Genomic DNA, 72,089 nt, shown 5'->3' on the forward strand with positions numbered 1-72,089 from the left:
ATCTATTAAATTCACATCTATTGCAATGTTTTTTTTTCTTTGCTACATAGTTACCATGTGAGTTTTTTTTAAAATTTTAAAATATCAGTGAATTTATTAGAAGAATTTGATGGTGTTAACAATTTGAATTGATTTTAAAATCTGCAAAATAAAAAAATCCTAAAATAAAAGTTTGAAAAATAAATTTTAAATGCATAAAGAATACAAAAACTTAAAATATATTTTAAATTTCAAATTTTACTCTATAATTTATTTAAAAAAACCATCGGGGATCCATACTAGTTATATATAAAGGAAAGATGTTAAATGTATGTGTATCATCATTGGTTTTTTTTAATTATAAAAATATTAAATTTTAATTTTGATCTTTCTATTGTGCCTAAATTTGAGATTTAATCTATATATTTAATTTTTAATATAAGTCGATCTTATATTTTTATAATGTTAGTTATTCCAAATAATGAATATAGTTAAATTTTCGATTAAAATGTTACACGGTTATACATAATTTGAATACCCTAAGTGTCTTAAAACTATCAGATAGCTTCTCACTTTTTGGTTTTTTTCTTTTGACATTATAAAACAATGGTCAAATTTTAGTTTTTGGCCCATATACTTTGTTGAAACTAAGATTTAATCTATATATGTTAATTTTGACATAATTTGGTCCCTTTACTTTTATAATACCGTTAATTAGTCTAAATAATTAATATTGTTAATTATCTCAATCAAAATGCTAGAGCTAATTTTTTAAGAACATCATCCTAAAAATTTTATTTTATCATGATAAATTGAATAAGTGTTATATTAACATTTTTAATGTTATTGTTTGTTACATGACTACAATATAATTTGAGATTGTAAAGTAGAGGTTGTTTTTGTTTGTTAATCTGTGTGTGATTCAGTTTGTTTGTTAAAGAAAACTACATAATTTTAAATCAAACATGTTGAACACTTAAATAAAAAAAAAGGGTTATTATTATAATATAAATAGAAATAAAAGTGTTTATATATAAAATTTATTAAAGTAACAACATGATGTACTTCCTTAAAATGTTACTATCTTATTAGATTCCCTACTTGTAATTTATCAAGTAAAAACATGAGATCATGTGAAGAAGCTTACTCAAAAATTTGGCTTCTTCCATAATTATGTAACCACTAAACTAGAAAAAGAAACTTGCCAGTAACTTGTTTTTCTCCAATTAAACCATGATTTGCAAGTAGGTCATTAATTGTGATTAAATCACATATAGCAAAGCCTGAGCTCATAGCCATGCTAAAAGAATCAAATAAAATAAAGATTTCAGTTTTAGTTATGGGACATATTTAAGCCCCACTTTAATATTATAAATTAATAAAATGCCAAATTTTATCAAAGAAAATCCTACTAACAATTGAAATTTCAACCTATTCATTATATTTCTCAAATTGCTCATTTGATATATTTTATTTCTTTGATCTGATTTTCTCAATTAGGGTTTCAAATCCATGAAAAGAAACCAAAATTAGAATACCTCATCATCATGAATATAGAAACCCAAAACCCTAATGAAAGAAGACAAGCAAAGCTTAGACCTTAAATATAATACTAACATGTATTTATAAAATCTCCATTTCTTTACATTATTGTACAACAACACACTAGCAACTCACATTAAATTAAATGAACCAAAAACTTCCAAACATAAATATAGAAAAAGAAAAGGATGAGAATGCAATTTGAACCCCCCCACCCCCCCCAAAAAAAATGTCAAATGCTAGGTGTGGACGTGTGGTCTTTGCATATAGGGTTGGTGAGGAGCATGAATGGTAATATTCTCCTCAACCTACACATTGGATATGAATTATTAGGTAAAATTAGAAGAAAAAATAAATCTAAAACTAGAACTTAATGCTAAATACACCAATTTAGTCAGGTAATTAGCAACCTCACCGCCGCTTCCTCAGGTTGGCGGCTCCGCCAGCTGTTTTAATTCGTGAACCCAAACCACACCCTTCGTCTCATCCTTGGTTATGATCAAAAATTGACACCCTCAACTCCTAGGGTAATTCCCCTCACTCTCTCTTAATATAATAATGAAAATTTGACACTGTAATATTAATTTTAGTAATATGTTAATATGATTATGATGCCGCTACTTATAACATCAATATACTATAAAAAATTATGTAAATGTACTAAAACTTATAAATTATAATAAAAATTAGATAATATTTGAAAAATAGCTTAGATAAAACTACCATGAAGGTCTGTACTTGAAATCAGATTATATTTTACATTTCTATAAAAAATAGACAAATTAGTTCTTATACATTACTTTTACCTCAATGATGTCTTTGTATGGTTGACAAAGGCGGGAATTTAGGAATTCGATATTCCATAACTTTTGCCATGACTAAATCATGTGCGGGTTATTTTCATATTTCTTTTTAACTAAAATCTCATCATGCATGGACCAAATATACTCCAAATTGTTTATTATATTTTGTAAAATTTGATTTGGATATATATTACTTTTAATTATTGTAGTATTTACTTCCAATTAAATTTTAATATGATTAATATCGTTAATTAAAAATACATGAGTTTTAGTATGTTTAAAGACATGGTAAGTATTTGAGAATTATTGGGAGTAGTTATATAAAAAGAAATTATAATAGTATTTGCAAGTTAAAAAAAATAATTGAAAAATAATAAAGAAATAAAGAAAATGGAAACGATTTGGTGCATTGGAAAAGGGCAGAGTGGTGGTGTGCGTGCGTGTATCAGTGTGGCCTGTGGGGATAACTTGAATAAACCACGTTTTTCCTTGCGCATTTTATTTGCTCTGTATTTCCTTTTCCCCTCCATAAAACCCCCCAATATTCCTCCCTCCCCTTTTCTCCTCAAATCAAACCTTTTCCCTCTCATTCTTCCTTCCTTCCTTCCTTCCCTCCAAACCAACTGCAACCATAAGCAACTCAATCCTCTCTATTCATTAACTGCTCATTTCACACTGTTTACTTGGTTAGGTGTCAGCACTTTGCATTCATTATATATTCATACTGAATAGGGTTTTTTTTTTTTTTGTACTCAAGTGTGTGGAGGGAAACCCTGGATCAGAACCAGGCAATGGGTGACTCACCAAACTCAGAAACCGAGTCAAGCACTCTTAGCAACAACTCCTCTACTCTGTCTCCACCTTCACCATGCTCTTATGGCGGTAACAGGGAATCGGGAACTGACCCCACCCCCGACTCCAAGAGGCAAAAGCGTCAGAGGGATAGTAGCAAACATCCGGTTTACCGTGGGGTGCGAATGCGGGCATGGGGCAAATGGGTATCCGAAATCCGAGAGCCCCGTAAGAAGAACCGGATCTGGTTAGGCACTTTTTCCACTCCCGAAATGGCCGCACGTGCCCATGACGTTGCAGCCTTAAGCATCAAAGGCAACGCCGCCATTCTCAACTTCCCTGAACTCGCCGAGTCGTTGCCCCGACCAGCCTCCAACTCCCCCCGCGACGTCCAAGCCGCCGCTGCCAAAGCTGCCTCAATGGACTTCTTAAGTAACAGCATTAGTAGTAACAACAGCAACGCCACGTCATCTTCATCGTTGTCGTCCTCAGCTTCCACGTCGTCATCGTCGAATGTGGATGACGTGCCGACACCGGAGGAGCTGAGCCAGATAGTGGAGCTGCCAAGTCTAGGGACGAGCTTCGAATCGGCCGAGTTAGGGAACGAGTTCGTGTACGTGGACGCGGTCGATGGGTGGTTTTTTAATCCCAGGGGCATGCCTTGGTATTACGAAGAAAACTGTGGGTATTTTGGGGAAGAGATTTCAATGCAAATTCAAGAAAGTGAGATGATCACCGGGTTTGGCCCTTTACTATGGGATCACTAAAAACAAAAAATCAATAGTATCTGCCCTTTTTGTTAAAAATAAAATACTCATATAATTTTTATTTGACGAAATTGCCCCTTTTACATTTTTTTCCCTAGATGGAACGGGCAAAAGAAAAGAAAAAAAATAAATCTTGCATGGTTTAGTCCATTGTGCTTAGAGATTTAGCATGGATAGGTCAAAATTTCTAGTTTTTTCCCTTCTCAGAGGAAAAGTCAAATATAATGGGGATTCTTCTTTTCTTTTCTTGTAATTATATTTGGTGAGATTGACATGTGTTGTGGAGTAATTAAAGCTCATATGTTCCTGTTTGGGTTCATTCAATTCTCAATATATTTCTAATTTTCTTGTAATAGTTATACTGAAACCATTGAAATTATACATGAAATGGCTAAAAGCCAAGAAGTATCACATGGGACGGGGGAAGGACCATTTGTTTACACCCCCTGATTTCTGGAGAGAAACTTTTCATTTTATGACTTGTATTTTGGACTAATGTGTTGGTCATCAAGTTGCAATGATTCATCAACCTCAATCTTTGCAGTAAAAATGGAGGAACTGAATGAGAGGAAAATAGATTAGTATAATAAATGGTCTGTTAGAGAGGCATATTCATTTGACACTTGCATTTCAACCACCATTCTCTCATCTCCTTAGAAATTGTATTTATGTTATGCTTTTTTTTTCTTTTATATGTATGATTCTGATTCTTCTTCTGGTTTTTTGGGAAATAATAAATATTGTGATATCAAACACATTTTCCCTTTTCACAACGTATTACAACTTTTCAGCTGACACCATATTTTCATTACAGTTTTCTATTAGGTTTATTTATTTCTTTTCCACAGTTCATCTATTATTACTTACATCAATTGTTGAAAAGATTCAAATAAAGTTTATTGTTTAAAGAAGGTCATTTATTATTTAATAAAGTTAATATTTTGAAAACTTTTTTGGTTTTATGACTGGGATCTTTTGTTTGAAGTTGAGCTATAATAAAAAAAAACAATAAATGTTAACCTCGTTATTTGCTTCTTTTTAGTAGTGCGTAGATTCAATTAATCTATTTAATAATAAATGGACTAATTTGATCCAATCTTTATAATAGAGGGACTCGATAAATACTTTCACCTATTTATATACTTATATTTAAATTTTTGATTGAGTTAGTGTCTCAAGTCAAGCATGCATCATTCACTTGAAAATTTACTAAAATACACTTATATATATAGAGAAAGTATTATGAAAATATTTTATCTCCTTTTATATAAAATCAATAAAACTGAATTATATTGAAATTTAAACATGTGCCAAAATGATTTTTAAAGATACCACTTTACCCAAGTAAAAATTCATTTGATTTCTATATTAAGATTTAACAAATTATTACATAAAATATTACCCTATGATCTAGTAGATTTCAATGTTGAAGTGCAATTGATGAGACGGGGCACATGTAGTTAAGGGCTGAAAAAGTTGGAGCAACATTAAGTTTAGAAATAGGCTTCGGCTTTTGGGAACCACATATGTATAATGGGGTGCTGCACTCGACCAATAGAAAGAACAAACAGCTTGAATTAAATTATATGGGTCTGAAATTCATTCCAACATAATTGCTTTCAACATCGACAAATACAAAAAAATGGAAAAATATTATGTAAAATTTGAAAATGGTAAATGGTAGAGTGGCACCTCTTGCAGTACAGAACTCAATGACCCATTGCTTAGCTGGGTGATGTAAAAGGGGACCCATTTTGGAATCACTGTCTGATAATGATATATTTGATGATTTCATACTCTGAAGCTTAATTAATTAATTAATTAAATTACAATATCTTTTATGTGGTTGGGAATTGGGAAACCTTAAAACTAGCAATAACATCACATTTTTACTGGAAAAATAAATGAACTCAAAATGAATGGATGTGTTGAGTCAAGGTGGAGGAATGAGAGGCAAATTAATTATAATTTTAGTTTTTTGTTTGTATTAAATGAAATTTTCTCGTAATGAGTCACACGTGCATGCCTGCGTTTTTTTTAGTTAAATCGTTGACCTTACAGGTAAAAATGGTATTGTTTGGGAATCACAATATTCCTTAATTTGTTGCGGTAAGTTAGAAAAATCAGTGTTTTATTATAATCTAATAATCCGCGTTTTTAGCGTTAATTTTATATATTTCTTCCATGGTTCTCAGTCAATATCATTCATCGATTCCCAAACATCGTACTTAGGTATGAGTATTGACGGTCCCATCTTTTTCTATTTCACACCGCCCAACCTTAATTATATGGTAAAGCTGCACTTTTTTTTTAATTTAATCATTCTTTTAGATTTAACCTCCAAATATTTATAATTTAACTTCCACTTTTAACAAAACATTTTTAGGGTAAATTTCACAATTAGTCACGAAACTATGAGTAAGTTTTTATTTTGGTCACTTAACTAAAAAAATTACAATTTGCTCATATAACTATTTGAAAGTTTTCGTTTAATTCATTAAAGTATTCAATTATTTTTATTTAAGTCACTCAATTGTTAAGTTTTTTCTTTTAAAAAAAGTTTCGCTAGCGAGCTCCAAGCGACGATTCGACTACCGGTATGGTGGATCAGTACCCATCAACGAGTGGAAGAACATACCTTAGATCCAAGTCCTTCTGGTGGTCAGTGTCGAAGATCGGAGAAAAAACTATTTGAATTTTGGTTCGTAGATTCGTGACGTCCAAAGTTGTTTCATTGAAAAAATTGAACTACAGAATAAAAAGAGAAAGAGAGCTTTTGATTGGTGAAAGCAATGTAAGCAAAGAAAGCTATACAACATTGATTTTAACAGCCCAATGACTTAAATAAAAACTTTTGAATAGTTCAGTGACCAAATTGTGACTTTTTTTAGTTAAATGACCAAAACGAAAAACTTACCCATACTTTACTAACTAATGATGTAGTTTACCCAAAATTTCAACTTCGCCCTCCACAAGGAATTGGATTCTTGAGCATATGCTCAGGAGCAGAACTAGGCCCCTGCCAACCAACCCCCTTAAAAAAATGGAATTTCCCTTTTATCCCCTTTATAATTCATAAAATTTTAAATTAGTAATGGTAAAATTACATTTTGACCCTTAAAATGATAAAAAATTGATTTAATCTTTTAAAAGTTGTAAAGTGATGTGCTATCAAAATTGTGAAATTACATTTTTACTAATATAAAAATATACAACTTAATTTCAGTGCCTTGAAAATATTTTTTTGACTTCGCGTCCGCACATGCTTTATCACTTGATTAAATAACAAAATTAGTAGTTTGCCTTAGCAATATAATAATCCATTAATTAGATACTAATTTTTAAAAATGGAAAATATAACAGCCCAATTTTCAGTAGTGTCAGAACAGTGATTTGAGATCACTAAATTCGATGAAAAAGTTAGAAAAATTTATTAATTAATAATTATAAGTTAAGCGTGATTTTAGAAATATTTTTGAATTAGTGAATTATCGAGTCTCCGTCTTGGTAAAACGGACTCGTAAAATAATTATTAAAAAATTATAGAATTAGTTATATCACCAATTGGATTTTAGTTAAGTGAATTTAGTTAAATTAAAGTTAATTGAGTATTAGGACTAAATTGAATTAAGTGCGAAAGTTAATTATAAAATAGAAAAAGGTGAAAGGACTAAACTAATAATTAAACCGTAAAAAGTGACAAGTGTGTGGTAATTATAAATAATTATATGTATACATTTGTAATTAATATATGTACATACTTATTAATTAAGTAAAAGATATTTATTTATTATATTATTATTAATTAAATAAAAGAAATAAAAGAGAGAAAAAGAGAATAGAAACAGAATGACAGAACGAAAACAGGGGAGAAAGGAAAGAAAAAGAAAAAGGGACGGAAAGAAAGAAAATTTGGGATTTCAAGGTTCAAGGTTTGATTGGTAAGTTAATTTAGTCCCTATTCTTATAATTTTGATGTTTTTGGAATCCTAGAACAAAATACTACTTGATTTAAGTTGAAATATTGAAAGTTAGTAAATTTTTAGATGTTGTTCATGTTGAATTAATTGAAGAATTGGGGATTAAATTGATAAAATTTCAAGTTAGAATAGAGAAATGGATTAAATTGTAAAATAAATTATAGGTTTTGAATTAATTGAGAGAATTTCGAAATTAAGGATTTATGGTGAAATTAGAGAGTTAAATTAGTTTAAAGTGGGAATGGAATGAAAATATGAAATTATTTTTGAGAATAAAGGCTAGTCTCGATTTAGGGACTAAATTGGAATTTAGGCAAATATTGAGTAAAAATTGAAATATTTAATGTGAGATTGAATGGTGTTGTATTGATGATTTTTAATTGTTTTAATTCCGCAGCTAGTGTCGTACCGGAATTCTTGACTAAAAAGGGGAAAAATATAGTCAACGAGGAATAGCTCGGAATTCTTGGTTTGTATTTCTATAATCCCAATCTAATTATTAATTGTTGTATTTTGAATAAATGTTATGGTAAGTGATTGAAGTGAGAATTATTGTGTTTTACAATTGAAATGGATTGTCTTGATATGTGATGAAATTATATTGGTTGAATTGTATTAGAATATATATATATATATATATATATATATATATATATATATATGTGTGTGTAAATGTGAAATTGTGCAAATATGATAATTGGATTATTTTTTATATGTATAAAATTCAGTTTTAATGCCCAAGTAGACGGAATTTAGAACTACTGGGATATTAGTGGCATGCCATTAAGGAACTTTAGCACGCTCTCTGATTATTAGCACGTTAGTGCTCTCTGATTACTAGCACGTCAGTGCTTTCTGTTTAGCACATCTGTGCTCTCTGTATAACACTTCAATGCTCTCTATTCATTAGTGCATAACAATGCACCTCAGTATTTGTTCCGTATATCCGGTGTGTTCTATAAAATCTACTTTGGGCTAAGAATAAGAATATGAGATAGTAAACTGAAAATAGAATGTGAAATATGTTGTAAATACATGGAATACACGAGTTATATACTCATAAATTGATTGTGGAATGGATAGTGCCATTGTTTAAATGATACGTGAATAAATTATGGAAATGTATTATATATAGCAAGTGATGAAAATCGAGTATTGTGTGATTTTAAATGTTCAATTGTTCTTAACATTTTATTATACATATTTTATTGTTTTATTTTTAAAATATTCGATTATAGAAATACCATTGAGTTTTTACTCAGATTTGTTTTATTTTCCGTATTGAGTTAAGTACTTAAGTTTGATCGCTGATTCAGCATCCAACAACGATCCCGAACTCAAATATGGTGATGTTTATTTCTTTGTGTCGGCATGTACCTAGAGTGTCTAAATATTAGTTATTTTGTGGTTTGATTGTAAATGAAGTTATAAAATCTATTTTGGAGAGTTTATAATTTGGATTAAAATGATGCTTTGATGACTTGTTTTGATGATATAAAATGTTTGAGATTTTTGTCTGTTTGATCTGTAATCTCGGGTAATGCTTCGTAACCCGGTTTCGGCGAGGGAAACGGGTTGGGGGTTTTACAGAAAACCCTAGCTTAACAGTCACGGTTATTATAATAGATTAATATAGTTTGATTTAAGATAAAATTATTATAAATTGTGTGCAAATTACATTTAGGTGCCACCTGATTTGGTAGGGTTCGATGATTTTTTTTGGAAAAAAGCTGCAACTTAAGAATAAAAGAACAATAACATTTATTTAAGTGGGAACCTTATATGTTATTACCATTCATCTATAAAATATATATGATGCTTATCACATGCAATGAGCAGTTTAATTCAACATTGAAAATGACTAATTTTAGGATAAAACAACATTAAGTATTTGAATTTGATAATATATTTTCTAAATTTAGTCTTTTGAGTTTTTGGTCGACATTAGTTTTGAAAGTTAACAATTTTTCCAATTTGATTTTTAAACTTGATTTCATTAAAGTGCAATGATATGGCACTTTGAGAGTTCTTGGTTTTTCTTTTTTTGGATTTTGATTTTAATGCTTATTTTTATTCGTAATTTTAAGTTTTATTGTAATATCCTAGATTTTAATTCTATAATTTGATTCCAACTTTATAAATATGTAACATCCAATACCCGATCCGATCGTTGGGTCCGAGTTACAAGATGTTACATTCGTTGTCGGAGCAACTACGAACACAACATTTAAATTATAGCACAATTCATGCAAACATAAGCATTTCAGTTCATAAACATGATATACAACCTTTCCTGGAACTTATACAAGCCTACGTATGCTCTAAAGTTAACCCGAGATTAAAAAAATACCAAATTGCAATGATTTCAAAACTTCAGATTAGGTATCGATACCCCTACCTGATACCGATACCAATTTGAGCTTCGAAGTTAGAAAAATTGAACAAAAATCAAAGGTATCGATACCTTTCATAAAGTATCAGTACCTTCTACAAAGTATCAATACCTTACCCCTGTATCAATACCATTTTATAGTTTGCTGTTTTGAAAAATTAAAGAAAAATTACTGAAGTATCAATAACTTTCCTAAGGTATTGATACTTCATAAAAGAATTTCAAATTCTACATTTGGTACCTACCTCATTCCAATCCATTATCAAACCATACCAATTCACATCTTAAATACCAATTCATATGCCTTATGTGCATTCTAACCAACATCAAAGCATGCTATCTTTAACTATGCATCAACAATTCATCCTTGGACCATTTCAACTAGGATCTCAGACACATTGATATACATTCAACAACATACTTATACCCTATTTCTATCAATTAAACAAATAGTACCATCCAATCAAACTAAGAAATTTCTCGATGCTTAAATTCCTACCAAGCTCAATATATATGTACCTAAAATATCATCTATAAACTCTCATACATCAACATTAGCACATGTAATCAAATTATACCAAACTTCAATTACCAACTTAGTATATACATGTTTATAATCATTTACCAATTTCAAATTCAATAATCCCAAACATAACAAAATATTAAAGTGATTCCATTAGGTACATGCCAACTAACAAAACAAAAAGGGATACACTAACATTATTGAGTCCGGGATTCTATCTGGATGTTGAATTCGATGCTCGGGATCTTGCTTGAAACCTAACTTGTGCATAGAAAAATAAAATCGTACGTTGAGTAATAAACTTAGTGGTATTTTTATAACCGAACATTATAGTACAACTTAAATAAATTAAAAACGCTTTATAAAATCCATTCAATACCAATGCCAAACAACATGTTATAATGTACATTCCACTAAATGAATCATTCCATTCAAGTTTAATTAACTAGTATAGTAGTATCATACATTATCACAACATATCTCGAATCGAAGCGGTCAATTTGTCTCAATTTCATACCAATCTTCCGAGCTTACAATCCGATTTACATAATTTTTCACACTAGCCATTCATTTCATAGACATTATCAATTTTACGTTTTAAATCCCTATTAACATGACTCGGACTCGAACGAATAGACGAACCCAACCAACATACCAATTTTGGTACTCAATGCTTCATCAGAAAATCCTAAGTAAATAAATCATGCCCAGCACGTATTGATATAACCAAAGTAAAAGTTGTGCCCAACACTCATCGACATGTAGTTGAAGTAACCCATACTCAATTTATCTTATGGCATGCCAACTATATTCGACTCTGCCCGAACAGTTAATAGGGTATCCATTTGTCCAATTCATAATATAATTCAAATTTCACAATTTATCATTTTCAATTCATCAACCAAATCATCAATTCATAAGTATCATAGCATGATTCATCCCAATTCAAAGTCCATTTTACATTTACATCGATTTACAGTATTTTCAATTATATTCAATATAGTCCTTTATCTCAGTAATCAATCAAAATCATATCAAGTCAACTCGATTTATCAATTTTATCTCACCTCATAAACTTATCATTCAAAATAAAATAGATATACATCAATTGAAGTGGTTCGAATTATAGAAATACAAACCGAGAATTTCGAGATATTCATCGATGACTTTAGCTTTTCCTTTCCCCTTTGAGGAATCCGGGTCGATATTAACTACAGATTAACGTAAACATACAATACCATAAATATTCAACAAAATTCACAATCAATTATCATTTTATAAAAAAATCATTTTATTCAATTTAGTCCCTAAAATAAAATTGCTATTACTTTTGAATTTGAGCTTCAATTTTGAAACCAATCTCAAACACATCCTTCTATTATCAATAATTATAGAAATTTTATGCCAATTTTAAAATTTATATACTTTAGTCCCTATGTTCAAAAACTAGCAATTCAACTTTAAAAATTAGTCCCCTTTCACTTCTAAGCTTAAAATCTATCAATTTTAATACCTAAAACTTCAAGAAATAACCAATGACACTTTTTCTAAAAATTTAATAGTTTTAGAAATTGGTATACAGGCTAGCTAAATCAAACTCCTAAGACCTCAAAAACATAAAAATTACAAGAAAATGACTAAATTGAACTCACCAATTGAGAGACTAAAGTTTGGAGCCCTAAACCAATTCCTTCCTCCTAAAAAATAGAGGTTTTAGTCCTTTGAAGACGAAAAGAGAAAAATTTTCTCTTTCTTTCCATGTTTTCTTATATATTAGTTTACTTTTATAATTTATAATTTAATATAATTATAAGTTTATTATTATAAAATTTACCATACCAACCGTCAACTATAATTCTAAAATGGTATATTTCCCATTTTAGACCTTGATTTAATTGCTCTATAAATCATTAAGCCTTTGACCAATTATAAATCTATAATTGTGAACCTTTACAATTTAGTCTCGAGCCCTAATTAAATACAATTTTGACTAAATTTCTCATTCAAAATTCAATTCACCTATACAATAACAAATTAATTATTAACAATTCAATAAGTAATAAAGATTTGAATGTGAGGATTTAATTAAGGATTTAAACTAAATTAAACTAATTATGCAAGCAAATTAAAAACAACACAAAAGAGAATAACAGAGAAAAGTTTAACTCTAGATTTAATAACAATGACATGAAATACTAGAATAATTATTTTTCCCTAACATGCAATCACTAAAAATAATGCTATAAAATGTTACGATGAATTTTTGGTAATATGATGATTTATTAATCCAATTTCTTCAAGTTGTAGGCTTCTCTCGAAGTCCTACATTAATCTTTTAGTTACTTAACATATATCTATGCCAAATTAACATCAATATCACATTTTTAGGCATCATTCATAAGGGTTATGCATGCAACAATTATCTCTCGATATTGTCCTAACATGCACCATTCAAGTTGTATGTCTATCAATTATTACCTTTTCTCAGATTAAATAATTATTTCAATTATTTACCAATGCTGGCCATGCACTTGTAAGTTGAACATGTAAATTACTTGAATGAATAAACAATCATTTGCACAAATATTAATAACAAAGAATCAATAATAGTATATTAGAGATCCATAACCATTCTAGCAAAACAACATTAAGCCATAATCATTAAATTGAAAGCAAGAAGACAATTTGCAATTATGTTTATCAATACAATAACAAAACACAAATAAGATAAAGTAAAGATGAAAGATGAATAGCCAATGGTGGTTCTCCGTGGCTGTTGCAAGTTTAAGAAGAGATGCTAGCCGAATCTGGTGGTTCTTTGTGGCTAACTCTTGCTTACTCTCTCGCAATGGCTCTTTTCCTTTCCTAGGCATTGTTCTCACCTTAATGCTCTCAAGCTATTACTTTTCTTTCAACTCTCAACTTCTAAGATAAATGCTTTCAATTGTGGTGTGTTGTGGTACATTTTCCCTCAAGCATTTTCCCTCATTTATACTAGTGAGCCCCCTTTCTTAATTTACTATTTTTGGCATCAATCCCTTAATTTCCTTTATGTAGGTGGCATTTTCCATGATTTGGGTAGAGGTTGCTTGATTCTCTCTATGTTTGATTCAGTGGTTGCTTGATTCTCTCAATGACTGATTCGGTGGTTGAGATAGGTAGAGACCAAGTCCCATGGACGGTTTGGGCTCCCTTCTCTTACTAATGGACGACTTGGGCTTCTTTCTCTTTCTCCTCTTTAGGCTATCCATGTTTGTTTGTCCACTCCATCTTTGGGTTAAGAAGATGTTTGAAGTCTAACAATATGCATTTTTGAGCTTGACTTTACTAGCCCAAGGCTGCAACATGGAGCATCAGTATGTGAATTTGAATTCTTTCTTTCTTCTGAGGCCATTGGTCACCTTCATGGATGAAAACTTCATGTTCTAGCATATAAATCAACCAAAGTGCATTATTCTAATAACAATTTACAATAAAAAGGAATTAGAACAATTACAACAAAATTGAGACACTATTACCCTTGAATTGAATGAAATTATAAGCTAAAAGGTATTAAAATAACTCTATATTTTTGAGTTATAAAGTTCGTGATATTACTGGAATAGGAGAGAGTAACCAAAAAAGTCAAGCACAAAGATGCCTTAGGTTCGGGGCAAGATGAACAAGAGATGGTTGATGCTAGTGCTAAGTCTTTTCCATTTAAAAATATACTATTAGAAAATATTGGTCTCCATATTGGGACCAATCTCCCTTTTGAGGAGCCAAATCTTGAGTTATTGGAATGCAATGTAACGATGTTTATGAAGGGAAATTCCTTAGGATTTGCTTCTTTAAATGAGTGGACCAAGCTATTGATAAAAGCCTTGAAAACTTAGTAGTTTTTTTGTTTTATTGCAGAAGTCATTGATTTTCAAGTGCTTTTAGGTCGGTTATAGTCTCTTTGGTCACTAGAAGGGAATTTTCAATCAATTGATTTAGATATAATTATTATTTGGTGAAGCTTAGTAGCAAGGAATTTGATCATGCTCTAATGGAGGGCCTTTGAGAGATATAGGGCACTATCTTACAGTCCAACCCTGGAGTAGGTCTTTCTCCATTAAAATAGCGTACCCCTTAAGATTGTTGCTTGGGTAGAGTTACTTGGGCTACCATATAAAGGTTACTGCAAATGGCTTATGCGTGCAATTGCAAAGGTCTTGGGTTAAGTGGTAAAGATAAATTATAACACTAATGCTAGAAACATATGTCTCTTAGCTTGATTAGCTATTATTGTGGATCCTAATAAACATCTTGTTTTTTTTTTTATTAATATTGATGGAGTAATGTAGGTGGTAAGTGTGAATGCCTTCCAGCGATTTTCTATGATTACGGTTGTTATGGCTATACAAAAGAGAGGTTTCCTTGTAATGTTAATTTGAATTACACATTATTTAGTGAAGCTTTGTCAAAAATTAAGATGAATGATATGACTACATCTATAGAACCAAAACTTTTTGGTCTTTAGATGCAAGTGCAAAACAGAAGGTAGAGGATGACAAAATCAAGAAAAAAAACCTCAAATTGATAATAATTCCATTAACAAGGACAAAAAATTAGGCTTAATATTTCAATTTCTTGTTGATATCTTGGATTCGTCATTTACGTTGAATGTAGTAGTGACAGTTGGGAAATTAGTGGTAACAATTTAACAGCAACTATAAATGGGGAAAGATCTTTAAGTGGATTGAGTATAGATAAAAATGCTTCAAGTTTTGGATGATAAAGAAAATCTACATGCTCATATTGGGATTTTAAGGTCTCCTAATGGAACATAAATACAAGCCTGATGGGACCAGAAGGCCCAAAAACCATTCAACGGGCTAATAAAATTGTAGAGAGAAGGTTCAATTTAGTTGGTTCGAATAATAGGGAAATAATAATTGATGACTCATAACCAAGTTGAGATAGGGCCTCCTTACCACTAGAGCAGATTGATAATTTAAGAAATGATGCTAGAGATAATTTAAGAAAAATCAATCTCAGCCAAGGAGATTTCGTAAAACGGTTTAAAGTTGACAAAGAAAGCAAAATAAAAACCACCATTGAACCGTCTACATATCAAGTGGGTGGATTCTTTTTCCCAAAAAATTCAGGTTAATGTGTCAATTATTGAGGAAGAAAATACTACACTTAGGGCATTAAATCTCATAATCTATCACTTGCCCTAATGAAGTAGGTGAGTCATGTTTTGGATTCTCATGCCTTCTATATGATTTTCAAAACTCCTAGCTACCAAAGTCTTGGTAAACAAATATGCAGGGTTTTTCCTCAGATGTGATTTAGAGCGCATCCACTATTCTGTCAGTTACTATCGTTTCCCTTATAATACTTTCTATCAACATGTTTTTATCCTTATGTGGTTTCTTTGATGTTAAGTTATATCTGCACGATTACAGTGTCTTAATTTTTGCCTACCACATATTCGGCCTCCATAATGAAGTGAGCTGAGTAACCTTGCTTGACATTTCTTTATACTATAGACTCACCACTTAGATAAAGACAACTTGATGTTGATTTTTTCAAATATTGACACATTTGAAAGTTAATATCAGTATAACTGATAGGAATGATGTCTTTTTCGGATTACACAAGCATACAATCCTTTGTTATCATATTTGAGCATGTTCTTAACTGATTGCCAGTGTGTTATACCAGGATTTGCATGATATCGACTCACCAACCCTACTGAGAAATAAATATTTGGACGTGTGTATAACATAGCATACGTGAGGAAACACACATATGGTTAGTAAGTCTAGAATCAATAACTCAATATTTATTCAATCTTCCACTAAACAAACTTATATTATAAAGAGTTCCATAAAATTTCTCTTAGTGGTTAAGTAATCCTTCCACTCTTTATAGTTGGCCTTGAAGTGTCATTTTTTATTATAGAAGAAATGGTGAAAATGGAGAAATGAGAAAACATTTGGAAATGATTATGGTTTTCTCCAAAATGAAAATGACATGAAAAATGAATTTATGTTTTTCGCATTAAATGAAGTTCAAAAATAAAAATAAATCATTTGCTCATAGTGAACCATTGAATATAGAAATATTTAATATATTCTCTTATAGATTCTTTTACAGTAAAATCGTCATGATTTTAACGAAATTAGAATTGGGTTCAGAAGATTATATTTAATTAGAAATATATTAAGAAGTTTATTTTGGGAAATAGAAAAACAAATATCGGGTTGGATCAAATTATACAGTATTAGGTTAAAAGCCTGAGAAGTACTTATAATTAGACTCGATATGGGAGAGGCCCAAAAACCCCTCATGTTAAAAGGGGTGGACGACAAATCCTAGTAATATGAACTAGAGTTGTCGCCACCTATACTTCTATTTAAACCAGAAGTTCATTTTTCCAGTTGAAATAAACTTCTACAATTCAACAAGGGTTTTACCTTCTCTCCTTATAAATAAATGACACCAGTAAGACTATTAACAAAACTTTAAGATATTGTTACTCTGCCCTAAAATAAAGAGAATTTATTCTTAACTATTGAATCTATTTTCCGGATTAACAATTCTGTTGGTTTCTATTTGAGACAAGATTTTTCGTTTTCATATTTAAAGAAAATAAAATTATTTCTAGTTATGTGTTTTGATTTGAATCGTTCGTGCCCACACTTGAAGCAATCTGTAATACGAGAATAGCAGAGAATGTGAATTCAAATTCAAGTTTATTACATAAATATCACAAACTAAACCTGTTTTCAAAATTTTAATTTTACGCTATGCAAGAAAACCATTTTCGAATGAGAAAGACCACATTCCCTTTAGAAGAAGAAGCAAATGCTAAGTTAGCTTCTACTTTTTGAACTAGAACTAGTTGTCCGTTATTCAACATCAACTCATAGTATTGTAACTCCTTAATTAGTTGTGTAAATGTTAGTTTTTTATTCCCAAGGCTATATACAGCCTTAAAGCATACAAAGTCCTTGGACAAGCTTTTGAATACAATTTCAATTTGTGTGTTCTTGTAATGCCCCAAAATTTGAATGTCTGACTGTTGAATTCTGCCCTAATTAAGTCTCTGCATCTATGGCTATGTGCTCTGCGTAGGTGTTTGAGGTTAGGGGTTTGAGTAGTGTTTTTAGGAAGTTTTGCTACTTTATTTTAGACTAACCTTTAATTTTGAACCACTAACTTAAGTTTAATTCTGTGCGAATTGGTGTTAAGAATGAACTTGTTGATTCAATGGTTAAGTTTTTGTATTTTCTTTAGTCTTGTGTTCGAGTCTTGGTGTATGCATTACAAATATTTTGCTAAATGTTAGAATCCTGATTGGTGGTTAAAAATAAATGTTAATGTATTCCTTCCTTCTTCACATTTTCTTCTCTTTCTCTTTTTTTTTCTTTCCTGGTTCTCCTATTTTTTTTCTTTTTTTCCTTTTTTTTTGATAGCGTTGGTGAATAGGCCATCAGGGTTAATTGAGAGTTTAGGTTGTTCATTGTGACGTGGGAAGATCTCTGTATAAGTTCTGTTGTGAATTATTACGGTTCTAAAAAGTTTCTGTTGATTTTTTGCTTATGTGTAGAAATGGGGTTTCTATGTTGTGTCACTTGAATTCTTTGCTAAGTGATCATTGATCTCTTTTCTTTAGGCGAGAATACCGAGGGAAGTAATTCTCCTTGAGCTTTTTCAGGATAGTCTTGTCGAGTTTTGTAAGCGTGGGTTCTGTTGGAAGTTTGCATCAAAGTTTTGACATAAGTGGTTGAGTATTAAAATTGTGTGATTTTCAGCATCCTATTTGTTGATTGGTTATTGAATGTTTGTTTTAGGTCTCAAGAGTACTCTACCTTGATCCTACTTCGGAACTACTTTAACTGTGTACTAAAAGCTTGATTTTCTACGAATTTCAAACGCCGAAAAACATGGCTGTCGATACCACACGGCCGTTTTTCAGGCCGTGTCGTGTGGCAAACTGTGTGACCAACAATTCATGAATTTGTCAAGCTTTGTGTGGGGATGTTTAGTACAGGGTTCACATGGGTTAAGGACACAGGCGCGTGTCCATACCTTGTGACTCACTGTTCACCAATTAGAGACATATAGGCCAGGGACACGGGCGCGTGTCCAGGCCTTGTGACTCACTATTCAAGAATTAGAGACATATAGGCCAGAGACCCGGGTGCATGTCCAGGCCGTGTGACTTACTGTTGCATAGTAGGACCACATGGGTAGATGACATAGGCGTCTGCCAGGCCGTGTGAAGGCACACGGGCCAACTTTTTAGGTCATGTGGAACCACACAGGCGTGTGGATAAGGAACTAGATTTCACCCTCAGGCTGCATGCGTCGTTTGAAATGATTGTCAATCTTCGGTAGGGTCGTCTGGACTGAAATAGCATATATAAAATGTTATTTTGTGATATGAAGCAGATGATTGAATACTTGTATGCGTGATGAATGTAACAATCATTAATAACTTTGAAATATTATATATAAGTATAAGTTGTATTTGAATTATCATCTGAAATCTACATCTGCATTGGGGGGAATTGGGTAAATAAGGAAGTGTTTGTGCTGAATCAGTGGTCAAGCCACTGGTATCTGTAATCTGATTTGTCAGCTAGTCTACAATTACCGAAACGTGCCATATCAACACTTTATGGTGTGTAAGGCTGGATGAGTATTAAATACTCAATTTGCTGTGTTGGGTTGGTCGGAGATGGTTTGTAGCGAATGAGGTTAATAAATGCCATTTGTTTTAAACTATTCTGTGTCTAGGAATGAGCTGACGTGTTATCTAATTGATTTGTTCTGATCTGTTAAATTAAACAGATTGTCTTCTGAATCTGATTTCAAATCTGAATCTGGGACCTTATTGGCTTAACCTTAACTTTATTTGAATATATAATTGTTTCCTTATCGAGTTATTAACTCATTTTGTTTATTGACTGAATCGTAGGTAACCCATTGACTTGATCGGGTTGGTGGAACGGGAGCTTGGTCACACTTTTTATCAACTACTATTATTATTAGTTTAAGTTCAGTGGTTTTTAAATAATTGACTTTCTAAATGATAATTTCCGAAGTAAACGTTATGTTTGTTAAATTCTATTGGTTTAAAAGACTTCAAAACCAGGTTTTAGAATTTATGTTTTGAGAAATAATTGATGTGGCTCTCTAGACTTGGTCTTGTTGTCTAGGTCGAGTATGGGGTGTTACAGTTCTGGTCCAAGTTGTCCTCATTATCCTCGACCTCGATCTCGACCTTAACAGAGTAGCTCATAAGAGTAATCATATGGTCTTTGACTGGAGTGCTGAGTTTCTGCTAGCCATTCATCAAACTAGTTATAGGTGACTGTCAAGTTAAGTAGCTTTGCCTTCGAACATGTCCTTTAGTTTTTCAAATATCACTTTGACAGAATCAAAAGTCTCTAATTGCTTAACTAAGGTACTGGTCATGCTAGCCATCATGTAGCAATGAGTTATCTCATCAGATTCTTTCCAACGATTTTTAACCTCAGCTTGGTTGGCGGTGGACATTTATTATCAAGAACCATCTTAAGTTTCTCACAGATTAGGAAAATTAGGAGGTTATTTTTTTCATTTCTTATAGCTATTTCCATCCAACTTGTTCTCAATAGGGATATTTAGTAAGAGAGTTGGTGCCATTTTCGAACTGAAAAATAAAACATTCATTCATTAATATATTTGTATTAACCAAATAATTTCAAAAAAAATTTGTAACATACAATATGCAATAAGATGATGCATGCATCTTACATTAAACCTTGAAAACATTTTTAAGTCATTGTAATGATAATTCATACATACATTAAATTAATTCACATTAGGGAAATATTAACCAACTAATAAGAACATAGATCACCATCTAATTAATACGTAAACCTAATCCCTTAAGTGGTCACGCGTACTAATAATCGTTTCATGTTTGGCCACAATTCTAATTTAAGTAGAGCTTCATAGAAAGTTACTTAACTAGAATAATCTTGATGAGTGTATAATCATCAATTCAACACCTATCACATCATGTACCACGAATAAGTTATCGTGAGACAATCTCAACAAGTAACATGTATGATTAGTTGTTCTTCTTTAAAAGAAAGCTTCCTTAGTGAAACACACATGAAAATACCTTCCTTAAGGCCGAAAAATTATCAAACCATCACAAGATAGTAATCTAATTTTAAGGAGATCTCCTCAGTGAAATCCACATGATAATGCTTACCTTGGGGCCGATAAATCATGCCATCACAAGAAACCATAGATGGAGGATATAGGTCTTGTTTACAGAACTTTCTCCCACTCAATATTTTACAAAACATGCAACGTTCTTATTTTCGGTTTCAATAATGAATGATTATGTAACACCCTTTGCTCGACACGATCGCCAGGTTCGAGCTATAGGATACTACATCCGTTGTAGGACAAACTACAATAGTTTAACATTCAAACCAAAGCATGGGACATTCAAACATAAGTATTTAAAGAAATAAAAATGATATTAAACCTTTCTCAGGTCTTATACAAGCCTATGTATGCTCTAAAGTTAGGTAGAGATCAAATGAGGACCAATTTGTAAAAGATACAAAATTTTGATATGACGTTGCGACGTGACATATTAACTTGGCCTCGTCATGATGATGGGGTTCTTCATCATGTTGTGGCCTGACGCCCAGAGCTCGTTGCAATGACCATCACTCGACATAGCGACGTAGATTCTATTTTTGGCAAAATTTAGGCCATTTGGTATATATTACCCGACTACCTTTCAAACTTACAATTGGTGCATATTTGCACAACCTTTCCAGCACAAAAAATGTCCTAAACACATACCAATACAAGTATAAACATTCACAATCATCCTTACATCAACCTATGCTACCAATTCAACCATTAAACATAACATTCCAATATCATGGCATTCCAACTAAACCATTTGAAAAGTACCAAACGTTTATCTATCTCAAGCTTCTTTAAACATGCCAAATCACACCCATTTATACCATTTCATTTGCCATAAACACTTCTCAATCCATTTACTGAAAGTATACTATCTCAATCCATTTGCCATATCACATCCATGCACAAAATAGGTTCCATGCTATGCCAACATTCAAAGGTAACAAATACACAACACCTATATACATGTCACACAACCGAACTTTTAAATGGTTGAAGGACTAAAAAATCGATAATGGGATAGTGTGAGCTTCTTGACGATCTGCAAGACACATCTTGCAAGATGATCTACAAAGGAAAGGGAAAACAAACGGGTAAGAATATACAATGCTTTATATTGTACAATAAACTATTAGCTTGATATTGATTGTCTAGACCACAAGAACAAGGTGAGCTTAACATGTAATCAAACCATAATTTCATTTAAGCATATAACAAATCAATTGATTTCAAAATCAATATATTAATACCATACTTTACTCAATTCTACATTTATACATTTAAACAGATCAAACTCATATCATATACAGGTATCTTGATACATCGGTTGCTCATTCAAGTTGAATATATATACAAGTCAGGTTACCCGTTTGGGCTAAACCTTTAAATTGACAGCAAGTTACTCGTTCGAGCTGAAAAAATATATAATTGTGTCGGGTTACTAAACCTGTAAATTACACAATTGATCGCTTGGCCAAGCTAAAAATAAAGATGTAAGGTTACCAATCTGGGCTAAACCTTTAAAATAACATTAAGTTGCTCGTCCGAGCTAAACTTGTGTCACGTGTATCTTCGAATCCCTAACAAATACTGGACTCAATAATCATCGGTAATCAAACCATATCAGTGTGTACAAAACCTTTACTAAGTTCACCTCGGGCATTTTCAATATATACATATACATTCTTTACAATATATAAACCTCACCTTTTTTTACCAAATTGCTAACAATCCAAATTTCAACCCAATGTACACATATTCACAATTCAAATACATAACAATTTAAATTCAACCATACCATGTGAATTTACCTAGTCAAATCACCAAACAAGTTGAATTTAGAGGAATTAATCTGTAATTTTTCCTTTTTCCCGATTATCTTCAGTTTGGTTAAATTATCGATCTATACAATAATTAAGTTCAATTTATCAATTACATATATCTTATAACATTATATTACAAGCATGGTTCAATTCCATTTCATTTTAAAGGCCCTTAAAGTTTTGCAATTTATTCAATTTAGTCCTTAAAACCAAAATTGCAATATCTTTCAAATTTGAGTTTTGATATTGAAATCAATCTAAATTACATCCTTTTGGATCTTCTATTATCAATAATTATAGAAATTTCACATAAATTTCAAAATCTATACACTTTCATCCTTATGTTAAAAACTATCAATTAAACTTTACAATGTAATCCTTTTTCACATCTAAGCTTAAAAATCTAAAAAGTTAATACCAATTTCTCAAAGAAACCATCATTGGAAACTTCTAAAAACTTTAACAGTTTTGCAAATTGGCACATGTACTAGCTTAATCAAGCTTCCACGACTTGAAAAACATAAAAATTACAAGGAATGACTAAATTGAACATATCAAATTGAAAGCCTAAAGCTTGAAGCTCTCAAACCCTTTTTCTTTTCTATGATAAAAAAGGTGAATAGGAAGAAAGAATGGCTTTGTTTCTTTTTAATTTTGCTTTTATACTTTAATTAATTAATTAAAATTAATTTAATTAACCTTAAATAATTAAATTATAAACATAATTAACTAAGTTGGTTGGATCATCCAACATCGATTGTCACCTTAATAAGGGTCTAATTGCTCATTTAGTCATTTGATTAATTAAAATCCATAGTGATAAATTTTACAACTTTTACAATTTAGTTGTTATACCTTAATTAACTATCAATTTGACAAAATTAAGGGACCAAACTTTAATAAATTGTAATACTAACCTCGTAAATATTAAATACTAATATTTTACTAGACTCGAACATCGAAAATTAGGTCCTAAAATTGTCATTTTCGACACTACTTAAAATCGATATTACAAAATAAAATGTCATGAAAAGTACATGTAGCATTCTTTTCCTAAGCTATATGATATTCTTATCATACATTTGTATGAGCATAATTTTTAGTCAATTTAAATTTCATCATGCTATAACATAAAACCTGAAAATGAATTGACTATGATAAGCCAAAGTTTTAATGATTCCATCAAAAATAAATAAATAAAAATAAATTTACATTCATCATCCCAAAGCATTCTTTAGGATTTCTGGGTGAAAGTCAAACACCCTGATATTGGGTTTCCTAAAACCTGAAAAATCGAAATGTCCATTTAAGATACTTACCGTTGAACCATCGTCACCACCACAGGTTACCACTGTCGCCTTTCACTGGTTGACCCACTATCGATCTCTTGTAGGTTGTTTTGGTCAGGTTTTCATCGTCTCGATCAATTTTGGATACATCTCGATCCTCTGGGTTCTGTTGAAAAATTAGGTTACCAAAACCCTAAGTCTATTTTTAACTCACATGAATTATTATAAAAAATTAAAGTAAAGCCTACATGGAGATGATAACCCATGATCTAATTCCATATCCCTCAGTTTATGAAAAAAATAAAATTACACCTAATCTAATTTCTAGGAATCACAACTTTGGCAAAATTATTGTATAATGGATAATTAAATAATTAAATACATTCAATCAAATATATAACTAGGAGTGAACAAACTCGATTCGACTCGATAAAATCGAACAAAAATTCAAATTTCGGGTTAAACGAATCGAGTTATTCGAGTTAATCGAATCAACTCGAATTTTTTTTTTCAAATTTTGAGTTCGAATCGAGTTGAGTTTTCGAATTCGAATAACTCGAATAATTCGAATAATTCGAATATCAAACTATAATATTTTACATTTTTACCCCAAACTCCCAAATATTTTTACTTTTCCCTCAAAACTTTTACTCCTTCCCACTTTTCCCCCAAAACTTTTACTCCCCTCCCCTCCTAACCCCCAATCTACCCAAAATCCATTTCCTACCAAAATTTTACTCTTCCATTTACTTTTTCTCAAAATTTTACTCCCCAAAACCCTCAAAACCTTTTATTTTCCTCCAAAGTTTTTACTCTCTCCCACTTTTCCCCTAAAACTTTTATTCCTTTCCCATCCCACCTCTCATCTACCCCAAAACTTTTTATTTTCCCCCTAAACTTTTATTTCTCACCCTTTACTCTCAAATAAAAATCAAAATTATCCAAAAAATCACTAAACATAAATAGTAATAATTTTATTTATATCTACTATTTATATTATTAAATTAAATTTCACATTTTACATTATTTATATTATTGAATTGTTTCGTCATATTGAATATTTATATTAAAATTGAATTATTAATTATGCCATAAAATATTCTTGTTAAAATTTTATATTGGTATCAATTTCACATTTTATTTTTAAAATAATTTTATTAAAAATCATATTTTTACATTTAATATATTTTTAATTTCAAAATACATAGTGATGAGAATCAAGATAATTGAAACAACTAAGCAAGCAAAGAAGCTAACCAGTATATAAAAAAATAATAAATAAATTATGAGGTGATGAAAGTTAATAAAAATTTGATTAAAGTGGACAAATTTTATTACGATGGGTGACAGTGGTTACAAGGACCCAAAATTATTTTTTAAAATTTAACTCGAACAAATATATTCGATTCGATTTGAATTCCATCTCACTCGACTCGATTCGAGAAAACTTCAAATAAAGTTAGGATGATAAAATGAGATTCGAAAACTCGATTAACTCGAAAATTTTTGATTCTATTCGATTCGATTCGATCGAACGCTCACCCCTATATATAACCCAAAATTTGTAAAGATCGTAATTCTCAAAAAATAGAATTTATTCTAAGTAAGTAAACTACCACTATTTTTTGGCAAAATAACAATAACTCAATCATCAATGATGTATGTGTCTTTTTAGGTCAACCGATATCATCTATTTATAGGGAGAGGTACAAGAATCTTGGTTGAACAAGCCCTTGACAAATGAATTCATTAGAAATTCTAATTTTTATAGTTTTTTTCGAGAGGAAGCTAAAGGCTTTTGAATGTCATGTGAATATGTTAAATGTTGACACCCAATTTGTTTACGCTAGAGTCTCCTCGAAGTTTTTGAATAAAATTTTCTTGTATATTTTGGTATATGGGCATCTAAATGCTTTTATAAGAAAGATGGTTTAGGAAGTTTTGAATGGTTGGAGAATTTTCAAAATTTGCTTGCATTTCAGGTGGTGCTTTTTAATGTATAAGGTTGAAACTAAGAATAGAGGTCGTGTTAACAAGCTTTTTTTGATTTTACATTTGAGAAAGGTCTAGTTGATATGGATTTAAATGGTGCTAGATTCACTTGGTCTCAAGGAAATTTATGATAGAGGCTCGACTGATTGTTGTGTAATAATTCCTAGGTTAATAGTTTCCCATCTTCTTTGGTGCTTTATTTCTAGAGATTTCGAATCTCTAATCGACTCATTCTTCTTAGTACTCAAGTCTAGAGTGATATTAATGAATTGTTTCTTTTTGGGTTTATAGTTGCGTGATAGTAACACCAACAATTTCAAAAGTTCATTAGAGCTAATTGGCAACAACATGCTAATTAAGAATGTGTTTAAGCACATTAGTAAGAATAAATTGAGGTTGATCAATATCACTTTATTGAACCTTTTACTAGTAATGTGAAGAACTGGAATAATAATGTGTCTTAGACATTAGTTAGAAGAATTGAGGTTGATTGATCGAATTGCAGGGAGTGAGAAAACTCTAGACAGGGCTCCTTTTGAGTTCTTGTTAGACTTGAAAAGAAAGGTAAATGTTAAACTAGATGAAGTTTTACTACAAAAAGAGAGTTTGTGGCTTCAACGATCTAGATGCCAATGGGCCTTTCATGGAGATAAGAATACTCAGTTTTTCCATTTAAGTGCCATTAATAGAAAACGTCTTAATACTATTGATTATTTTATTTGTTGAATGATGAATGGTGTGATAATCCTTAGAATCTCATAAAGGAGGCTATTTTTTACTTTTCAAATTTATTTAAAAGAGATGAGGAAATACAACCTTGTATTGGGGTTCCTGGGGATTTTTATAGTAACAATAAGAGTATTATTACCTCCTTGAGAACATCCGTTTCAGATGATGAGATGCGGGCTGTGGTGTTTGAGATGTAACCCCTAAAAGCATTCGCTGTTGATAGTTTCCCAACTTTATCTTATTAGAGAAATAGGAATATAGTTGGAAGCCATAGTGATTCATTGCTAAGTTGGGTTAATAAGACAATATTAATCCTTATTCCTAAGATTGAGAATTTGTAAACGATAAAGAAATTTTGACCTATTAGTCTTTGCATGGTGTTGTTTAAAATCCTTAAGTATTCGATTGTGAATAGAATTAAACATCTTCGTCCCAATTAAGTTATCTAAACTAGGTTAGTTTTTGGCCTAGGCACAATATTACTGATAATGTCATAGTGGCTCAAGGAATATTTCATTCTATGAAAAAGAAATTGGGTAAGACTTGTTAGGTGGCTATCAAGATAAACCTTGAGATGGCTTATGATAGACTTGACTAGAGATTCATTTAGAATACATTATCTAATGTGGGTGTTTAGAGAATTTGAGATCAACTATTATGAGATGCACTAAATCAACAACAATACAAATTAATTAGAATGTTAGTTTGACCCAGTTTTATCATGTCTCGAGATGGCAAGTAAGCAAGAGTAATCTAAATAGTGGGATCCTATTCGCCTAATCGATGCTTTTAGCAGATAAACTAGGTGTATAGTTAATGACAGAGTATCATAAAAGGATTGTTCTGTAAATGTTTTAAGTCGTGAAGAATACGGGATTGGTAAGAAAGTTGAGGACTTTTGGGTAATTTAGGTTAAGGCCAAAGGTATTGTATGCCAGTTTATTGAGTTGCATTCTTTTCACATTCTAATAGGATAGTCAGGAAGGGACGAAAGGGAGAACTAAATATATGTAATTATTTTATTTCATTTTTTTACGGCTGTAAACCATTTGTAAAGGTAGTCTTGCAAGTTTGACACATGTCGAATACCACCATGAGAACATGGGTTTTATAAGTTATTGTGGGAGTTGAGAAAAGATCTCCCTCTTGTTAAGCTAAAACTAAGGATTTGAACCCATGAAGAAGGTTGTTTGCATATTGGGTAAGTATTATGGTCTGGTATGTTGACTTCTGAAAGAGTATGTTTGTTTGGTAGGCATGAATAGTAAAATGATGAAGTAAGGTTTTTGCTTGGAGGATTATCTTGGTTTTAGATGATTGTAAAGGTTGAATGAATGAGTTTTAATGACGTTCCTATGTTCTATAAGTAGTGGTTGTTGCGAGTTTTGGTTAGATAGTTAATCTGGAGTTCCAGTTGCTACTTATGAGTATCAGGTGAGTCCCTAGATCGACTTTTGCATGTGCATTATGCATATCTAGAGACTTCTATGCTAAGTGACGAAAATATGAGATTGAAACTAGTAAAGTATGATGGGATGAATCTGATTGTTAGACTTATGAATTTGTATGACTACGGTGTGCTTATGTTTAATAGTAAGAAGGAATCTGATAGAAAGTGTATGTAACACCCCTAACCCTTATCCATTACCGGAATAGAGTTATTGATAATTACCAAACTTTACGAATTAAATACGGACATTTAAGCACCTTTGTTACACATATTAAGAATCAATCATATAACACTCATATTGTCCCTTGGATGGGCCCTTGAGGCCCAATATACATCTTAGAAGTGAATCGGGACGAAATCTGATACTTAGAGAAATTTTCCCAAAATCTCAAAAATCTTCTTAGGAGCAGAGGACACACGCCCTTGAGACACGCCCGTGTCTTAGGGAATGTGGGCATTTGATATGAGGCACACAGCTGTGTCTGAGCCCGTGTCCTTACCCGTGTAACTCTCTGACTTGGGTCACACGGCCAACCACACGCTTGTGTGCTAGGCCGTGTGCAAGGTGCAGGGGTCACACGGCCAAGCCACACGCCTGTGTGCTAGGCTGTGGGTAAAAACCTGGGCATTCTGTTTTGAAATTTTAAGGTGCAAGGGACACACGGCCAGACCACACGCCCGTGTCTCTCCCCGTGTGGATGAAAATAGGCCATTTTCGGGTCACTTTTCTCACCCTTTTTGATATCAGCCTAGACACAACATTTCAATACATCAAATAGCCCTAATCAAACAATCAACACAAGCCAAAAATCATGTTTTAAACATAATATATCATCACAAAACTCAATTGCCTAAACTTACCAAAATAACTCCATTAATTGATTTACCAAAATCTACTACTAAATACATGCATACTAACATATATATATGTCATTCACAACCATACTTCAAATTTAAGTCTTTTCCAATCCAGCCCTATACATGCCATATGAACCATAAAATGTATAACAAAATCTACCGGAGAAAACTTCTTGAAAATCTACAAAGAACATTAAACGACACAGTATGCTTAATGAAGCTTAGTAAGTTCGTTGGCTTTAAATATAAATCGTACCAAACATACTATAATAATTTATTTAGGTAAATCATTTCACAAATATTTCCTGCCAATCACAACTTCAATTGATAAATTCCCTTATTTGAGCTCAATATCAATACTAACTTAAATTCTTCCACATTAATTCCATATGGCACTTACCAAACCTTGTCAAATCAGAGAACGTCTTATGGATTTGAGTACATTGTAAACAAAAGCCCGAAGGCAGCACTGAAGCACATAAGTGCTAAACGAAAACCCATAAGGGTTAAACAGAAGCTCATAGGAGATTAATAGAAACCCATAAGGGTTAATATAAAGCTCAGAAGAGCTAAACTGAAACCCATTAGGGTTAAACTAAAGCTCAAAAGAGCTGAACTGAAACCTAGAAGGGTTAAACTGAAACTCATATGAGTTGACTAAAGCTCATGAGAGCTAAACGGAAAGTAAACACCGAAGTTCGTAACAAATGCTAAACCCCGGTTTGCTTGGGTAATTTTACCATCAATTCCTCTTTCGCACTGAACGACTGTACTCAATCCCGCGTTCCATTCTTTCCAAACATTCAATTTAATTTTATAACTTTAATAATAATTTTGTTTTCACAAATGATATAAATAGATACACATTACCATACATCAATCTAATTTATAACATTAAAATTTAACCATACGAACTTACTTGGGTTAAATTGTAAGTTTGTAGTAGTTAGGGACTATTCTGCTAATTTCTTTTTTTCTCGTTGATCTACGAGCTCTGATCTAAAATATAAAATTATTCATTCATTAGCATATTTTCAATTCTAATTCACTTCACAATTAATACCCTTCAATTTTGAAATTACACAAATACCCCAACTTTTACACCTCTTTACAATTTAGTCCCTTACCAATTATCCTATCAATTGAGTAAATTTTTCACAATTGAAAATTTATATAACTATTCTAATCTATCTCACGACCTTTGATAAACCGAATCTAATATCAAACCCTAAGATTAAATCTTTTCACAATTTAGTTCTAAAATCAATTTCTATTAAAATTGCTTGATAAAATCATCATATAACAAAATTAAAGCTTCAATTCCATGTTAATTCATCATAAACATCCAGCACTCATCATTGGTAACTTTCAAAATTACCTATAAAATAAAAAAACTAATGAATTAGATAGTTGGATCTAATTACCAAAGTCTTAAAAACACAAAAATTGCAAGAAAAGAGAAAGAATTGAACTCACATGTAAAAAAATATGAAAACCAGCTTCTTAAGGGTTCTTCAATGATGTTTTTGGCTAAGAATTATGAAAAAATGTCTAGATATTCAATTAAATCCCATTTTAACTATTAAGTTTTATTTCATTTCCAATTTTACCCCTTGTTCACACTAATTTCATGATTTTTCTACACTTATGCCGTCCAGCCTCTTATTTTAGGCTTATTTATCCTTCAAGAGCTTCTTCATTTAACATTTAGGCTATTTTATCACTTTGGCAAATTTTTCACCTTTTTCAATTTAGTCCTTTTTAATTAATTAACTATCAAAACATTAAAATTTTCTAACGAAACTTTAATACTAACTTAATGACACTCCATAAATATTTATAAAAATATTTACGGCTCGGTTTATGAAATCGAGGTCTCGATACCTCATTTTCAAATCCACTTAACTTAATAAATCCTTCTAAAACACACATCATCAATTCAAATATCTTTCTAAAATCACACTTGACTCATAAATAAATAATAAAATTTTCAAAATCACTCGTCGGATTTAGTGGTCTCGAACCACTATTTTCGACACCACTGAAAATTGAGTTCTTACAGTGTATGTGTCTGGTTAACATAATAATGTCTATCATGAGTGAGTCGAAGCATGATGAATTTTTGTATGTCTCTAGAGTTGTCTAAAGGGGTCCGTCAGGACTAAAAACATGAATCTTTGAAAGGAAAAGTCTACGACCATGGCACTAAAGAAGATCATATTGTGTAAGGCCATAACTGATGAGTTATGACATTATATGAAAAAAGACCATATCGTGTAAGACCATAATTTGTGGGCTATGGCATTGTATGGAAAAATTTAAGAAAGGTTATTGCGTAACATAGCTCTCTGTGTGTCCTAGGACGATAAGAGGCAAATCTCACTCAATGTCAGTCTAGGCAAATTCCTATCACCTAAATCACTAGGAAAGGAAAAGCCTTCGTAGAGAACCTCTTAAGGGGTGCCTTTGTGGGGAGGCTCTAAAAGGAAAGCATTTGTAGCAATTTTTGGATGATAAAGCCTTTGTGGCAATTTCTGGATAAGGAAGCCTTTGTGGCTATCTCTAAAAAAGAACGCCTCTATTGCGGACTCTGAACAAAAAGAAAGGGTCCCTTGGAAAACTCTAATAAACGACATACGAAGTCTTTTGAAGGAACGACAAGTATGACGAGCTCTGAAAGAAAGGCTCCGTAAGAAGTGTTTTGACGAACCTGATATAGTAACATGGTAAGAAGAACGAGACTAGATTGCGCCAATGTGAGTGGCGAACCAAAAGTATTCTGTTTGTAAGGCTCCTTTATAACAAGAAGGATTAAGAAATCACGGAAGAACAAAATGAAGAATGAGATTAAGGTAACGATGATAACTGATGCAAGTTATGATATCAAAACAAAACGTGACACCAACGATGAAATGAATAGAATCCAAGGGATGTATTCGCCAGAGTCAAGCTAAAGAAGAAGAGCAAGGAGATAGATATTCTCGAATAAGATTCAGGTCAATTAGGGTTTACTCACTAAGTTCTATCGAACTTACCTCTGTATCTTCTTGTCACAGGTAAGCAGATTAAGGGCTACGCCAAGAAGGACGACGCCAGGGCTATGCCAAAGGAGTGACAAGATGGGTTGTTATGCATACAAAGTAAAAAGGGGAGCGACATATTCAATTTTGATAGAAATATTTGTGAATAAGTAACGACAATTGTTTATAAGCCTTATGACATGTACATAATGTGTTAGTATTATAAATATTGCCAGTAATATTGCTTAGAGGCAGAAAACGTGGAGTAATGTAAATAAGCGAGATATATGTACTTGTAAGTCCTCTTCGAGTGAAAGTTCATTACTTTCCATATTTTTATATTAGATTTCTTTTTCTTTTCTTCTTATTTTTTGATTAGGTTTTCCCTTTATTTTAGAATAGATTTTTTTTTTGTTTTATTTCTTCTTTCTTGTTAAAGACTTTTGTAAATGGAGATTGGTCAAGCTTTTGGGTGCCATTGATTCCACATCTAAATGAGCATTTACGTTAGCAATTGAAAAATCAATATAAGACTAAGAGGAGACTCCTAGCTAAGAGTGGCAAACAATATAATCAATATAGGTTTATTAGCGTAGTTAGCGATTAACGAATCAATCAACCATCGATTTAATCATTTACATTGTCTAAAACAGTAGGAAAAAGTTTAGCTTTGTTTTTTTAGTTGATAATTTCAATTTAGATTATAAACAAATTATATTTGAATTTGCATTAATAATTTCAGACTCAATTAGATTAGTAATTGCTTAACTTGTAATTAACTTGATAAACATATTTATTAATTTGACAATCCCTTAGGTTTGATCCTTGGAATGCTCGAAGTGTTCTATTGTAATACTTATAAATATTACAACTGACCTGTTACATTTGCAATCAAAATCACTTTTAAATTCTTATACTTTGTGCTAATTCTTTACTCGACGTTCGTATGTCGTGGCACTGTCACTAACATAACATCATTTTTGTTATATTTCACGTCAATAAATAATTCAAAACTTATAAAAATAAACAAAAATCAAAATCAAAATTAAAAATAAAAATATAAAATGTTTATAAAAGTAAAAAAAATAGCATAGAATACACGTGGACTATCATGCAAGTTGTCATGTTTAAAAATTTATCATTTTAGTTATTATTCTAGTTAAAAAATCATTTCTACTCTTTTTCAAAAGGTTGGTGGTCAATTTTGACTCTTTTTAAAAGGTCGAGGGCCAAATTTAGCTCCAAAAAAGAATAAGGGCCAAATTGACAAAAGATGTAAATGTTAAGGGCTAAATTTGACATTATGTCTTTTATGTATACATGTGAACCACAATTCAAGTTTCATATGTATAATTGCACCAAATTGAAGTTCATGTTTATTAGGCTTGTGTTTATAATTGATTTTAATACATATTTAAATAATTTCTTTTTTATTGTTTTCCTTGTCTTTCTCCCTAAGCTAGGTGTGCAAACTTATTGTTAATGGCTTAACTCCTTTTACCTCTCTCCCCACATTAATTTATATATATAAAAAGAAAAGATATTAATTAAACAAAGAGAGGCTACAGATATGAAAAGAAGAATAACAATTGAAGTGGAGCAAGAGTCTTAGAGGATTTTTACAAGTGTTCTATGATCTATCACTTAAATTGAATGTGAATTGTGAGTTTTGTTTGTTCAATCATTGTGGCAATTTATAGGATATCATGTGGTTTCTCAAATAGTTATTATACAGTGTTTAATAGATTATTAAGTTCTTGATAGCTTATTCTACAATGTTTCTTATGTTAGCTTTGTTGAATAATTGATGCAATTTTAATACAATTGTTGAATGATTTTTTTTAATTTGTCATTTTAGGTTAGATGGCATCAAAATAAAAAGACTTGAACTTTTTTTTATCAAGAAAAGGGTGCTTGAGTGTGATAATGAACTACAAGCTTCAAATCTCCTATGACTAGTGATGAACAATCTCATATTAATTCTTCCCAAGTTTTTGAATGTCCTTATAGGGATTCTAGAGTTGAAACAAAGGACTTTTATGCTTTTTCTATAGAGCATGATCTCGGATTTCGAAAATCAACATGGGATTACCTTCAAAATCATCGGATGAATTTCATCGAGCTTACACTAAAGTTAGGCCATATCAACCAACTTCTCTAATGTAACATCCCTAAAATTTCAGGAATTTGAAATAATGATAAATAAATAGTGAATCAGTTATAATATGAGAAAGTCAAAAATTGGAAATTTTCAATATTATAAGATAGTGAAGACAGATACTGAAGAAGTTTGGAAAATACTATATATTGAAATAAATAAATTTGGGGTATTGATTAGATTGTTGGAGAGTGAAAAGTATTGGGGCCAAAGTGAGAAAATTTAAGTTAGAATGATTAAATTGAATTTAGGAGAAAATGGGGAGGGACTAGAGGTGAAAATTTACCAAAAGAAAGTATGAATCATACATGGTATTATAGAAAAAGTTAAAGGACAAAATGGTAATTATTTGAAATAGATAATATGGAGAGTGTAATAATTAAGGATGAAATTGTGTCAAATAAGGATTGGAGGGTCAAAATGTAAATCATTAAATAAATAGATATTTTAATGGAATTAAGTAGAAAAGTGTAGAAAAAGATGAAACAACCTTTCATCTTTATATATGCCATCCACGCCACTTCCTATAGCCACCATCTTCAACTTTTCATTTTCTTACAAATAGGTCATTCTCACCATTTCTAAGCCAATTAAGCCAAATCCCTCCAATTTCTTTTATGATTAGTGAGCGAAATCAATACAGAGGTGTAGTAACTACCAAAATTTTATAATAAAGGCATCCATAAATGTATTAGAGGAGAGAGAAAATAAGAGATTAGTATTGCGTACAAGAGATTGAGGTAAGAAATGTTAACTTTTCATGAAATACATGTCAATTTTTATTAAAAAAAACATAGATTATAATATGTGAGTATGATTTGAGTGTGTAAATATTGTATGTTTTGATATGGAAAATGGAGAAAAAGTGATGATTTTAGTGTGTAAATATTGTATGTTTTGATATGGAAAATGGAGAAAAAGTGAAGGAAAGTGAGAAACAAGTGGAGAGTTAAAGCAAAGGAGGACCCAAAGGAAGAAGAAGAAGAAGAAAGCTCGACTCCAAACTTTGAGTTGCACGTACAACTAGATTTTTACTTATTTTAAATATATGGTAAATTGTTAAGTTAAATTAGTTGGATATAAGTCTTAATATGATGTTTAATTATAAGTTTACATGTTATATAAATAAAGAATAAGATGTGATAATGATTAAGTATAAGGAAATGATGAATCGATTTTGTTTTCTAAGTATTATGTAATAGAGAAAATAAAAGAAAAGTAAGAAAAAGATTAAAAGTAAAAAAAAAAAAGAGAGAAAGAGAAAGACTAAAGTGTATAAAAGGTACAAAAGTTTTTACAATTACAATTATTATAAATTAAAGAATATATTATGTGAAATATGTTAATGAGTAAAATATGGAAGGATGTGGTAAAGTTATGATAATACTTGATAAACCATGAGAAAGAAAAGGTTTAAATTGCACAATATGTAAAAGCGACATGTGAAAGACATGATAAGATATTACTATATTTGATATATTAGAGAAAGATGAAATCTTTGTTTATTGAATTCTTATATCAAGGATTAAATTGAAATAAGTTCAAAGCATTTGAATTTTGTTCTAAAATAAGAAAAGAAATGGATTATGATATAATTACCCAAGTAGACAAGATAAGAACTAGTGGGATATAGATGACATGCCATTAAGGAAATTTAGCGCGCTCTCTGTTACACACTTTGATGTTGTCCCGTTACGCGTTTCGGTGTTGTCTCATTTTGTTTCATATATCCTATGTGTTTTGATTAGTCTACTGAGCCTCTGTTAAATGTTCAAATACCTTATCTGTTAAATGAAGAAAAAAGAATATTAAATGTATTGAAATGGGACTAAATTGGGACTTGATAAATAATAACATAAATGAAAAGATGTGATAATTGAATGGTAAGTTTAAAGCTAATTATAGTACAAGTTATAAATAAATTTATGAAAATGATCATAAAATAAATTAAGTTTCTATAGTCAAAATTTTTTTAATTAAACTCTAGTTTTACTTGCTAAGCTAACAATAGCTTAACGCATGTTTTATATGCGTAGGAAAAAGAGTAGAAGCAAAGGATACCGAAGATTAGAAGCATCTCATCACATCACCAGAGCCGAAAAAGAGTAATTCTTCTCTGTTTTGTCTTAAATAAATAGCATGTACCTAAGTGAGTGTTATGTTAGTAAATGAAATGTTGAGGGACCTAAACTTAAAACTTGATTTGGGTTAGATTATAAGAGATAATTTATATGTTTATGATCTAGTTCATAAAAAAATGGGATTTAAAAATGCATGGTTATGATTGATAAGTAAATTGGTTTGGTATAAATCTATGTATTGAATAGGGGCTAAAATAGGTGAAACATAAAGGACTAATTTGTTAAATTTTCCTTTCATTTAAATAAAACATCGAACCTCTTTTTGGTTTCGATACCAAGGTCAAGGTACTGATACCTTGAATGAAGTATCAGTACCTATTATCTATACTTAAGGATCTTTTCACTTGATTTTTCATACATCAAAGCTCAAATTGGTATCGTTACTGGAGAAAGGTATCAATACCGAAGTCAGTGTATCGATACTATGGAAGAGATACAGATACCTTTCCTTTGAAATAGTTTTGTAATATAAAAATTTATCCGGGTTTATTCATTATGAATGTAATATGTGTATAATACATTAACAATAGCAAAATATTCTCTGTAAAATGTTCAATTTTATAGTACATGGCCATGGTTGCTCTGGCATCAAATGTGACGTTACTATACCTTAACCTAGTAATTAAGTCAAGTATAGGGGTGTTACATCCAAACTCTCCCAAGTTTATTGATAACAGCGGACGTCAATTTCTTCCATCTTGGTACAAACAATTTTTAGATTAGATCGAATTTCACTAAATAAGAATATCACTAATCATATTCCTTGTTTTCTCTCATCAATGAATCCGATTTAATGAAAATTGAATAGCACAACTTAGGATGCTCAACTTTAAAAAATAGTGTTATATCTTAAGTACATGGCTTTATACTTTATAAGTAGACTATATTGACATTTAAGAAATATTAAGTTACTTTTTTATTATTGGATTATATTTGCAATTGACTCCATTAGAATCAAACCCTAAACCCATCCCTAATTGAGTTGGTGTTGCTGACACTTAAACATAACTAGATTATACTTTGGACGTATTTTTTGTAAGGTGCGATAAAAAACTCTCTAGAAGTGGATGAAGGTGACAGTGATTCTCGGTTGTCCGATGATCGCAACACCAAGAAAGTAATGTTTAAAGATGGATCTGATAGGGTCTCTATGGATATGGCTGTGGACTTGGTTCCATCTCTGAGTACGATAATGTCTTAGAAGGATAAACTTTTAGGGGCTGGTTCTTCTGAGGTTGTTCAGGGATCTGTAGATTTTGATGGGGGATACGATGGAGATTTCATTATGTTAGATGATGATGTAATAAGATCCACCGTCAATGGAATCCCGAAAATTGACTTTTTAGACCGTGTCAAACAAATCTTGTATAAAGAGATGGAGATTGTAACGCCCAAAACCTGGCCTAGACATTATGGCCGAATCTGACGATGTCACATGGTAGTGCTTTTCGACAAATATGTCCTCGCTAAATCCCCTTTTCTATTTAACCATTTTTTTCAATATCTTATGTTAATTTCAAATCGTTTCGTTCATTTTCAAAACATTATTCATTTACAAATCATTATTCAATTTCAAAACGTTTTTTTATTGCGGAAGCTTTTAAACAGTTTGCGTATTCGTGGTATTTTTGATAAAACATTACTTTCATTTGAAAACCTGAACACTAGCATATTTAAATCATAAAAGCGTATAAAATCCAAATTTAAATCAAAATCCGTAAAGGCCATAATTACAACAAAATACTCCCAAATAAAAGTAAAATTACAAATAGGTAACAAACAATGTAAAAGAAGTCGTGTGGCTACCACTGATTCCTCCGCCACATCGATCTGTTTATATCTGGGGATTACATGTACAGATTAAACAGAAGGGGTGAGTTTACGTAAACTCAGTGTGTAATCCCCATACAAATGAACAGACAGTAAACAGATAATCACAGTCTGGGCTTAAGCCCTTTTTAGTATCAGTATCAGTCCAATTTGGGCCTTAGCCCATCTCAGTACAAAAATAGTCATGCGGTAGGACTTTAGCCCATAACAATATCAGTAACAGTAACAGATATACAGTTGCAAAAATCCTACCCATCCAGCCTCTACACACCATCTCCGTCCAACCCTACACTCCAGGTGGGGATATAATCAACTCACCCATCCCTGCACTCCAAGTAGTACCGAATGCGGCACTAGACAATAGTTTGCAGCTGAGCTGCCAGTAAATTAGGCTCGAGGCCTTTCAGTACACCTCCTCCGAACATTATAATTCCCCCAACCCAATGCAATGCAGTATACAATATGACATGCTATAACATAATATCATGCATGTAAACCGGGCATATAGTATCAAATCAGTGGGACATCATCAGGCTTAATCATATCAGTTATACAGTCATTTCAGTCAATTAGGGGTCTAAGTAAACTTACCGACCCTACAGTAGGTCCACAGTCGACTTGAGCAACCCGTGCAACCTTAGCAGTAAAATAGTGAAAATGGGCCTACAAGCCCATGAGGTTCGCCCGTGTGGCCCACATGGCCCAAATTGGCCTTGGCCTCATGATCCATTTTAATATAACTCGTGTTAGTTAATTGTTCATGTGTGTTTTCACTATTTACTTACATGATCCTTCAAAACTGTATACTAGAGTCACTATTACTAAATTATTTGTATCTTAAGCTACAGAATTCTGAATTAAGATCCATAAATTTTCCCTAAAACTAGACTCACATATCTTCTTACCATAAAATTTTTAGAATTTTTGGTTTAGCTAATAAGTACAGTTTATTCTTTAAATTTTTCCTTGTTCTGCTATCTGATAGTTTTGACCTTTCTGCACTAAAAATTATCTTCTCGCATGTAATTTAGATGATGTTACCATTTGTTTCTATTGAAAATAGACTCATTCAAGATTTTAAAATATAAATTATAACCCATATTTATTTTTTTAAAATTTTTAATCATTTTCCAAAGTCAGGACAGGAGATTTTGAAATCATTCTAACCTATCTCACTAAAATTCAAATATCTCATACTATGAAATCCTTTTGCTTACTTCGTTTCTTCTATGAAAAACTAGACTCAAATATTTTTAATTTCATATTTTTTTCATCCTCTAATTCGATTTCCAAAATTTATGATGATTTTTTAAATTTATCCTATTGTTGTTGTCCAAACAGCAAGCAATTTCGGCTTTTCGCCGAATCCCTTATTTTTGTGTTTTGGGTACACACCTGGTATCTTTTCACTGCAAATACACTCCCAAGCACTCCAAGACATAAAAATCAGTAATTAAAGCCCAATTTAGATCACTAACAAAAACTCACAACTGAAAATTGTCTACATCAAAATCGATAGCAAACCTAATAACTTACCGGTAACGAACCGAAATTTCTAACCCTCAATTTGCTTCTGAAGCCGCAACTGATTTATGATTTTTTTCCTAACACAAGAGAGGCATAACAATCCTTTTTAGGAACTAGCTAAGAAACCATAAGATAGAGGTAGTTAGATACTTACAGAACGAGTGTATACAATTGCTAGTCGAAAAGTGGGCTAGTAGAAAAATCAAACAGAGAGGGTGGACTAGGGAGCACAAAGTCGACAAAGAAAAGAAGAATAGGATGGTCAAAAAATTAGCGAAAAGAGGAGAATGCGAAAATTTGGGAAAAATAAAAACCAAATAGAAACTTAGATGATATCGATAGCTACCCCATATCCCTAAATTTTCTCCCACTAATCCTACTAACCTACAACCACTCCAAAATCCCACTCTACACTTGTCCATCATTGCGCAAAAATAACACCTACGCTCCAGTATGGATTCAAACTCAAGACCTTATGCAATCAAACACTCCACTTAACCACTAGTCCAGTAGGCTCATTCTGTTATTTGATTACCAACTATTAAACTTAAGCCCTTTAGGCTAGGTTAAGGCTTTATTTTAAAAAAAAATACTAAAATTCCCCCCAAGTCATGGCTCGAACTTAGGACCTTCCACACACACTCAAAGCACTTAGCCATTGAAGCAGACAAGTACTTATGTCACATATACACAAAAATAAGAATTAAAAATTTTGGGGCGTTACAGAGATGACAGTAGTGTTAAAGCTTCTAAGCTGTAATATTAGCTATAGTGTCCTGTTCAATAGAATTAGTAGTGTTTGGAAGCCTATACAACCATTTCAATTAATGGATATTGAAAATGGGTATTATTTGGCTAAATGTCAAAACACTGAAGATTATGAAAAAGTTTTAACCCAGGGACCATGAATAATATTTGGATAGTACTTGACTGTTCAGCCGTGGACAAAAGATTTCTCCCCTCTTCAACCGTACCCAATTGTGGTTATCGCTTGGGTCAAGCTACCTAGGTTATCGGGATTTATGTACAAAAGCAAGGTTCTTGAGGTGATCGGTAGCACGATTGGTAAGGTTGCTACATTTTATTTCAAGACCGATAATAGGACCAGAGGGCGATTTGCCAGGATAGCTGTGTACATTAACCTCGATAAATCACTTGTCTCTCAGATTCTTGTTAATGATGAAAATCAATAGGTGGAATATGAGGCTTTGCCAACAATTTACTTTGCTTGTGGAAAATATGGGCATGTGAGGAAGATGTGATCGTCGTCAAATAAAGGTTCAGACAAAGAGAGTGACAAATCGACGGTTGAAGGTGAGCCAAGAAGAACTAACGATGAACTTGAGAAAGGGACTGAATCGACGTTCGGGCCTTGGATGCTGGCAGAGCGTAAATCTCAGTGAAAATTGGGGGAATTCCAGGAATCCAGTGGTATGGTTGTAGGGAAACGAAGAATCGACTCTAGATCCGATGTCCTTATTGATGAGAACGAGATGTCCGACAATGAAAAGGGGATTGCAAAGGAATTTTTTAGGGTTTTGGCTTCTCAAGCGATGGAAAATGATTTGGCTTTCTCTGATTAGGGTTAAGAGTATCCCTAAATCCTTGCCAAAATCTCAAAACGGGTCTGCTAAAAGTTCGAGTCTAGGCTCTGAAGCCAAAAAAGGGAACAGAACTTTAAATGTTGTACGTACTGAGGGAGGATCCCAATCGAGCCATGGCATAGACGGATTAAGGCTGAAAAGCCTAGGAAAAAAATCCTATGCATGATTTTGGGTTGAATGTTCCTTCAGTTGGACCACTTTCTAAGCCTAACCCAGCTTCTCCTTACTTGCAGGTCTGTCGAACAGAAGCTGATCAGCCTAATACTTGTGTGCCTTCGAAGCTGGGGGGTGCAGGTAGCTCTGGTAATGGGCTGATAGGGAAGTTGAATAGCCTAGCTACTTTTTCCAAGCCTGATAGTGACCATTAGCATGCTCACGTCTTGACCCATGTAGGAAAATCCCAAGTTTAGTCCAATTTTAATTTTAATTTTACTAATTCTGAAATTAAGCCTGCATTGTCTGATGTAGGTAAACTTGTTTAAGGTTTTGAACCACCCATACAAACCAATAAGTTGGATGGCGTTAAAGCACATTTCAACCCAGCATTTGAATGTGTTGTAGAGGTTGAAGTTCAATTGACCGAAAGTATTCTAAATCTTGGGAAGCACTCTGCTGTTATTTTTTAAAAAATTCATAATTCCCCTGATCATACTAAAGGTTGTTCAATTGAGTCGTTGGGTGCAACTAGTACAGTTAATAAGGACTGAAAAATTAATGATAAATTTGGCATTACTAAGGGAGGATGAAAAAATAGTAATGCTTTAAGAGAAAGAGGGAGTCGCTTCAAAGCTTCGGGAAATTCATAGGTTCCTTTAGCTGATTCTATGGAAGAGCTGGTGAAGCTTATCTCTTCTGAACTAACGAATGAAGTAGAAATAAGAATTATCCCTAGTGGTTCGACTACTTGACAGTTAATGGTATGTTTTCCTTTATAAATTTATTTTATATGAATCTGTCGTTTTTTTCTTGGAACTGTCAGGGTTGTGCCAATGCTAGATTTCCTCATATTTTTCGTGAATACAATATGGAGCACAAACCAGATATAATTAGTTTATTGGAAACTAGAGTTAGTGGGTCCAAAGCTGATAAAATTATTGCAAAGTTGGGTTTTCAATATTCGCACCGTGTAGAGGCTATTGGGTACGCTGGAGGCATTTGGCTTGGTTGGAAAAATTCTATTCAGGTTGAGGTTATTCTGAATCACCCCCAGTTTATCTTATATTGGGTTTGTCCTAACTCTTCTACAAATTCGATTTTGATTGCCTTAGTGTATGAGAGCCCAAATCGTCAAAAGCGGAAAGAACTTTGGCAAGATCTGAGAGCTTCTCTTTCTATAAAGAAAATTTCTTAGATGGCGATCAGGGAATTTAATGCTATTTTATCCTCTAATGAGAAAACAAGTGGTCTCTCGTTTGGTAAGAGATGTCCTCACTTTGGTGAATTTGTGGATTTGGCTGATCTTCATGACTTGGAGTTTAGGGGACCTCCTTTTACTTGGCACAAAGGTAACCGTTTTGAGAGATTGGATCGTAGTTTGGGGAATGAGGCTTGGATTAGTTGTTTTCTAAATAGTTTAATCACTCATCTTCTGAAGATCAAGTCCGATCACAGACCCCTTCTTCTCAATCTCAATCCAAATTTTGACCTTACCTAAGGGAAGACCGTTTCGATTTTTGGCGGGTTGGGCTGAACACTCTGATTTTGGAGACCTCATGAAAGAATAGTGGGATTTTTAAGGGAACATGGCAGCTTCTTTAGCTAAGTTTACAGCAAATCTCAAGGACTCGAAGAAGACTACTTACGGTCATATCATTTATTGTAAAAGAAATCTGGTCCATATGTTATTGGCCATTCAGAAGAAATGGATATCTCAGGTTCTAATTACTTAGTTCTCGTTGAAATAAAGATCAGACAAGATCTGGAAAATGTACTGCACCACGAGGAACTTCTCTGGAAGTAAAAAGCAAGATGCGATTGGTTATATTTGAGGGATAAAAATACTAAGTTTTTCCATGCTCGCACTTTACAAAGGCAAAAAAAAATTATTTCTGCCATTCGTAATTCTTCTAGTGTTTGGTTGTTTGATCCGAAGTCCATTCAATCGGATGCATCTAATTTTATCCAGAATTTGTATGGGGAAGATCCTGGGCCCATGAGATCTTTGCCACCTAATGGGTTTTCTCAGCTTGATTCTTCTGATATTGACTTTTTAGGAAGAGTGGCCACTGATGAAGAAATTAAAAAAGCTCTATTTGACGTGGCTCCTCTAAAAGCTCCAGGCAGTGATAGCTTTCATGCCCTCTTCTTTCAGAAGTAGTGGGGTACAGTGGGCCCAGCTGTTTATGATTGGGTGAATGTGGTTTTTAATGGAGGAGTTATTGATGCTGAACTTAATAACACCTTGATTGTTCTTAGTCCCAAGGTCTAGAATCCTAAGGGGTTTTCTCAGTTTTGTCCCATAAGTCTTTACTCTGTTCTCTACAAGTTGGTGATGAAGGTAATAGCTAACCGTTTTAAGCTTATCTTTCTAAAAATTATTGCACCAGTACAGATAGGATTTATTGCAGGACATAATATCAATGATAATATTGTCATTGCTCAAGAGGTCGTCCATTCTATGAAGAGTTGTAAAAGTAGGAAGCGGATGGCGATAAAAATTGATTAGGAAAAACCCTACGATCGGGTTTGATGGGATTTTATTGATGCTTCTCTTCAAGCGGCAAGTATCCTCTGTTATCTCAGAAATGTTATTGTTTGTGCTATTTCTAGCTCTACCATGTAGGTTTTGTGGAATGGAATTCCAATTTCTAAATTTAGGCCTGTCAGAGGAATTCAAAAATGTTGTCCTCTTTCTCCCTACCTTTTTGTACTTTGTATGGAATGGTTGGGGCATTCTATTAGCTCGAATTTGTCCAAAGGGGATTGGAGCCCCATACAGTTATCTCATTCGGGGCTGATTTTTTCGCATCTTTTCTTCGCTGATGATCTTGTTATTTTTTACAAAGCGGATGAGAAGCATGAAATATTATTAAAGGAAATTCTAAATGATTTTTGTAAATTCTTAGGACACAAGGTTAATTCTAGGAAAACAAATATTTTCTTTTCCAAAGGAGTTGAGGAGTCCATGGTTAGTATTCTCAGTAATCTGCTTGGTTTCCAAAAGGTGCATGACCTTGGTCATTATCTTGGAATTCCCCATTTTCCATAAGAGCGTCACAAATAGTACCTTACATTTTGTAATTGAAAAAGTTCGAAAGAAGCTACAAAGTTGGGATGCTCGTTAGCTGTCTTTTGCTAGTCGGGCTACTTTAGCACAATCAGTTCTTCTAGCCATCCCCAGTTACTTTATGCAGTCTATGATGATACCTAGGAAGATTTGCGACAAGATTGAATGTCTGGTGAGGCGTTTCATTTTGGGGACCTCTGATGGAAAGAAGAAGATGTCGTTAGTATATTGGGGTTCTATATGCCAACCCAAGTGGTGTGGTGGTCTTGGCATGAGATAATTACGGGATTAGAATATCTATTTTTTATTGAAACTTAGTTATAAAATGGTTTCTAATGATGAAGCTCTTTGGGTTCGTGTTCTTAGATCTAAGTATGGGTTGAATGGTTCTTTACCTATTAGTATAGCAAAAGCGAGGAGCTCTTTTCTATGGAAGTCGCTTTCAAAAGTGTAGACCCTTTTACGTGAAAATCTGATATGGTCTGTTGGTGATGGAAATAAAATTCGTTGTTAGAAAGACCAGTGGATTCCTAATGTTGGTCATTTGGTTAATTATTTAACTGCCTGTGCTAATGTTAATACTGATTGTTTGCTTAGTGATTTGGTCATAGGAGAAGGTAACTGGAACCTTAATTTTTTATAGGTTTGGCTACCGGAGGAAATTATTACTCACATTATGGGAATTCCTCCTCCTCACCCAGCTGAAGGACTTGATAAATTGTCTTGGCACCATACTTTAACTGGTGCTTTCTCTATTAAGAGCGCATACAAGATGTTAAAGGAGGATTCTTGGAGTTCTAGAGATGAGTTATGGAAGAAAGCATAGAAAATTCCAGGTCCGCAAAGAGTCCGTTTCTTTTTTTAGGAAGTTCTTAAGTAGAGACTTCTCACCAATGTGGAAAGAGTTAGGCGTGGCATAGTTGTAGATTCTTCTTGTTCGATCTGTGGACATGATTCTGAGGATATTTTGCACATTATTCATGATTACATTTTGCACATTATTCGAGATTGCACTTTAGCTAAGGAAGTCTGGAAACAAGTAGTCCTAGAAAACCAACAACCTTATTTTTTCTCTAACTCTCTGGACGAATGGATCTCTTTTAATTTGCAGGACGCTTCGATGCTTCATGATGGGAAAATCAGTTGGGCTTGCCTCTTCGGATTATTAGCTTGGCGTTTATGAAAGAATCGAAATCTTTTCATCTTTCAAATGAAATCCTAGAGTTCTAGCAAGATCATTAAGGTTTCTATGTGTTGGGCCAAACAATCTTCTTTGGCTTTTAGAGATGGTTCGATCGATAACATAAGCTTACATCATTAGGAGCTTTTACCTAAGGATTGGAACTTTCTTAATACCGATGGTGCTGTTCAATTAACGTTAGGAAGAGCAGTTATTGGAGGAGTGGTACGGAATGGTACTGGTGATTGGGGATTGGTTATAATAGATTCATAAAGAATTGTTCGATTTTTGACGCAAAACTTTGGGGCATTCTGGATGGCTTAAAACTCATCCAACGTAGAGGTCATAGTAATGTGGTTATTCACTCTGATAGCTTGAAGGTAGTCAAAGTTATTCATGGCAATGTTTCGAAGATCTCAAACTCTGCCCTGATCAGAAGAATACACTGTATTTTGTCCCAGGAAAGTTAGTGGATTTTAAGATATATTCCCAGGGAGGAGAATCAATGTGTTGGCTATCTTGTCAAGTTGGCCTTTGAAAAGGAGGAGGATTTACAACAGGTTGAGACCCCTCCAGATGATGTGTTAGATTTCCTTAAAGTTGATAAAGAGAGGAATTTTAGTACCTCTTGAACAGTTCATGTAATTTAATTTTGTTTTGTTTCTTTTCACTAAAAAAAACATAACTAGATTATGTCATATTTACTACATGAGTGAAAAAAGAAAGTTATGTCAAGATATAGTTATTAAAATTTTATATAAAAATGAAATGAATCTTTAGTTGAAATGGTAAAATTAAATATTTAAATTTCATGATATCATTTTCAAATTTCATTATGTGTGAGTTTTGTTGATTTTATATAAAATATAAATAAACAAAAACATCTTTATAATAATATAACTTACTTTATAAAATGCATGTGTTTTTTAGTAATTTCCAACTAAATTAAAATTAAAATCCCGAAACAAAACAAAAATAGTTGTAATTACTTGTGGCCCAAAGCGAACAGCTTTATTCTTAATTATTCTTTTTGTTTAATTTGATTCAATGGACGGAAAATTATACTCTTTTATCTTTTTCTGTATCTTGTAACTTTATAAATTAATCTTTAGTTGGATTTTGCAAAAAAATAAAATTGTGATTTGTCGAACATGGGTGTCAACTTCACAGTTAAGCAATTGCTATCCTCTTTCGTGTCAACTATCAACCACTTTGAAGAACTTTGTTTAGATAGCTAATCAAATTCTAAAAGCTGCCTGCTCCATTATTATTATTGGTGCTTCAAATCTTCTAAATTAATATATTTTTAATAGTCAAATGAGGTATTAGTTGAGTTACAACTTCAGCTGTCGTTGTACTTTGTGGATTCAGCCATATGATATGCCTTCAAATTGGGAGGTAAATTGTATTGCTTGTTTTGATTTTCCTTTCCAAACCTAATCCACAAATTTGTTACCCGATCTAAGGCAATGACTACAAATAATATCAGAGATCACCATCGAAACTTCCCAAGCACGTAGAAATTTCTCATAACCATTTTAATAGGTATACGTGTGAGCAAGATGAGGGATGAACCAAGTCCTAGAGCTTCAGCCACAACTGCATGTGCGAAGCTGATTAATTTTGATGAAACGATTCGGAATCAGAGTGACAGTAGAACTCGAGAATGAAATGCTACATTCCAATTTTGCTCCACCAACCCAATAAATGAGATTGATAACATTAATAAAATGATCTAAATTTTGGTTACTTCAAATACATGTTGTGAATCATTAAATTTTGAAATTGGAAAAATAAAAAGAGAAAAAAAGTTAATTTTCCAATAAAGTGAGTCCATATATACATATAACAAAAACTTGCTGATGCTCTCAAATCATTGAAAGTTTGAAAGGTATAAAAAGAGAGTATTCAATTTAAACTTTTGTTTGCCACCTTTATCATAAAGAAAAGAAAATCATTTCTCTTTTTTTTTTGTTCTTTTATCATAATATGGACAACTGCTTTTATTTATTTTTTCTTTATACATCGCATGGACCCCCTATTTATTTTATTTTAGTTTTGGTAAAATATTGACGACTACTTTTTTATTATATTGTTTATTTATTATTACGTAATAATCATATTTCACACGCGTTTCATTTACTTCATAAAATAGTTCGCACATTTAAAACACTACTACAATGGTATTTTTCCTCTCCATGAATTAAGATTTATAAGATCTTAATAATAAACCAATATAATAGTTACAAAGAATTCGTATGTTTTAGAGAATCATTCAATAAATCACAATCACCACAAAGACGAAATTGGTTGAAGGATTATGTCTATAAGAGACATCTAAAAACTTCTCTTAAATTTGAAGAACGAAAGAGTTGAGATAAGAGAAGAATTGTCATTCAACCCAATCTTTCCTATTTATATGTAATTAACTAAAATGAAGAACCACTAGAATATATAATCAATATTTCAACGGCCTAACATTTATAATACATCATAACATTAAATCCTCATTTAACTGAGTATTCCTTTTCATGTATTACGAAGAAATTACTTTCTGGACAAACATTAAATGTTTGTTTCTGGTCCTATTTACATGCTGCTTGTTATCAACCAGAATGAGAAACCAAACTAAACAACAAAGTTTAAAATACTACATTATAGTGGCATGTCTAGGTATAATACCATCCCAAATACTTGATCCTTATTACCTTCTTATTTATGTGTACATTAAACACTTCCATGAATTTAATGTGCTTACTTCGAGTTCCTCTTTTATTATTCTTAGAAAAGAACACAACTTCTAAATTGTCACAATCTATTTATATAGGCCTAGAGGTAGACTCAACAAGCCTAAGCCCCGCAATGAAAATAAAGTAGCCCCATTTACATAGTAGAAGTTGTTGCCGACATCTATTTGGAACTTCTCCACTGTATGGTCGCTCCGACAAACATAAAATATAAAATATACTCATATGCTGATTTGTTTAGAATCGACATAGCCAACAAAATCTAATTGTACATATCCCATGAATTCCAAAATATCGGATCGCCATAAACATGTAAATTTCGTTCCTTCTCAATTTTGCTCTTGTGAGAATTGGTTCACATGAAACTTACCACCCTTAACAATGAAAGTAACACTCTAAATCTCTTAAGAATTTTATTAATATACATTTCTTGCAATAATCCCAACATATGTTAAGATTTGTCCTTATGGATCGTAATTTCAATGGCATACAATGCCTCACCCTTATCTTTCATACTAAAGTTTTGACAGATAAATTGTTTCACCTTATATAGAAACCTGTAACATCATGTTTCCAGTGATACCGGAAACGGTGGTTTCGGAACCCCGATTTCTAATGATCGAGTCAACAAATATTATTTATTAATATTTACTAGTTTATTATAGAGTTATATTAAAATTTGATCTAAAAATTTTAGTCATAGAATAGTTAATTTGGGTGCAAGGACTAAATCGTAAAAATTGATAGTTATTGGATTTTGTGGATTGAAAGGTTAGGTAATAATTATAAAAGGTTTTAAAAGGGAATTGTACCATGACCTAATATGGTGGACGGTTAGTTTATGTTGTAAATAAAATTATGTTAATTACAATATAAAATTTTATAATGAAAGATGTTAAAAAAAAAATAAACAAGTCATCTTCCCCATTTGTTTTCTCCTACCCATTTCCACCATTTTCGTGAAGCTAAGGACTTGACCAAGCTCTCCTATTTGCATGTGAGTGTTTTTAATTCCCTTTTTTAGTAAATTTTATGTTTTTGAGATTGTTGTAGCTTAATATAGTCAGCCCAGAGACTATTTTGTAAAACTGTTAAAGATTTGAAAAGATTCCATTGATGGTTCTTGATTTTTTTTTTTTTTTGCTAAATAGCTTGGTTGTAAGCTTAGATTTTATAGTAGACAAAATTGTAAAGTAAATTTAGTTAGTTTTGAGTTTAGGAACTAAAATGAAAATATTGTAGATTTGACATGAAATATTGGTAATTATTGTTTCTATAAGGTTAAAGAAGGATGAAATTGAAAATTTATTGGAAAATGGTGTTTAAATGTGAATGATATGATAGTTTCGATTTTAGGGACTAAATTGAATAAAGTGTGAAACTTTAGGAAAATAATGAAAACTAAAATTAATTTGATAAATGCATTGAGGAGGATGATTTAAGGTAATTAGCACTGATAATTTAAATTGAATTATCGTAGAGATCAAGTTTTGAACCAACCGATAGATAATCGAGGAAAAAAATTGTAAACTAGTCCTTGACACTTCTGCTATTGTTGTTTGTACTTGGTAACTTCACAGGATGTACTTTTATATATAATTGTGAGATTTTTGTTTGTAACGAATATATCATGTTTGTCAAATATTCTGTGAACTGTATGCAAATTGATACGGGAGTGAGAAATGGACTGAATTGTACTGAATCGTACTGATATGTAAATTGTGCCCAAATGAACGATAGGATAGAATACAATTGGCATGCCAATAGGGTTAGTCACGCGCTTGTTCAAGATTTGTACTACGGTGCCTATTGTTCTACACTTCGGTGCCTATTAATTTGCACTACACTGCCTACTGCTTTGCACTTTGGTGCCTACTAGTTAGCACTCCGATGCCTATTGGTGTGGTGTAGTTACCCACGTATCCATAGTTGTTCATTTAGTTCATTTGGCTTACTATTTAAAAAGGAAATGTATTTTCTAACTTTGTATATTGATGGAAAATGAATGTGTTTATATGGTTTATGTACTCTTATGTTTGAATTGAGTTAAATGGTATATTCATTTGGTAGTTCTGATGAAATGGTACTAAATTGATTTATATGAATGAATGGATGATTATATGGTGGTTTATTAAATGTTCAGCTTTCGGTTGCAACATATTGTGATAAGAAACTTAACAAAGCTTGTTATTTTGATATGTTAATTCTATTATGAGGTAAGTTTACGGTTTTAACACCTATGAGCTTACTAAGCATATAAAATGCTTATTCGGTTGTGTTTTTTCGATCTTGTAGATATATTTTACAAAACGTGAAGATCGGATAAACTAGAATCTCACACTATCCAGCTTTTATCTCAGTAGATCTTTCATAGTTAAAGAGTCAGTTTTGTGGCATATATATAGGTTTGATGTGTTTAAGTGTCATCTTGGATGATAATGGTTATGTTATGTGTGAAATACTTGTTCATAATCATGATATGGCATGCTTATAAGTTTTGCTTAATGGATTAGTTATCTTGGATGATGGTTTATAAATGGAAAAGGTATAAGATGCACAAATAGGTAAACTTATAACAAGGTTATATGGTATGTTATGAGCTTTGGTGAATGGTCAAATGTTTATTTGATGAGTTTAGTGAATGAAATGAGCATTGATGTATGAATGGTGTTAATTGGAATCAATGTTTGATATTAAGTGCTGGATGAATTGAGATGTTACATTTGATGTTGAATGTGATTGAAGTGCCTTGAGGCATATTAGTTAGAAATAGGATTTGATTATATCTCTGGTATGATTTTGTGTATTTGAAACAAGTTTATGAATTGGTGATTGCACACACATGGTTTAAGTAAAAGATTGGTTTAGGTAACTTGCTTCTTAAGGTTTATATTTGCTCACAAGGGCAAATACACGGTCATATGTCATGCACGGGAAGACAACACAACCGTGTGCTCTGTATAAGTTAGGAGGTTTTAGGGTAACATAGTCTTAGTCTGTTACACGGTCCAAGGACACGACCATGTGACTTCATTCACATGGTCTCAGTTTGTTACACGGCCTGGCGACATGGTTGTGTTACTCTAGTACACATGGCCTCAGCATGTTACACGGCCGTGTGACACTTATTTTTCTGAAATTTCTATACTTTTTGTTTAGATTACAATTAAGTCCTTAGAGGTTCTTGGTTTGATTTAAAGGCTTTTGTAAGTCTATTTGAGGTCTAGTTTGGTTACAATTGATCTGAAATATGATTATTTGTGATGTTTCTATGAAATCATTTCAATTTAAATGTGTTTTCGAATGTTATACATTCCGTTATCTATTTTGACATCTTGTAGCTTGGGTCCGGCAACCGAACTGGGTTAGGGATGTTACAAAACCATTGGTTGCAAATAAAATATCATCCAAAATCATTTGAACCAACGTCTCCCTTAAAAATATAATGTGTTTTACCATTATACCTAACACTTATCGGTAATAAGACAATACTATTAAATTAGATTTTCTATTTTATTATTATACAAACAAGCCTTGACGACTGTTGTTGCTCCTAAAATAGTATGAAAAATGAAAATAAGAGAGCAGTCAACGCTTGTTGTTTCAAATTTTAAAATTGATTCGATATAACTTTATTATTGGGATAATTTTACATATTTATTTAAGCATATTTAAATAATTAAAATAATTTGTAATTAATTCAATAGATTAGCTACTAAAAAGCATAAAGTTTCCGGAAGACTGCTCTTTTCATTATTTCACAAACGTCCCTGTCTAACTTTATGAAGGTGTGCCCTCCTTAAATTGATAATACATTGCCTGTGGAAAGTAACATTCTACAAGATGTGTCAATTTATTTATTTAAAATTTTAAATAAAACTCAAGTCACACTTGTTATTATTTAATCCAAATTTTAATCAAATAAAAATGGCTTAACCTATAAATTGGTATTTATATTATATTATATTTTTTATCTTAGTACTTAAATTTTTTTTATCATAAGTTGTACTTACTTTTCTTTTCCAGCTTGGTACGTTCGATAGTCAAGCCATTAGTCAAAACTGTTAAGCCTATTTGAAAAAAAAAAAAAGAAAAGAAGCTTAACTCATAAATTAGTACTTAAACTATATGTGCCTAAACGTTTTTTTTTTTTGTCACAATGAGTACCTAAACTATTTTATTACCCATTTCATACCAAAATGTCATATCCATTAAAAAAACTTCTAACCAATAATAGATTGCCACATCATATAAATTTTAAAAATAATTTTAATTATTTTATTTTTACATTATTTCTCTCTCTTTGCTTTTTCTTATTATTTCTTCTTCCTTTATAATGCCTAACAATACCAGTAGTGCTCGAAATTGGCTCTCTTGAGGTTGAGACATTAGCGATTAATTTTGTTTTTGAATCTCACTGCCTACTTGCTCGACTTCATGCGATCGATAAAATTCTTTCATCAATCAAAATCAATGTTTTTAGAATCGAACCAAACCGTTCTATTGGATCAAGGACCAATTGGGGAACCACTCCAAAGAAAACGGTTAACCCGATTGACCTGCGAACCGATATAGATCAGTTAAACCAAACTGTAAAAAACGATTGAACTGGTTGAATCGGTTTTCTCTATTTTTAAATTTTTTTATTTTTAATAATTTTAAATAGATATATATAAAGAATTTTTTGCTTTTTACTACATGGCTATTTTTAATTGATTATCTTTTTAATAAACTTAACAATTTGAATAATGATTTAACTAACAAAGATGCCAACTTGAGGAAAAAAATTAGTTTCGTATCACTTATGACAAAAAATAGTTAGGTATCAAAATGAGAAAACAACATAGTTTAGGTATTAATTTGTGGGTTAAAATATTTCTTAAAATAAACTTAACTATTTGACTAATGGAGGTACCAATTTGGGGAAAGTAGTTTAGATACCATTTATGATAAAAAAGAAAGCACCAAGATGTAAAAATGACATAATTTAAGTATCAATTTATAAGTTAAGCGAATAAAAATTATCATATTCATTGTGCATAAATTTAGATTTTATCAGCAAACTAATGAAGTTATTAATGATTTTAATTATGAAAAAATTGAAATTATAAAATTGTTAAAATGTGTTGTTGTCCTTGTACTTGTATAGAATTTGAGATTTGGTCTATGTATTTTAAAAGTTAAAAATTCAGCCCTCTTACGTTTTCAGTTATAAAATATTAGTCTAATCATTATCATTGTTGGTAATTTCTATAAAAATTTATCAAATTAACATGTTTATTTTATGCCAATCATATGCCTTAGCCTAATAAAAATCTAAATTAACAAATTTTGATAAATAAAAAACGTACAATTTTAATTACTAAACTGAGATTTTTAAATAAAAAGTTAAAAGAAGTCAATTTTAACTTTTAAATACAAAGATTAAATCTCAAGTATTGTGAAAGTATAGGGACCTAATAAGAAATTTTAACCTTATAAATCACATTACAGCCATTATTTGTAAGTAACAAGGTTTGAAACCCAAGACAAGTTACCGACTCTACAATCCAAGTTCGTATTAAGAGTTATGGAGGTAATTAAATTTTAAAAATTTTGAGACATTTAATAAAAAATTTCAAATATTAAATAAGAATTTTGGTTTGCCACTACAACACTCAATTAATTGGAAACATTATCATTAAATAAAAGCAGTGTATAAAACAAATTACTTTGTAGTGTGTTTACAGAAGAGCACATGGGACAGGATGAAGCAACAAGGAGAGGCGGAGGAACCGCTTTTTGAGGCTGTGAACGACAGTTACGCTGTCACTGTCTACAATGACTCGAATATCCTGCAAAAGGCAGAGTTGAGAAGAGCGGTGTGGGGCGCTGAAAGAATCAAACAACTGACCAATTAAACATGACTGTCGACGTGCAAATTCTACTGAACCCAACCCTCCTCCGTTCACTGTGCTGCCGGCGGTGTCCCGAAAGTGTCCCATATGGTTTGCTTTTTTGTATTTTCAAGATCTGCGGCTGTCTTGTCTGGACGACTCGTTCTGGATATTAATTATCTGGGCTCTAAAAGCTGCAGAACAAAATTGGGCTTTTAATGGAAAGTTGCTTCTTTGAATTTTCTTCAATCATTCATATCTTTTTTTAGAGCAAAATAATGTAGTACTAGTAGTAGTAGGTCCTGTTTTAGAACCTTAAGTTTGACTAAAAATCAATAATTACCTGCTTTTTGTTTTCTTTTTATTTAAGAATTTTGAGTGAGCCTTAGCTCGATTAATGTTGATATTATTGTTCATATATGAAATGTAATATCTTCTTATTTATGTTTTGGAGAGGAATATGAGTAATTTAAGTATTATGTATAAAAAGAGCAGTTATAATCAAAATATGTAAAAAATTATTAAAAGAAATTTGAGAATTTAGGGACATCTCCGCTACGCCTGAATTTCTCTAATTGGAGTTGTTTATATGCACTCTACTTCATTACTGATTTCGCAATTTTGTAAAACAATCATTAAATGTGACAAAAATACAAATTTAAAAAGTAATTTTATATTTAAATTATCCATAATTACAAAAATTAATTTAAATATATTAGAGAATTTTAAATCTATGAGTAATTTCAAGAGCTCAATTTTTCTTTTTAAATTTCACCTAAAATTTTCAAAATTTATCATAACTTTATTTAATTTAACACACATGGTCAAAATATTTTCAAAAAGTAATTTTATTCAATTCTAATAGATATTAATTTTTTATTTTATTAAAATATTTATAATTTTTACAAATATGATAATATTCATATTGAATATTTTTCTTTTATAATTAGTTTTTAATTTGTAAAATTTCAATAACATAATTTTTAAAATTAATTAATTATCCAAACAAAAGAATTATAAATACTAATACATTAATATTTTAAAATGTTAAATTTTTATTTAAACATACTATAAAAGTAATTTAGAAAATCCATATTTTGAGAGCACAGAAGCACTAACACGTGGAAATTGATTCATGATTAGTAGATATCTATGATTAAACTCAAAATGCAATGAAAGCGCCATTTCTCCTTTTTAATTGCTTTCTAATTACTTTGAATTTTGCTTTCTAAAAGTTGATAACTGCACTATCTCATACTCATCATCATTATTAGATTCACACAAAATAATATGTAAAAAATATATATATTTACCTATTAATATATATATTATATAAATCAAAATTATTGTATAACATTACAATTAGGTCCAAGTTTACATATAGTTTTAATATTTATCTCAAAATAAAATAATTTTGATTAATATGATAATATATTTTTGGTTAAAATATGCCATAAGCCCATATACTCTTTGTAAATTTAGAATTTAGTCCATATATTTTTATTTTTAAGAATTTGACCTTGATTTTAAAATCGAAAAATAAAAGATTAAATCCTTGAAAATAAGAGTACATAGATTAAATTCTAATTTATGAATAATGTAACGGTTTATGGTATATTTTAACCTATATTTTTTAGATTACATTTATAATTTCTCTTAAATAAAAAAAGTATTAAGATTATTCATTAATTCCTTTTGGAAGTTTGTATTTGTTTTTCCAAAAAATTGGAAGTTTATATTTGCTTTTTCCTCAAAATTTAGAAGCTTGTATTCAATAAAATTAAATGTAGTGTTACTTTCAAGCTATTCTTTTCTTTCATTTATTTTTTTTGTTGTTGTTGTCGTGAACATGATAAACTTTAAAGAAAAAAACAAAAGACAAATGCGACTTACCTATGGTTATGTTAGAGTTGTGTGACTCAAATTCTAAGAGATTGCTTGCAAGTTAAGTTAAACAAAATATATCTTCTTTCTAGAAGATTTAGTATTTATGAGTATAATATATTTAGCATTTATTAACATAATATATTGACTTTGATTAGAATTAGGTTTTTTTCAACCTATAAATAGATGTAGTCGAAACTCCTTTTGTAATTATTCGAATTCGACATAGTAAATTTTCTTTTTCTCTGCCCATGGTTTTTTCCCGAAAGGGTTTTCACGTAAAAATCTGTGTTCTTTATTTTTATTTCTCTTTTCTTTGCGATATATTGTCATTACCAACGTTCTATTTTTACAAATTAGTATCCGAGCTTCCGGGTTGTTCATCTCGACCACAGTAATAGCGTCTTTGAAGTATGAAATTTCGTTGTTGGATCGCAACACCAGATTTGCGTTGTGGCATATTAAGATGCTAGCAGTTCTTGCATAGATGGATCTTGAGGATGCCCTGCTAAGGATAAATAAGATGCCTTCGACATTAACAGATGAAGAGAAAAAGCGTAAGGATCAAAAGTCGTTAACGCAATTACATCTGCATTTGTCTAACGAAATTTTGCAGGATATGATGAAGGAGAAGACCGTCGCTGTATTATGGAAGAGGCTGGAACAAATATGTATGTCGAAAACTTTAACCAACAATTTGCATATGAAGCAGCATCTTTATGCTCATCGTTTGGAGGAAAGTGCGCCTGTGCACGAACACTTAATACTGTTTAAAGAAATTCTCTCAAACTAGGAGGCCATGGAGGTTCAGTATGATAAAGAAGATCTAGGGTTAATTCTACTTTGTTCGTTACCCCCGTCTTATTCAACCTTTAGAGACACGATTTTATATAGCCGCGAGTCTCTCATAATTGATGAGATTTATGATTCTTTGACCTCGTATGATAATATGAAGCATCTTGTGGTTAAACCCGACTCTAAGAGAGAGTATCTCATTGTTCGTGAGAGACAAGAACGGAATGTTAATGATGATCGTAGAAGGACACAGGAACGGAATCCTCGCAGTAAATCTAAGGGTAGATCGAAGTCTTCAAACAGAGGTAAAACTTGTAACTTCTGCAAGAAGAAAAAACACATTAAATCTGAGTGCTATAAGCTACAGAACAAGATCAAAAGGGAGGCTGCGAATCAAAAGGGAAAACAACTAGAAAATTCCAATGAAGCTGATGTTGTAGAAGACTACAACGATGGTGAACTTCTAGTCGCTTCTGTCAATAATTCTAAAGTGAGCGATGAGTGGATTCTTGATTCAGGCTGCACCTTCCACGTGAGTCTCAATCGAGATTGGTTTATAACTTACGAAAAAGTGTCTGAAGGTGTTGTTTTGATGGGGAATAATGCTTCGTGTAAAATTACAGGTGTTGGAATGATTAAAGTTAAGATGTTTGACGGAGTTTTCAAAACACTTAGTAACGTGCGACATGTTCCAGAATTGAAGAGAAATTTAATTTCGTTGTGTACTCTTGATTCAAACGGGTACAGATACACAGCTAAAAGTGGGGTTTTGAAGATTTCCAAAAGTTCCCTCGTTGTGATGAAAGGGCGGAGAAAGACTATCAAGTTATATGTTTTACAGGATTCTACTGTTATTGGTGATGCAGCTGTCGCTTCCTCTTCCTTGTCAGATGATGATATTACTAAACTTTGGCATATGCACCTAAGGCATATGAGTGAGAATGACATGGCAGAATTGAGCAAAAGAGGACTTCTTGATGGGCAAAGAATTTGTAAACTAAAGTTCTGTGAGCACTGTGTTTCTGGGAAGCAAAAGAGGGTTCGATTCACTAGAGGAATCCATAACACGAATGGAACGTTAGAGTATATTCATTCTGATCTGTGGGGGCCATCTAGACTGCCTTCGAGAGGTGGAGCTAATTATATGCTAACTTTTATTGATGATTTTTCCAGAAAAGTTTGGCCATTCTTCCTGAAGCAGAAAAGTGATGTGTTTTTCGCATTTAAGTATTAGAAAACTATTATTGAAAAACAAACGGGAAAACAAATAAAATACTTTCGCACAGACAATGGCTTAGAGTTCTATTCTAATGAGTTTAATAAATTGTGCAAGTCAGAAAGAATCGTGAGACACTTGACAGTTCGTCATACTCCACAGCAAAACGGCATTGCAGAACGAATGAATAGAATGATCATGGAGAAGGTTTGATGTATATTGTCAAATGTCAACTTACCAAAGTTGTTTTGGGCCGAAGCAGCCTCTACTATATGTTTTTTGATCAACCAATCTCCATCCGTTGCCATTGAGAAAAAGACAAGAGGTATGGTCTGGTAATCCTGCTGACTATTCTGATTTAAAGATCTTTAGGTGTCCTGCGTATGCTCATGTTTATAATGGAAAATTGGAACCGAGATCCATTAAATGTGTATTTCTTGGTTATAAAGCTTGTATAAAGGGGTATAAGTTATGGTGTCCTGAAAATAGAAAAGTTGTGATTAGCAAAGATGTTGTTTTTGATGAAACTACTTTGTTACCTAACTTATCTCTTAAAGACTCTTCCAATAAAGAAAATCAAAATCAGGTAGAGTATTAGATTAATCCAGAATCTACAACAGAGTCGATTCCTTAAGCGAGTACAAAAATTCATAATAGAGTTGCTTCTTTACCACAATACTCTATTGCCAAAAATAAAACTAGAAGACAAATTAAACCTCCAAAGAAGTATGTCGAGGCTGATCTAGTTGCTTATGCTTTAAATGTGGCTGAAGATATAGATGCAAACCAAGAGCCATCTAATTATTCTGAGGTGGTTAGCTGTGAAGATTCAGAAAAGTGGTTGTTTGCTATGCAATAGAAGATGGAATCACTCCACAAAAACTTTCTAAAGGTAAAAAGGCTGCTCGTTATAAATGGGTGTTTAAAAAGAAATAAGGGACTCAAAGAGTTGAAGAACCTAGATATAAAGCAAGGCTTGTTGCAAAGGGTTATAGTCAAATTCCAAGAGTGGATTTTACAGATGTGTTCTCCCCAATTGTGAAGCATAGTTTGATTCGAGCTTTACTTGGTATTGTGGCCATACATGATTTGGAGCTTGAGCAGTTAGATGTAAAAACTATATTTTTACATGGAGAACTTGAGTAGGATATTTACATGCAACAACCAGAGGGTTTTACAATCTCAGAAAAAGAGAACTATGTTTACTTGCTGAAAAATTCCCTTTACGGTTTGAAACAGTCACCAAGATAGTGGTATAAGAGGTTTGATTCCTTTATGACTTCTCATGATTTCAAAAGAAGTAGTTTTGACAGTTGTGTTTACTTTAAGAAAAACAGTGATGGTTCTTTTGTATATCTACTCCTTTATATTGATGACATGTTGATAGAAGCAAAAGATAAATGAGAGATAAGAAAGGTCAAAGCCCAACTAAGTGAAGAATTTGAGATGAAAGATTTGGGACCAGTAAATAAGATACTTGGTGTAGAGATTCTTAGAGATAGAAAAGCAAGTAAATTGTACCTAAGTCAGAAGGGGTACATTGAGAAAGTTCTTTGCAGGTTCAATGTGCAGAGTTCTAAGCCTGTTAGTACTCCTTTAGTAGCCCATTTCTGACTTTCATAAGCTTTGTCTCCACAATCAGATGATGACATTGAGTACATGTCACATGTTCCATACTCTAGTGCAGTGGGATCTCTCATGTATGATATGGTTTGTTCATGTCCAGATTTATCATATGTAGTTAGTGCAGTTAACAGATACATGGTGAATCCCTGTAAAGAACATTGGAAAGCAGTTCAATGGATTTTAAGATACTTACGAGGTACTAATGATGTTTGCTTACAATTTAGAAGAACTAGAGATAGAGTCGTTAGGTATGTTGATGCTGATTTTGCTGGAAACCTTGATAGAAGAATATCTCTCACAGGTTATGTCTTTACAATCGGAGGTTGTGCAATCAGTAGGAAAGTCACTTTACAAACTACAGTCACTTTGTCTACCACTGAAGCTGAGTACATGGTGATTACTGAGGCTTGTAAAAAAGCTATTTGGTTGAAAGGACACTTTAGTGAACTCAATGAAAACCTTCAAATCAATACAGTATTTTGTGACAGTCAGAGTATCATATTCCTTACAAAAGATCAAATGTTTCATGAAAGAACAAAACACATTGATGTTCGGTATCATTTTGTTCGTGATATTATTGCTCGTGGTGATATTGTTGTCAGCAAAATTAGTACTCATGAAAATCCTGCAGATATGATAACTAAGTCACTTCCTATAACCAAGTTTGAGCATTGCTTAGACTTGGTTGGTGTTCATTGTTGAAGTTAAACCCTTAAGGGGTTTTATGGAAGAGGTAAAAAACTTGTTAGTTGAGAATTTGTGTCAAGGTGGAGATTGTTAGAGTTGTGTGACCCAAATTCTAAGAGATTGCTTACAAGTCAAGTTAAACAAAATATTTTTTTTCTAGAAGATTTAGTATTTATTAGTATAATATATTTAACATTTATTAACATAATATATTTGACTTTGATTAGAATTAAGTTTTTTCAACTATAAATAGAAGTAGTCGAAACTCCTCTTGTAATTATTCGAATTCGACATAGTGAATTCTCTTCTCCTCTGCCCGTGGTTTTTTCCCGAAAGGGTTTCCACGTAGAAATCCGTGTGTTCTTTATTTTTTATTTCTCTTTGTTTGTGATATATTGTCATTACCGACATTCTATTTTTACAGGTTATCCTTTTTCTTCACATGTTTCTCATTTAATTCATCTTTTATATTTTTTATACATTCTCAAGTAGATACCTACATTAAACAATAGACAAACTTTAGAAAGCCAAAACTAAAAGTTAAACTCTAAATGTTACTAATCATTCAATGAATCTTTAGATTTTTGAGTATTTAAGTTTAAATTTTATCATGTATAGTGGTGATATATGGATTTTCAATCTTATCATGTGCGTATATTATATATGAGTTTTGTCTAGTTTTTCGATTCTTTATGTGTTATACTTTGTAATAGTTTAATTCTATATTATAGTTACTCGGATATAAATATAAAGTTGTGCAAAGGCTTGAGTAAAAATCGTATAAAAATTAAATTATAATTTCGATCATTATTTCAATTGATCCAATCTATTAATAATGAAATATTAAATATTAAATAAATATGTAATTAGCATAGAAGAAGAAAAAAACTAAGATTTCTTTTGGTTAAAAAACTAAAATTTCTTTTGGTTTTAATTTTTTTGAAAATTGAAAAACATGTTTAATAAATAAAAATATGCTTCTAACTTTAAACTTATTTGGCATCTCAATTAAAGTAATTTCAAACTAACATTCATTACCATTCAACTCCATTCATTCAATAAACATATGCTTATTATTTGAACCATTTCACCATATCACGCAGCAAAATAAAACATACCAAAACATGGCTAAAACATCCTTATACATGTACATATTTAAACACCAAAAGAACTAACTTAGCAAAATACCACAACATTATTCACATAGTCAAACCATACCATAAATTGAATATATACATATGAATTCAAAACACTTGCTACATGCCACTTATAACCTAACCCAAAATGGTCAAAATTCTATCAAGTCATTGAACGGATAATGTGAGCTCGGATCTGACTTCTAACCGACAACAACTTCCAATGATCTACAAAGAATCAAACACCACAAACGTAAGCAAATCATTGATTAAGAAGTTCGTATAAAAATTAACTCAACTTACAGAATTAAAAAAAAAAAACAACTAAGCATGGATTATACCAATTCTCAAGCAAAGGTATATGTTCATAATTAGCCTATGCAAATCACAATATCACAAATTAGTAATTTCCAAAATAAACGTATAATTGATCCGAACTTAACAATCATATACAACTAATCACACACGGTAAAAATATCATCTTTCACATATAGTACATTACCATTTCATAACCAAATTATTACATCATATAACCATTTGCCAAATCATGTAACCAATTACCATTACAATGAACCCTTTTGTATTAGTCCAGTTTTCACCCGTTGAGCCACAATGAAATAATGTTGGATATGTGGGAATAATGCTCACACAAGCTGTGACTGTAAATGCTCACATGAGCTGTGGGTTGGGATGATAAATTACACGATGCTGCTCACACGAGCTGTGAAGATTCCGCAACAAATACAAGATCTTAGCCATCAGTAGAACATCCAATACCAGCACCCGAAACGGTAATAACGCTAATGACATGTCATTTGTATCTTAAGCATCCACTAAGTTCATACGAGCCTTATTTCATAACCATATCATTTAATCACTTATTCATTACCTCATCACATGAGTTCAACCACTTTATTTTTATAAAATTATTCTAAAATTTTACCTTTTATGCAATTTAGTCCCTAAAACTAAAATTTGCATATTTTCATAATTAGACCAATAACCTTAATTCTGAATTTATTATAGTCCTTCAGAAGCCCTTTAACAACCAAATTTTTAGAAGACTTCCTTGCTAAATTTAATATTTTATCAATTCAATCTCTAAGTTCAAAACTAACTAAAATTACTTTACAAAATAATTTTATTTAGCAATCAAACTCATGAGTCTATCAACCAACTCAAGAACACTCAAAACTCATTAATGGAAAGTTCCAAAACCTTTAGCAAAATTTACAATTTAGTCCCTGGGTTAGCTAGATTAAAGCTACAACGATCCCAAAAACATAAAATTCACTAAATGCGAAAGTCAAATTCACTTAAATGCAAGGAAGAGTATGACTTGAACACTTCAAGCTTTTCTAACAATGGTGGATATGGAAATAGGAAGAAGAAAGATGAAAATGGCTTAATGGTTTTGTTTTTCTTTTGTTTATGTTCATTATTTATCAAATTACTAATTTACCCTTTGATGTTAATTAAAATTTCTTTAATAACCAAGCTAAGACCGTCCACTATATACTAGTATGGTCTAATTACCATTTAAAGTAATCCAATCATGCTTCTATAGTTATTTAGAACCTTTTGATTAATAATGATTAACTTTTTCAGCTTTTATCATTTAGTCCTTTTACCTAATTAACCAACCAAACATCAAAATTATTGAACCAAACTTTAATATGACACTACAATAGACTCATAAATATTAAATAAATAATATTACCAACTCACTAATCGAAATTGTGATCCCGTAACTACTATTTTCGACACCACTGAAAAATAGGTTGTTACAATAACAAATTATCCCTAATTATTTGGGATTTTCTAGTTGTTAAGATATTTTTCTTTGATTTGTTTCTTTTTGATATTTTTAGCTAATATAAAGCCTATAAAAGGCTTAAACCATGATAAATATATCATCAATTGAGTTCCTTTTCATTTTAGCCAGTCTTTTATTTTCTTTCTTTCTCTACTCGTGAGTGTAATAAGGGTATAAGAGTCGGGTTCAATCTAGTTAACATGTTAGGCTCAATATACACCAAGAGAGGGTGAATTGGTGTTTTAAAAAAATTAAAAAAATATGGAAAATAAGAGAAACGCGAGGATTTATAGTGGTGTAGCCCCAATTTCCAACTTCCACTACCTTAACTTACCACAACTAAGAATTTTCTCAAATTTATTCGCTTGTAACCTTTTGAGGACAAGGTTTAACCTTTACAAACACTATATTTTCAATAGGCAAGATAGAGCTACTTCCCTTAAGGTTTTCTACCCAAAAAATAGAAAACCTTAAGAAAACCCTTACAAAGATGGGAAATGAAATTGAGAAAGGAATATCACCTCTAGAATGTTGATATATAATAATTAAGCACTCTCAAAATACAGTACAACACTTGAAAGAATGAAAGAAGTTGTTGCCCAAGTGTGTGTATGAGAAACAATAATAATAACAATGAAAAGATTGGATTTTTGTACAACTGACTTTGCAAACTTGTTTCCTGTCTTCAATATAGAGCTATTGACTTGTATTTATGTCTTCTAACTACCTTGGGGGCGTTTGGAGATGTTAGAAATAAAATAGAGTCATTGCAACAATAAATTTGAGCATTTTATGCAAACTTTAAGCAACTTGTATCTGATACGAGCCAAGGAGGTGACACTCAAGGGGTTGTTTTTCCTAGTGGTCCAATCACTCGAAGCAAGACACGACAATTAAAATCAAAGATGAATGCTTTTGTCCAAGACTTTGTTGCTACAAATTTAATTCATCATGTTCGTGACATTGACAAATACGGGAATGCAATTCACTGGACCAATCTTGGAATAGTGAAAGCCCATAAATTGGTGGATTAATCTTTTATGTATCTTATTATTATTATTTACTTAATTCTCATTGGTTGGGACACATCATTTATGAGTTAAGTAATTTTATTGGTTAGGTTATTATTTATTTATTTTCTTAGATAATTTTAAAGAGTTTTATTAGCATTCAATTACTCTTTAAAGAGTTTTTATTAGGATTCAATTACTCTTGTAATTTGCCTATAAATAGGTTTGTTTTCTACACATTGTGGGATAAAAAAAGAGTATTTGTTTTCTTCCAAATTTGTGTGAGGTAAATTTTTTGAGAGTAGAGTGATTCTTCTCTTGCTATTTAGTTTGGAGTTTGTTACTTTCGAGGGTATTTCGGAGTTACAATTATTCAAATTTCTTTCCCGTTCATCGGTGTTTCTAGAGGTTCTTCTTCTAGGGGTTTCGTAGGGAGCCGCTCAATCATTGGCATTTTTGGTTACAAGTTTACCAAGGGTTCCATAGGGCAAATCTATCCTTATTTTATTATTATTATTTAACTAATTTTATTTATTCTCATTTTTATTTCTAATTTGTGTTTCTCTTGTGTCTAGATCCGGGGTTTCCGCATCAATTGGTATCAGTTTCAGGTCATTCGGTGTTATTTTTGAAGCTAAAATCAAATCCGAAACAAGTCAAAATACCAAAAACACTTTTCATTGATTTCGTCGATTCTCTTTTTTTGAAGTTGTGTTTATTCCCCTCTTATTCTTTAAAAAAAACAGCAAAAAGCGCAAAAAACAGCAAAAAAAGAAAAAGCGCAAAAAAAACAGTTAAAAAAAGCAAAAATCGCAAAAAAAATCGCAAAAAAAAAGTTGCCTACCTTTCATACGTAGGTTTCTTCTTTTCCTATTATTGTTATTATTTTTATTTTTTCCCAAAATTGAATTTCTTTTCCTTTTTTTTCTTGACTCAAGTATAATTAAAGCTTCAATTTTTGAAAATCTTAAGACACCGAACGTTTCTGATTTTTGTTTTTTTTAAATTGGGTAGAGTTTTCTTAAGTTTTCTTCTTATTAAAGCTTTTCTTTGACTCTAGAGTTAGGGATCGTTGTAGGTCTACGTTTTTTTTTTGTTTCTCTTACGCTTTCCAACACTTTGTTTCTTCTTGTGTTAGCAAATATTAAAGGCACGCACAATTCCTTCATCCGTGTAGCCTCCATTACAAATTGCCTCGTCAAGTTTATTGGCCTCTTAACGTAATTAGGATCTTCATTGTTTCTTTGAAGTTTGCACTCCGTTATTTGATCTTGATTAGTAACCCTCTCCAAACATATTTACAAGTTTTGAATCATTCAGAGAGTTATTCTTTTGAGAGCTAACGAGTGAGGTTATTATTATTATTTCTTTCTTTTTCTTGTTTGTGTGATTTTTTCACAGATAACATGCCGATCACTAGATCCCAAACTAGTAAAAATGAAGAGGATGAGCAGAAAAGAAAGAACGATCCTTTGGTCGAGTTGTTACACAAAGATGAAAAAGTTGCAAACTCAATTCGAACATCGCATGACCCAGATGTTACAAGAGCAAAGGGAGTATCTTGATACAAAACTTACAACTCAAGAGAGATACATTGCTGATAATTACAAAAAGTTGAACGAAGCCTTTATAAGCCGATCAAATTCACGAGATCGAACTTTTAAACGAAGGGAGGACCATGTTTTTGATGATGACTTTGAGTCCGAGTATGTACCTAGAGAAAGATTGGAGCGAAACAATGACACCCCCAAACCAAAATTTCCTTCTTTCTCAGGGAAGAATGATCCTGATGCTTACCTTGATTGGGAGGAAAAGATGGAAGCGATTTGCTTGTTACAATTACTCGATGAGAAAAAGGTAATATCTGCCATCATCGAGTTCATTGATTATGCACTAACATGGTGGAATCAATTATGTAAAAGCAGGATTCTTTATAGAGAGCAACCTGTTACTACTTAGGTTGAAATGAAGCGCATCTTGCGAAAACGGTTTGTTCCACCATACTATTATCGAGAACTACATCAAAGACTCCAACATCTTGTTCAAGGAGATAGATCTGTGGATGACTACTACAAAGAGATGGAGACTATTCAGGCTAAAGCTAATCTTGTTGAAGAGGCTGAGGTGACTATGGCTAGATTCCTTGCCGGCCTAAAGCCTGAGATTGCAAATCGAGTTGAGTTACAACACTACATGGATGTTGAAGAGATGCTTCAAACCGCACTCACCATTGAAAAGTAATTACGAAATAAAGAGACAACGAGGGGTGCTAGTTCAGTTTCTAATCCTGCTTGGAGAGGAAATTGGCAAAAACAAGATGATAGATTGTGGAATGGGAGAGATGCACGGTTCAAACCAAATGAGCTTAGAACTTACTCCAAAGATAGAGGTATGCCTAATTCATTTAAAAGTTCTACTTCTACTAATCGAGCTCCATCTTCTTCTTCTACTTCTCCTAGTGCCATTAAGCAGCCAAAAGATATTACATGCTTCAAATGCCAAGGAAGGGGTCACTATGCTCGAGAATGCCCTAATAAAAAGTCATTGGTGATTCGAGAAGATGGCGAGGTTTATTTTGAGTCTGATAACGAAGATGAGATGCCTCCTTTGGAAGATGCTGATGATGTACAGACTCGTGATAAGTATGAAGAATACTTAGAGTCTTGTTGCTCGAAGGGCTTTAAATGTCCAGTTTAAAGAGGAAGGGCACGAACAAAGAGATAACATTTTCCACACGAGATGTTTGATTGGTGGACAACCTAGTGTCATGGGTTGCGCATGGGAGCCCGCAACCATGACACATTCGTGTGATCCATCAACTGGGAAGGAGGTCATTTGGCCCAATCGGACTGACCCATTACTTGAAGAGATTGAAGGCCCATCTACAAGCTCATCACTTATGGAAACATAATTTTTGAGGATATGCAATCGTAGATTTGATATGTAATCTTAGAAGATATGATTTTGTAATCTTAGAGATTTGATTTGTAGATACCATTCGATCTTAGCCATTCATGTATTTGATCTGTACCGTTAGATTTGGAGAGGCTCTACTATAAATAGAGGCCTCTCCCCTCATTGTAAATCACTTGAGTTTTGAGGAATAATAAGAGTTCTTGAGAGTATTCACTCAAACAATATTCTCTCTTGTGTTCTTGATATTTCGTGGCTTGTTCTTATTGCGTTCTTCGTTCGCCTTTGTTTGATCTTTGAGTTGCTTTCGTTTGTGTTGGTTTTCAAAGGAGAATTCTATTGAATCCTCAAATCGTGGGAGTTAGGCTGACTTAGGCATTTTTGAAGCGAGAAGCGCTTAAGGCCGCATTTGATTGTGAGGCAAAAATCCTAAGTCCGTGACAGTTGGTATCCGAGCCAGTCTTTCGAAAGCACTATTGAAGGATGTCGAGAGAAGTTGGTGAGAATGAGCCAATGGAGACCCTTGGGAGGGCCAGGAAGGCTAGTCGATCGAGGGACATATTGTCGAGCTTGGAAAATCGAGTGGTCAATCTCGAGGAGTCTGTTGGTGACATGAGGGAGACACTCGAAGTGGTCCTAACCCGTATGGAGGAACTGAGGGAAGACAGCAAGGTATTCGTACTGGACACTCTTAGATCCACTTCGGACAAGCTGACGGTAAGGGACGAAGCTCTTGAGGCCCTGGTGACTGCCATGAAAGAGGAGATTGCTGAGCTTAAGGGGGAGCTCACAATCTGTAAGGTCGCTCTGGGAAATGGGATGTTGACTTCAGGACCGAAGCAACGTCATGTAGATGTTCCAAAACCCGAGAAGTTCAAGGGGGCTAGGTCTGCGAGAGAAGTGGACAACTTCCTGTGAGAATTGGAGCAATATTTTCGAGCAATGGGCATTGAGGATGATGCGACTAAGGTAAACACTGCTTCGATTTACTTTACTGATGTTGCTCTCTTATGGTGGCGACGTAGGTCCACGGATGAGAGACGTGGAGGAACGGCCATTGGGACTTGGGAGGAGTTCCAATGAGAGTTAAAGAAGCAGTTTTATCCGCAGCATGCTGAAAAGGAGGCTCGTGCTAAGTTGCGTCAGCTTACGCAACAAGGCACTGTTCGAGATTATGTGCGGGAGTTTAGTGAGCTGATGCTTCAGATCTCAAACTTGAATGAGAAGGAAGCATTTTATATGTTTGAGGATGGGCTAAGAATGTGGGCTAAGCAAGAGTTGCGCTGCCTAGGCATCACCGATTTGACCGTAGCTATAGCTGAGGCAGAGAACTTCTACGAAGTTGGTGGGAGAAAGTTTGACAATAATGATGCTTCCAAGCCCAAGGCAAGACCCAAAGGCAATGGTGGGGGAGACAAAGAACAAACAGAAAGGAGTGGTGAGGCCCCAAGGACTTATAATGGTAGACCAGGGGATAAGAAAGAGCCAATGAGATGCTATATTTGCCAAGGTCCACATAGGTTGAGTGTTTGTCCAAAGAGGGCCGCTTTCAATGCTATGGAAGCACGCGAAGAGGCCAATCCTGACACCAAAAGTCTTGGTACGATATTGGGCGGTGTTGAAGACAAGACGAGTAATGGGCTGATGTTTGTGGACATCATCGTGGCAGACAGAAAATTGAATGCCCTTGTTGATACTGGTGCATCTGATTTGTTCATGTCTAAAGAGATGGAGAAGGAACTCGGTCTCAAAGTGGAGGAAGATTCGGGTCGAATAAAAACGGTAAACTCAGAAAGTATTCCCATAACGGGCGTGGCTAAAGGGGTGGAACTCAAACTTGGCGAGTGGACAGGCAGGGCAACCATTAAGGTAATCCCACTTGATGATTATGATTTTGTAGTAGGATTGAGTTTGCTTGACCGACTTAATGCGTATATTCATCCTTTCGAGAATTACATGATGATCTCTGATTCAAACCATCGTTATATGGTGCGAATGAAAAGAAAGGGAAACATGGAAGGCAAAACATTGTCGGCAATCCAATTTGCCAAAGGAGTACGTAGAAACGAAGTCTCCTATTTAGCCACCTTAAGGAACAATGTGGAGGAGAAATTCGAGAGGGAAATCCCAAAGGAAGTGAAGCAGCTGTTGCAGTCTTTTCAAGATGTAATGCCCACAGAGTTGCCCAAGACATTGCCACCAAAGAGTGAGGTGGATCACAAGATTGAGTTGTTGCCTAATACTGAGCCACCAGTAAGGGCACCATATCGAATGTCTCCGCCTGAGTTGGAGGAATTGAGGAAGCAGTTAAGGGAACTTCTAGATACCGGGTTCATTAAACCTTCCAAAGCCCCATTTGGAGCGCCAGTGTTATTCCAAAGGAAGCATGATGGGTCCTTAAGATTGTGCATTGACTATAGGGCCTTAAACAAGATCACTGTGAAGAACAGGTATCCCATTCCTCTCATTGCAGATTTGTCAATCAACTTGGTAGCGCAAGATGGTTTACTAAGTTGGATTTGCGATCGGGGTACTACCAAGTCAGAGTAGCCGAAGGGGATGAGCCTAAAATAGCCTGTGTGACTCGGTATGGGTCTTTTGAATTCTTGGTGATGTCGTTCGGGTTGACAAATGCTCCGGCAACATTTTGCACCCTAATGAATAAGGTATTACAACCTTTCTTAGATCTCTTTGTGGTTGTTTATCTTGACGACATTGTGGTGTATAGTAAGACGCTTGAGGAGCACGTTGGACATCTGAGGGAGGTGTTCCAAGTCCTACGGGAAAATGAGCTGTATGTCAAAGAGGAAAAATGCTCATTTGCCCAACGAGAGGTGCCTTTTCTTGGCCATATTGTAGGAGGTGGCATGATCCGAATGAATGCAAGCAAAGTCCGAGCAATTTCCGATTAGGAGCCACCAACCAAGGTAACGGAATTGCGGTCCTTTCTTGGTTTAGCAAACTACTATCGACGTTTCATTGAAGGCTACTCCAAGATCACTACACCCTTGACGGACTTGTTGAAAAAGGGTAAAGTATGTGACTGGGACTCTCGGTGTGAGAAAGCTTTTGACCAAGTAAAGCAAGCAATGGTGAGTGAACCTGTACTTGCTTTACCGGATTTTACAAAGGCGTATGAGGTACGCACGGATGCTTCAGACTATACAATTGGGGGAGTATTGATGCAAGAGGGGCATCCAATTGCTTTCGAGAGTCAAAAGCTGAATGAGACAGAACGGAGATACACAGTCCAAGAAAAAGAGATGACTACTGTGGTGCATTGTTTGCGCACATGGAGGCACTATTTGTTGGGTTCCAGGTTCGTGGTATTCACTGATAAAGTTGCAAATAGTTATTTCCTAACCCAGAAAAAGTTGTCCCCCAAACAGGCTCGTTGGCAGGTTTTCCTAGCAGAGTTTGATTTTAGCATGGAGTACAAGTCGGGGAGTGCCAACATTGTAGCTGATGCGCTTAGTCGAAAGATGGAATTTGCAACGATAAGCCAACCCAATAGTCCCTTATTGGAGCGCATTCACGAAGGGTTGTCCCACGATTCCACGGCCAAAAATTTGATTGAGCTTGCCAAGGAGGGAAAAACGAGGCGATTTTGGCTCGAGGGAGAATTACTATACACTCAAGGACAACGTCTATATGTGCCCCAACATGGGAACTTACGAAAGAAAGTCATGAAGGAATGTCATGATTCAAGATGGGCTGGACATCTAGGTATGCACCGCACTTTGGCTCTCTTGGAGGATCGATTTTATTGGCCTCACATGAGTGACGATGTGGAGACTTATGTGAAAATTTGTTTGGTGTGCCAACAAGATAAAATCGGGTTGAAGGCTCCTGCTGGGTTGCTACAGCCTTTACCTATTCCAGAGCGCCCATGGGAGTTTATCCATGGACTTTATTGTAGGTTTGCCTAAATCTGATGGATTTGCAAGCATTTTTGTTGTGGTGGACAGGTTTTCGAAGTATGCAACTTTTATCCCCGCAACCAAGGAGTGTCCTGCTGAGGAGGCTGCTCGCTTGTTTCTTAGACATGTGGTGAAGTATTAGGGAGTGCCACAATCTATCATCAGCGATCGAGATAGGCGATTCACGGGACGATTTTGGACGGAGTTGTTCAAGTTAATGGGCTCGAACTTGAACTTTTCAACCAGCATGCATCCACAGACCGATGGGCAAACTGAACGAGTGAATGCGTTGTTGGAGATGTATCTTCGGCACTATGTGAGCGCCACACAAAGGGATTCGCCAAAGTTGCTGGATGTATCTCAGTTTTCTTACAATTTACAAAAAAGTGGGGCGACAAACCAGAGTCTGTTCGAAATAGTGACAGGACAACAGCCACTTACACCCAACGCTATTGCGACTCGTTATACGGGACCGAATCCAGCAGCCTATCGATTTGCGAGAGATTGGCAAGAGCAAAACGATTTGGCTAGAACTTGTCTTCACAAGGCGAGTAAACGCAATAAGAAGTGGGCGGATCAGAATCGAAGGGATGTGCAATATCAGGTTGGTGACTCTGTCCTGGCTAAACTGCACCTGATTTTGCGACATAATGGGTTG

At 32.7% G+C, this 72,089-nt stretch overlaps 1 protein-coding gene across 1 annotated transcript; it reads left to right on the top strand.

The window, feature by feature from the left end:
• The first annotated feature begins 2,851 nt into the window (after positions 1-2,851).
• On the top strand, positions 2,852-4,202 carry LOC105774781 (ethylene-responsive transcription factor TINY). Its single transcript, XM_012597356.2, has one exon. It carries the CDS (start codon positions 3,116-3,118, stop codon positions 3,881-3,883), a length of 768 nt encoding a protein of 255 aa, XP_012452810.1. The 5' UTR covers positions 2,852-3,115; the 3' UTR covers positions 3,884-4,202.
• Positions 4,203-72,089: the final 67,887 nt, after the last annotated feature.

This window comes from Gossypium raimondii, chromosome 6, assembly GCF_025698545.1.
Source record: "Gossypium raimondii isolate GPD5lz chromosome 6, ASM2569854v1, whole genome shotgun sequence".
Lineage (NCBI taxonomy): Eukaryota > Viridiplantae > Streptophyta > Magnoliopsida > Malvales > Malvaceae > Gossypium > Gossypium raimondii.

Excerpts from the sequence above, each read along its gene's own strand:
- LOC105774781 (XM_012597356.2), top strand. The coding sequence starts at position 3,116 with ATGGGTGACTCACCAAACTCAGAAACCGAGTCAAGCACTCTTAGCAAC.